This window comes from Nicotiana sylvestris, chromosome 6, assembly GCF_000393655.2.
Source record: "Nicotiana sylvestris chromosome 6, ASM39365v2, whole genome shotgun sequence".
Lineage (NCBI taxonomy): Eukaryota > Viridiplantae > Streptophyta > Magnoliopsida > Solanales > Solanaceae > Nicotiana > Nicotiana sylvestris.
The window spans coordinates 87,750,889-87,822,977 of NC_091062.1; the positions used below are offsets into that span (position 1 = coordinate 87,750,889).

Here is a 72,089-nt window from a genome sequence, read left to right on the forward strand (position 1 = left end):
TTCAATTGATAATATAGCCAGCTCATTTAATCTTTCTTGAGATATTGTAGATATTAGATAATATTTTATAGAGCAATAGAAGTATAGAATTATTGGAAGCTTAAAAGTATTGTTGAATAGTGGAGCTAATGATATCTTGTAGAAATAAAGTGAGTAATGAAATATTGGAGAAAGCAAGTGAGTAAGAATATTAAAAAGAAAGAAAGAAAATATATAGAGGTTTCTGAAATATAAAGATATTGGAGAAAACAAAGATTGACTTGGACATATTAAGAAAGGGAGAGTGAATTTTTTTATGCATTACCTAATGAAGGAGTAAAACTGAAACATTGAGAAAACTATTCATCTATCCATTTTGAATATGTCAAATTATTACTTTATTTACATATCTAAAGAGCTCTATTTCCTCTTATATTAAAAACTCTAATTTTGTATTAAAAGTACTAAATATCATTTTTTTAAATACCTATAAGCCTATTCGTTTTAAAAAATGCCCCCCCCCCCCAAATTTGCGGGCCTAAGGCCCATGTCTTACCCCTCATCACGTTAGAGTCGGCGCTGATGGGAGAGCATAAATGCATTTTATTCTGTCGATTATTCAGTCAGGGAACTTCCTAATGTTTTTGTCACTTCTATATTGAGGAATATCAAGACAGTACAAGGTCTTTAATGAATACATATCTTTTACTTGCTATGGTGACAAATTTTTCCCTCTCTAGCTCATACTTTAGTAGTTTAGTTTTTCACTTTCCTTAGAAAATGAATTACTGCAAATGAAAACTTCCTCTAGTAATATGTCTTGCATCATATCATTATTACAGATGTGCACGTTTTTAAGAGTACTGGACATGGTGTAACTTCAAACCCGCTATCAGGTAAGTTGACTCATTTTATTGTAAAAACTAGTTTATGTACGGCTCGCATAAGTTTTTGAGCATATTTTATATATGCCTTCAAATTTGAATAATTCTAGCATACAAAGATCATTAGGCAGGTAATTATTTGTATGCTACTGATGTTTTATTTATTTGGAAAAAAGAAAATGAACTCCAACTTTCTATATAATTATTTGAGATTGAGGGTGAAGAACATGAGCCTTACATCGAAGTATTTCAAGCATAAATATGGTGTACTATGTAGATGATGTTTTCAATTAAGGATGAAGTATTTTTAGTAAACCTAAAGCTAAGAGAGTTGTATGATACAGAAGAAGTTGTGGAAGATGAAGGTTATGAGAATGAGCCATACTAAGAGTTGGGATATAACTAGTTACAGACCATCTAATTGATGATGTAGTCGAGGCAAATACTGCTACTTATTTAGCAACAAATGCATATAAATTCGAATAAATTTTTTATTTAATATGGTGTTTTATCTAAAGGTAACAATATTGCATCTTTAAGTAGTGCTTATTTATTTCGTTTATAGGTATGTTTAGAGATGATATTCATATTTGGTTTAAAGCTATGTTCAGAAATGATATTAACATTTGATTCACCTTATTTTTTATATATTGCATTCGTATGTGTTCCCATAAAAAGATCTCTTACTGTGGAGTAATTCTAGAGACAAAAACTTTGATGAAGCCAACTTGATTGAATGCTAATCTATGCATATTTTGGTTTAACAGATTGATATGTTGTTATGATGGCATTGAGTGGTAAGTTATGCTTGTTAACTCATCTCCTAAATCTTTTCACATCTTTTCCTCAGGTTACATTAAGTAACTAAAAGTAATTTGTTATATATTCTCTTGTAGTTTTTACTGATAATACAGATACTAGTGGAATTCATGCCTTAGAAAAAGTTTTGCGCCTTTTAATTTGTTGCTTCTTTTGTTTGAAGTTGGATCCAACAGATTTTAACATGCTTGGTTTGTTTAACTAACTACTCCTATCAGACCACTCCTATTTTATTCAGTTCATTTCTTCTGCTTCAATTTCTTAGTGTTATTAGCCTTCAGTTTTGATGCAAGTTTGTTAATCATTAGGATAGATTACAGCTTATAATTTATTTGTTTGATTCTAAATGTTAGAAAGCTTATAGTGGTTAACTTATGATTTATTAGTTATATTATAATTTTCGTGAATATATGGCAAGAATTTATGCTATCAAGTAAATAGTTTGTGGATGTAAGTGTTGTGATGATATCCAAGGAAATAACTTTGTACTTTAGCTCTTATTCATGCGAGTATCTAACAACTTCAGTTCAATGCTATTGTTGGATCAAGTAACAGATTTATTTGTAAGAAGAATCAGACCTTTTGTTTATTTATATACCCAGATCTTCCTTTTAGCTTGTTGGCAAAATTTTATTCCTTTATAAGTTTTTGATCAAAATTCTTTGTTTCAGCATGCGATGTGTAGAGTGAGCCTGCTTTATTCGGTGGATGTGAGAATATGATCAGGTGACAGCAATACAAATCGCCAAGCAAATACTTAGCACATCTGCATATTTACTTATTATGGGCAACTGTAGAATGTATAATATTTAAATTATCAAATATGTGTTTTTATAACTTTAGTGTGATATGAATTTGAATGTGTTGATGTTTGTTACTATAGATATTCTTAATGGAATTGGATTTATGATGTATGAGTTATTGAGTTTATTTTTTGAATACTTGAATTAAAATTTTCCACTATTGTGGCAGTTATAAGCTGCCAATGATTATTTTTTTAAAAGATTGAGAACAAATTGTGGGGGTTTATAACCCTCTTACATTATTTTTTTTAAAAACACAGAGATCATATTTTGGGTGTTACAAACCGCCGTCAATTGCCTTTAAAAACCGCCACAAATGAAAAATTTATATTGTGGCGGTTGTCGTGGAGGTTTTACAAAATTGTCACAGAAATGCTCGTGGCGAAGGTAACTGTGGCGTTTTTTGAAACCGCCACAATTCATTTTGTAGGGGTCAAAAACCGCCACAAAACTTAAAAATACCCCCCCACAAAATGAGCCTTTTCTTGTAGTGGGATTATGAAACTTTCTCCCCGAAATATGGAATTAATAAGTATTAAAAAGTAGAATTGATAATTTTACATGAATTTTCAAGTGGATGAAATGTATAGGCCAAAATATGTCTTAACATAATTTAGCATAAAGTGGTATTAAGGAAAAAGATGCGGCCGAGGTCGAAGAGGAAATATTGGGATTCGTGACCGGGCAATCAACAATGATCGAGGTCAAGCATCAAGGACAGAATACTAACGGCTAGCTTTTGTAATAAGATATTAAAGAGAATATTCCATTGTTATTAGGGTTGATTAGAGATATGTCTCGTATAAATAGAAAAAGAGATAAGAGGATAGGACATGTAATATTCATTTGATAAGAACACTTTTTGAGAAAAAGATTCTCTCTCTAGCAAAAATACAAACTTTACCTTTTTACTAAGATTTCATCATCTATTATTTCATACTTTTCCGTCAGATCGAGAATAGTTCCAACATTCTAGGATTTGTCTGTCATTCATCACTGTCAGAAAGAAGAATCATCCACTCATTCAATATTGGGTGAATCATTCTCCTTATTTACATAAATGACATTTATTGCTATTTATTGCTTGATGTTCCTCTATTATTGCTCAAATCCTTTGGAATATTAAATGCGCACTGTTTTCAGTTCCCCTCCAGCATTATCTCATGTTATTTATGCTAACTAGTTTTAAATCTAAATATATTATTATTAACTAGGTTTAACCCTTTATTACATAAGATTTAATAGTTTAACCGGAAGTATATTTTTTTTTGGTCAGACATGAAATCGTTCCAATAGTCACCTTTGTTTCCCATCTTCATCGATGGTCACCCTTATTTTTTATCGACATATCAATAAATGAAAGGAAGAAGAAATAGAAATGAAAGATTACATGTGAAACTACAAAGATAAATGCCTCCAACACTTGAGGCAAGTGAATGAGAGTTGTTTGACAATTAGGGTACTCATGGGACCAAAGTGCATAGCCAGTTCACAACTCCATTTTGGAGGAGTCAACCTCAATGTTCTTTTCTAGTCTTTCAAATCTCCAGCATTTGCCATCATTTTTCAAAGTGAAAGATGAAATTCAGCAAAACTATTAGTATACATAAATGGGGCCTCTTAAAGACAAAAGTTATATGTGAATGGAACGGTTGCACGCTTTGCACTTTTGTCTCAAAAGTTAAAAAAAAAAAAAAAAAAAAAAAAATCCATGTTTTTCTCTTCTATTATTTCTCATCATGAGAATTGTGCTTTACTTACCTCTCGACATAAATTATATATGTAGTTATTCTTCATCATATTTCTTGGTTCATTCGGGCAACCAATTATCGTTATTTAGTTTATCTATATGTCCACGTGTGAGTGTTATATATAGTAAATGTACTTGATATCAAATCCCATGTCTCTGCGTTGTTCATGAGATTTTTCTTATTTGAGTACATTCATGGGGTAACATCTATATTTCACTTGAATTATAGGATGTTTAAATAGAAGGTAACTAGGAAACTATTCGATCATGTGCTGCTATTCTTTTCACATGTTGCGTTAAGTAACAAAAAAAAAATGGATTGTATATGTACACAAACAAAGAGTAGAGCATTCAAGCACAAGTCACCGTCAGATTTCCATGCAACCTCAAATGTTTTTGCCATGTGATTTATTCGGGTCAAATTATTAAAATCTTAGCATCATATTTACTTCAATCTTAATACGGCAAAGGGCTAAATATACTCTTCCACTTTCAAATATTATTTACATATACCCTTCGTTATACTATTGGGCTATCCATATTCTTACCGTCATACTTTGGAACAAAAATACCCCTATTATCATACTTTGAAACAAAAATACCCCTATTTTGGATGGAGTACCATGTGGCAACACCAGATTAAAACGACTCATTTCTTTTTTTTTATCCGATCCGTTTTTAAAAATACCCACAACCCGATCCCTATTTTTATTTTTTTCTATTTTTTTTTTAAAATTTCAGTTTTTAAAAAACGAAAATATTTTGTTAAAAAAATAAAAATAAAATCTGTTTTTACAAATATGAAAAAGCAAAGAACCATACCATAATTCGTTGGACTGATGAAAAATATCTCAGACACGCACTAATTATAATATGCCTCGTTAATTGGACTAATCAATTTCTAGTAGATATCAAGTTGACATAGACATGTCAAAATTGTGCTACACATTGTTGAAGTTTGTTTCCATAAAAAGATGTGCATTTTTTTCCATGCTGTGACCAAAGAAGGTTAGACAAAAGAAGTAACAACAAAATAAGAGTGGATCTTTTTTTCTTCCTTGATATTTTATACTTCAATACCACACAAGTGGAAGGGTGATTTGTGTAGTGTTCAATTTTCGTGTGCATTAGATTATAAAAGAACCTGGTTCTTCTATGTGTTCCTTAAACTATAGTTGCGGAATAAGTAATGCAAAAAATAAAGAACACAAGTATTTTTACGTGGAAAAACACCCGGCTCGAAGGTAATCACGACCTACTTTCCAGTAGGATTTTCTCCAACACTTCACTATAACTCTGAGCCAAACAACAATATTTACAAACCTCTTGCAAACCTAAGAATTAAAAACTTTAACCCATGTAGCAACACGCCACAGGCTATTGCGACTGCTTCAAGTTAACTCTAACTCAAACAATACAACTTAATCACCTAGTACAAATGCTTCTAAGAAAAGCTGAAAGGTATAATTTAAAAGCTCCTACTACAATTGAACTAGAATAAAAAACCAACAAATGGAACTGGTTTTTCAATCTGGTTCATGTAGCTTTAGGTTCGCACTTTTGAAACTCGTAGGAATTGCTTACAAAATGCCTTGCTTTTTTGCTCTCAATTATTTCTTTACTTCAGAGTGTGTGGGTCACCTGTAAAAGTGAATAAAACTAGTATTTATAGAGTTAGGTGAATAAGGATTAACTAGAGGTCTAATGATTTACCCTTCCTTAGTAGAAGAGCTCTAGATAACTTCAACTTCTAACTCTTTCCTTATCTAGAATAGAATTCTCTTCTAGTAAGGAGTCATGTTCCTTATCAAATATGCAATATTTTCGTTCAGAGATTATCAAAAATAATCACTTATCCCTTGCACGTACATGCCTTTTGCTTGAATCTGACCATGACTTGTGTACATTGTCCATGGAACTGGTTCATGTATGTGTTCCTTTGTCAATAATCAAAACCAAAACGCTCAGGTCAATAAATTTCTCCTTTTTAATGATGACAAACTTTGTGCTTTTCATAAGTATGGAACCTGTTTCAACTCAGCTCAACGTCAAACTCAATGTCAGAAAACTTATCATTTAAAGTCATAAATCATCAAGGACCAGGTTCATTAGGTTATAAGCATCACAGTCCAATCTTCCCCCTTTTGGCGTCATTGAAAGTTGCATAATTAAGTCAAGTAACCAGATTTTAACAAATATTACTCATGGCCACTGAGGCTACTTCAAATGCAATGATGGATTTAATTTTCTCTTTTTCAATCTAAGGATATTAACCATCTAAGAAATATCAACAGACAATTAGAGAAATCCTACTTGGGTCATTGGTTACAATTGGGCAAAGAAGGGTTTAGGACTAGGAAGGACCATGTTCTTGGTTTGGCATGAAGCGGTTTCAGCATATCTTGAAGAATACCCTCATTCTTCTTTTTCTCCTTTGCAAGCTCAAACTTGAGAGAGTCTCTCTCAGCTTCTACTTCAGCTAACATTTTCCTCAGCCTTTCAATCTCAGCATCCTTAGCTGCACTCTCTTTCTCCAATGCTCTAACTTTGTTGTTCTTAGGTACCCTCTTGGACAAACCAGGTTCTTTGGGCACAATATGGACTTGGTAGTCACGATCAATCAAAGTTCCGACCCCAAAATAGTCTTTACTAGTACAAATATCTCATTTCTTGAGGGGCACCTTGAAGTATTCAAGCACAGTAGTTAAGATAAAGCCATTGGGAATGGCATGAGTTTTGGTGCCACAAACAACCTTATGAAGGAGTTGGATTATGAACCCTGGCTAATTGATGTGCTTCCCACTATCCAAGCACTCTATAAGGACCAGGTCCATGAAGGTAACAATATGCCTTCTTTCTTGCCTAGGCAGAACCACTTTGTTTACAAATTCAAAAAGCACTTTGTTAGCATCCTTCATTTCACTCTTATATACAGCCCTGGGTTCTTGCTCCAAGTCCCTATCAGTAGACTTTCGGTGATGGTTAGTGAAGTAGAAAATTTTCTAGACTAGGCCATTTCAACTTGATGTAGTCATTATATCCCTCAGCAGGTATTACCCAGAATCTCTCCTAGCTCTTTATTGTCAAAGCTTATCTTCACTCATTTCATTTCACTATTGACCATGACATTTCCAATCTCACAATTGGCAAAGAATTCCACCATTTCAGCCATGGAAAACATTCCTTCCAACTGAAAGACCATGTTCTTCTAACCTTGTAACTTCAATTTTTCCAACATCAGTACCATTCTTTCTTCCTCTAAATCACTGAGGAGCATCCCCTTCAAAATGGTTCTTTTCTGGAACTTTGCCACTTTATCTTTTTCCTCATCAGTCTCTTCTTCTTCACTTTTTTCCTCCACTACTTGAACTTTCTTTGATTTCCTAGAAGACCTATTTCTCTTGGACAAAATAGAGTTTTCTACCTCAACAAACTTTTCTAGAGACTTCTTCTATGAAATCATTCTTTTCTTAGCACTAGGAGTCACAACCTCCATTTCATTTGACTCATCCTCATCATGAAGGACCAGGTCCATCTCCTCTATCTGTATTGCCTCACTTGTTTCTCCAACTTTATTCTTCCCCTTGGCAGCAGTTTTTTTTGGCACTCTTAGCTAAGACCTTTTTCAAGTTGGCCTCACTCTTATTCTTCTGGCTCCTTGTAGTTCTTTCCTCTTGTGGGAGGAGTTTCTATAGGGATAGAAGAGGTAGTCTTTCTCTTCTTTCCAACCATTTCCTTTCCAGGTATTTTTGCTCCTGCACTATTCTTCTTCCTTGGATTGTAACTGTCAGAAACTTTCTGCAGCAGGTCATGGAGGGTTCTTTTCTAGAAGGAACAGGTTCTTGGAACCTTTTCCTCAACCTAATCAACCATTCTGCTGCAGTAGTGTCCCCAGAACCACTACCTCCTTCTCTTCCAACAATCTCTTCCTCGTCAATACTCTCCTCACTCCATAACACCATTACCCATGTTTCTTCATTCAAATCTACAAAAGTAGGTGAAGAAGATCCAACCACTCTTTCTTCTCCCTTTTCGCTCATATATACGTCAACACCCTCACTCTCTTTTTCTTTTCCTTTTTAATTTTTACCCCCAATATTTCTAGACTCAGCAGCTTCTACACCAGCAATAGAACCAACCAATACAAACCTATTTTCAAGATTCTCAGCAATTTTAGAAGAAACATCAGAAGTTTTTAACCTAGAAAGTTATTGTTCAATTTCATATGAAACTGGTTCTTCTCCCTCAGTCGCAGACCAGAAGGACTCATAAGATTTTTTGGGTTCTTCTACTTGACTGGCTTGTAGCATCTTATTCGATTTCTTAGCATGTTTTTTACCAGCCATTGTTTTGCGTGTAAGCATCTTAATATGCTTTTTATTAGTAGTTTAGGTGGTTGAAGGTATGGGTGAGGGTTCTTTGGATGGTGAAGAATGATTCTCAAAATTTTGGAGTTTTCAGATGTGTTTGCCATTTGATCAGTGTAGAAAGATGAGAGAATTCTAGAGAGGTTTTGGGGTTCTTGAAGCTTTGATCGTTAGAAAATGTGAGATGGAAAAAAATGTAAGGTCAGATCAATTTAAAAGGGAAATCTTGAGTGTCTAACGATAGCTTTTTAGAGTCAAGAAGTCTTTTCGAATTGGGCGTTTCAGTTTGAAAAGATGTTGAACTCTTTCCCAAAGATTTTGGCAATTATGGCGCGTGGGTCTCTTAGTGAAACTAGTTCATTTATATCAGATTGGTTTAAAAAGATTTTGGGATAAAGTGGGACTCTTTTCAAATCATGATTCATATGCAATTATTTTAAATTATGAGAAATATAGAATGCATACCTTATAAGTTCGAGGAACCAAGTTCTTCACTGAAAGTTCTCTTGTGTAAGATCTATTTTTCCAAGAAAATAAGAATAATATCATTAGACATCAGTGAGCAATTTTAGCACACGACACTGGAGTATACTAATAAAAGTATGAGACTGAAAAATGCTTAATCTAATTATTTACAAAATTCATAAATTATCTAACCAATCATTGAGTTAGAACCGGTTTTTTTAGGTGATCTTAATCATCCCTAATTCTAATATGTTCTTTTCAAAGTAATCTCTACTCAAAATATTTTTGAAGATGTCAGCTATTTGCTTATCTGTAACATAAAATTCCACAATGATCAAACCTTTCTCAAAATTATCCCTTAGAAAATGATGCCTATGTGCTTAGATTTTTTTGTGATGGGCCGGGTTCTTGGTCATACTGATTGCACTAGTATTGTTACAAAAGAGAGGAATACATCCTACATCAATTCCAAAGTCCATTAATTTTTGTTTAATCTACAACAATTGAGCACAACATGAGGTAGTTGTCACATACTCGGGTTCAGTAGTAGATAAAGCCATAGAATTTTTCTTTTTGGTGGACCAAAATGCAATACATGAGCCAAGAAAATGTGACATACCTGAAGTACTCTTTCTATCCACAAGAAAACTTGCATAATCAGCATCAACATATCCCACTAAATCAAAGTTACTACCTTTTGGATACCATGGGCAAAGATCAGTTGTGTCTTTTAAGTATCTCAAGATCCTCTTAACTGCCTTCAAGATTTGCCTGAAATCTAGCACAAGTCCTATACTGAAAACAATGTCAGGTCTACTAGTAGTGAGATATAACAAGAAGACAATCATTCCTCTATACTTCTTCTGATCAATGGATGAATCAGGTTCATCCAAATCTAATTTCGTGGTTGTTGCTATAGGAGTGTCAATTTCTTTGAAATCTTTTATTTTAAACCTTTTGAGCAACTCTTTCATATACTTTTGATGATGGATCATAGTTCCATTTAAATTTTATTTAATTTGTAAGATTTAAAGAAATTAAGGGCACCTATCATACTCATTTCAAATTCGCTCACCATTAGCTTAGCAAACTCTTTACTTAACCTATCAGTTGTTGCTCCAAAGATTATATCATCAACATATATCTGGACAACCAAGAGATCTTTCCCTTTTTCTTTCAAGAATAAAGTATTATCAATTTTACCTCTCTTATAGACATGCTCAAGCAAGAATTGAACAATCTTTCATAACATGCTCTTGGAGGCCGATTGAGCCCATAAAGTGCTTTGTCAAACTTGTACACATGCTCATGACATTCCTTCCTTTCAAAGCCAGGAGGTTGCTTGACAGACACTTCTTCTTTTAGATAGCCATTAAGGAAGGCACTCTTAACATCTATTTGATGGAGAGTGAATTCCATGTAACCAGCAAAGGATATAAGGAGTCTAATTGCTTTCAATCTTGCAACTAGAGCAAAAGTCTCATCATAGTCTGTGCCCTCCTCTTGACTATATTCTTGAATCATCAATCTTGCCTTGTTCATTTTAACTACTGCTTCTTTATCAAGTTTTTTTCTTGAAGACCTATTTAGTGCATTTCACTATTCTGTCCTTGGGTTTTGGTACTAGATGTCAAACATAACTTCTCTCAAACTGGTTGAGTTCATCTTACATTGAATTTATCCAATCTGCCTCCTGCAAAGCCTTAGAGACATTGTTAGGTTTAACAAGAGATAAGAAAGCATCAAAACCACAAAGATTCTTTAAAGAAGACCTGGTTTTGATTCGAGAGGTTTGGTCAGTGATATGTTCCCAATGGGATGAGAACTTTGATACTTGTAAGGTTTCACAAGAACTATTATTCTTTAGATGTTCCTTCATTGTTTCATTGCTGAGGAACATGCTCATAGACATGTTCCTTCGAGGTTTGAGGGTCAGTTCCTGTCTGGTCAATTCCCCATGTCAGGTTACCCTAGGGGGAAGGACTTGTTCCTTCCTGTGGTGCAGTTTCATCTCGACTGTGGTTTTATCATTTGAATTTCTTATCGGTCCAATCTCTGCATTATCTTATTCTTACCTCTCAGAAAGAATGTTAGTTTTATTAAAAATAATATATACACTTTCTTCTACACATATAGTTCTTTTGTTGTATATCTTATATGCTTTACTATGTGAAGAATATACCAAGAATACTCCCATATCACTTTTGGAATCAAACTTTCGTAGGGAGTCTTTTCCATTATTGTGCACAAAGAACTTGCATCCAAATGCCCTAAGATGGGATATATTTGGCTTTTTCCCTTTAAGTAACTCATGAGGAGTTCTCTCAACAATAGGTCCAGTCATGCACCTATTTATGATGTAGCATGCAATGTTCACAGCTTATGCCTAGAAGTTATGAGGCAATTTACTAGCAAGTAATATAGTCCTAGCCATTTTTCCCAAAGTCCTATTCTTTCTTTCAATTACTTCATTTTGTTGTGGAGTTCTAGGAGCAGAAAAATTATGATCTATGTTATGCTCATCACAAAATTCAAATTTTTTAGCATTTTCAAACTCAGTACCATGATCAGGAATAATTGATGTAAGTTGATTACCTAGTCGTTTATGAGTTTTTGTAACAAATTAAGTGAACATGTCAAATGTTTCATCTATAGATGTTAAAAATAGTGTCTCATTAAACCTAGAGTAATCATCAACAAGTATCATAATATATCTCTTACCACATCTACTTATTCTCCTTATTGGTCTACACAGATCTATATGGACTAGTTCCATCAATCTGGTAGTACTTACTATTTTCTTACTTTTGAAAGAGGATCTTACTTGTTTCCCCCTTGCACAAGCCTCACAAACTTTATCTACCTTGAACTTAATATTAGGCAGCCCTATCACCAAGTCTTGGAGACTAGTTTGTTGAGTTGACTCAGACTTGCATGTCCAAGTCTCTAATGCCAAAGGAGGGGATCACTATCCAACACACTCAAGCAAGTAAGTTCATTATCTGAGAGTGCGGACAGATCAACCACATATATGTTATTCACTCTTTTTTCCTACAAAAAAAGTGGTAAGATTTATCACAAAGCTTTTGTAGAGGTGAAAACTACCATGTTTCCCCTATCACACAGTTGTGATACACTTATCATGTTGTATTTCAGTCCATCTATCAGGTATACATTCTCAATAGAGTGAAAGTCAGATTTACCTACCTTTCCAACTCCAATGATCTCACCTTTCTTTTCATTTTCAAAGGAGACATTACCTCCTTTAAGGGCTGCAAGTGAAAGAAACTGGTTCTTGCTTCCTGTCATGTAATCAACTACTATCCATGTACCATATTTGACCGCTCTCCTGCACTTGGACCTGCAAAAGGAAATTAGGGGTTAGTACTAGGAATCCAAACTAGTTTGGGTCCTTTTCTATAGGCAAAAGGATAAGTCAGATTCTTCTTGCCCGACTTGGCAGCTTAGTTTTCCCTAGAACAAATTTTTGATCCTTAGACTTACTTTTCTTTTGTAGCACATTCACTCTTATAGTATCCAGTATTACCATAGTGAGTGCAAATATTATTCTCAGAGAGTATAAGGTACTTACTTTTGGGATCCTATTTAGGTGCAGTATTCCTAAAGTCAAGTCCCCTTATCTTATTACTATGGTGTTCTTGTAGCCATAAAAGTGCATCTGTCACGACCCCAACCCTGGTCATGATGGCGCCCAACACAGTGCTAGGCAGCCCGACCATTCAACAACATTAACCCAAATTCTTATTCAGATTATAGATAAATATCACAGAGAATTTACTAAGTCATTACATTCAAGTGTATAATTAATAATAAAATCTGTGGAAGTTCAATTAAAATACCACACCATAGCCCAATAAAATCAGGTGTCACGAATATGAGCCTCTAATACAAAATATCCACCTATTACAAGTCTGTCTAGGAAAAATGCGGAATAAAAGATAGAGATAGAGGGGAGAGATCAAGGCTGCGAATGCCATGCAGCTACCTCAATACTCCCGGATACTGCTGTTCAGCTAAACAAATCCTCACTCAGCCTGTGGTGTACCTGGATCTGCATGCAAGGTGCAGGGAGTAATGTGAGTACTCCGACTCAGTGAGTAATAAACATAAATAAAGGCTGAGAATAAGAAATCATGGAAAAATACAAAGTAAACTATAACTGGCAGTTTAGAACAACAAATAGTGAAGCAACAAGTCAATTAAGTCAGAGTACCAAATACTGAGACAGGTATAACAGAAAAAAATAAATGCATGAGTGCAATGCAATGCATATGATGGTACACTCTAGTACCCAATACGGCTTGCAGCCCGAGCCATCCATTTATTTATCATCGACGGCGCTCACTGGGGGTGTGTACAGACTCCGGATGGGCTCCTACAGCCCAAGCGCAATATCAAGCCATCTTGTGGCATCAAATCTAGGCCCTCGGCCTCATATCAATCTCAGTATAATCAATCAGGCTCTCGGCCTCAATATCAATGTACTCAACCAGGCTCTCGGCCTCAATATCAATGTAATACTACTGCGGCGCGCAGCCCGATCCATGCTCAGTTCAGAAACCATCATAAGCCCCTTGGGCATTTGTAAAACAGTGGTTCTCAGCCCGAAATATCATTTAGAAATATCATTTAATTTTTTAAATCTTAGAAAGATGGCTGAGTTTGCAAAACAGTATTTAAAACCTTGGACTGAGGTCAAATGATATGCAAAATATGCGAAAGCAGTGATATCAATCCCTGAAGGATTCAAATAATTGGCAAGAAGCCCAAATGTAACAATTAAATCTAAGTAAGGATGATTCTCAATTTAGTTCAAGTAGAAAACACGGTACAAACATCTCTCGGGACGGACCAAGTCATAATCCCCAATGGAGCTCTACCCCATGCCCATTATCCGGCATGCAAGTCACCTCAATATAGCGTTACGATGTAAAATTCCGGGGTTTCAAACCCTCAGGATATCATTTACATCAATTACTCACCTCAAGACGGTCAAAGTCTAGCTCGCTATGCCCTTACCTCTCAAATTACCCTCCTCGTGCGACGAATCTGCCCAAAATCACAACGAATATGTCGCATTATGCTAAAGAGACAATACCCAATCGAAAGCAATCGAAAAATATCAAAATTCACGAATTTGACAAAACCCGAGCCCCGGGTCCATGTCTCGAAAAATCAGAATATTAACATGACCGGATTCCTTGTCTCGCCACGAGTCTATACATACCAAGAACTCCCAAATCCGAGTTCAAATGACTCATCAAATCCTAATTGTTTGGTTTCAAAATTCAAGCCCTAGTTCTTGATTTGTAGGCTTATATTTCATGAATCTCTCTAGGTGGAATTCACAATAAAAATGAGTTCTAAGTCCAAGAAACTTACCTCAAGTCGTTCCCTCTTGAATCCCTCTTTAATCTCCACCAAGAAGCTCTCAAAATGATCAACCATGGAGGAAAAATGACCCAAAATCGCGGATGAAGTGTTTTATAAACTCACAGCCCAGAATTTTTCGGAAGTACTGTTCATGCGTGTGTTTACTGTTCACGCGCATGATTACTGTTCACCCGCACGGTTACTGTTCACATGCGTGGTTACTGTTCACCCGCGCGGTTACTGTTCACGCGCGGTTACTGTTCACGCAGCTAAAAAAAATACAGCAGCAGCCAAAGAAATTGCAGCACTTTTCTTTTTACTAAAATGGATCTAACTCCATCATACGAACTCGGAATTCGATGATTCTTGTTCCTATGAGTTAAAAATAATAATACGAACATAGTCCTTCAATCGAAACACAATTCGGAGCTCGTTTGCTCAGTGCGATATCCATTTCGCTCGTTAAACAATTAACTCATGTTTCGTATCAAAAACACAATCGCGACTCGATGTAATTAGACCAAACTTTCCAGATCACTCCTATAATTCATTATTTAAATTCTGGAAATCTCGAAATAAAATTTCGATCTCTAGAACTAAAAATGAACCTTTGGATCATTACATGCTTATGCTCAAACGGCAAAAATCTTCCAAAAACTCTTCCAAAACTTATCTGATCCTCATGGAACCCCGACCAAACATGCCAACATCATTCATAACATTATTCAAACATCTTCCAATCATCAAAACACCTCAAACAACATTAAATTACCCAAAACTCATCGAATTCAAGCCTAATTTTCTAAAAACTTCTGAAATACACTTTCGATCAAAAACCCGACCAGACCACGTTCGAATGACCTGAAATTTTGCACACATAACCCAAATCACCTAACGAAGCTACAGCAACTCTCGGAATTCCATTCCGACTCTCGGATCAAAATCTCACCTATCAACCAGAATTTGCCAAAATACTAACTTCGCCAATTCAAGCCTAATTCTACACCGGACCTCCAAAATTACTTCCGATCACACTCCTAAGTCACAAATCATCCCCCGAAGCTAACCGAATCATCGGGATTCAAATCCGAGCCCTCTAACACATAAGTCAACGTTCGGTTGACATTTTCAAAACAAACCTTCCTTAAAGAGACTAAGTGTCTCATTTCCTACTAAAACCATTCCAAATCAACTCGTTCACACCCAACACTGATAATGAAGCATAAAGAAATAGGAAATGGGGAAAACGGGGCGGTAACTCACGAGACGACGGGTCGGGTCGTCGCATCTTCCCCAACTTTAACAAACGCCCGTCCTCGAGCGTACCCAGAGTTGTCCTAGAAGCCAACCAATAGCTGAACGACTTTACCAAGAATATACCCGTGGGTGATCCCACACTACCCTATCTCGCATAGGTCCGATAACACAACATAGCTGAAATTTCACAATCCATCTAGTCCATAAACCATAGAACCACACTGCACCTTCCGAAATCATACACAAGATTAGAACTTCACATCCATACTCAGAATAAGCCCGAACCAGCTGTAATAACCCATACCTGCAACATCAGGTGCAATTATCTGATATACCACATAACTCAAACACTCGGAACGATAATTTTTATTCACAGTAGCTGCACATAATAATCGAATATCGATAGGAAACCTCTTAACAACTAAAGCCTCATTCCAACACTTTCACATACTGCCAATGATAAAGGAAACACGCAATAAATCATAACCATTTCCTATGTCAACCATTCATGAAGTCATTTCTCTCCTGGTAATTACCATAGCAAATTTTGAACCGAACCTCAATATTTACCCATCACACATACTGAAATCGAATCTGTTCGCATTCATTAATGATTTCAACGATCTCTTCTAACCAAACACACTACTCAGGTGACATGACACATCAATACATGCCTAAGCCACAACTTGCATAATACGTGCACCAATAAGAAACGGTCCGAACATACTCAATTCATGAAAATGACTCAACTGAGAGAGCTGTACCTAAACCTCACCAGTACTGCCACAACACAAGGCTGAGACCCTGTCTCACATCATAGAAACAGGACACACAAATTTGACCCACAATGTCATGTTTCCACACAGCTTTGCTGCAACGCGCGTTCCTATCCAAATACTACTCCACAGGAAATACCTCAAGTCACTATACTTGAAATCGACAATCATTCTCAATTGATGTCTGGAGCCAAAGCAAATCATTACAACCATGGTGAAACAAATAACACACACCACGCAAACCTGATAGAACATAACAAGTACGTTATTCACCGAGCAACACCCAATTACTCATCCCGCTCGACTTCCACTACTACAACTCCTATCGGAGCCAGACGATCCGGTGCCCGCCACCAAATTAATACCGAAATCAACAACCTCGCCCGGCGACATGCCTAGCCATATGAAACTCATCTGAAAAGTCCCCCAACACCGAAACTGAATTAATGATAGCAACCTTTGCACTGACATCCATCACGAATGCCCAATTAAGAAATCAATCCTTCCCAACCGTCCGCTGGTCCTTTGAAATATAAACCACTCTGCTAGAACATAATCCAATGCACTTCATCACTCAACCCATGGCATTTTCGGTATTGCCCGTAGCGCAATAATTCAGAATCACTCAACACTAAGACAACTAGTCTGAATTCTGACATCACATCCAAAATCTAACATACCAGCAAACAAAGATCCACTCGAGCCTCCAAATCCCGATTGCCGCTAAACGGTGCCGAATACACGCGATCCACCACCACAACCTAGCCTGTATATGAGAACTCCCAGTCTCCAACTCCATATGGCACACAAATCATCATACCTGATTCCAGTTTCCACCGTGCGAATACATGCACACCTTTGATACCCAATCATTCCACGACAGATACTCAAAATTTCCCTGTGCTACCAAGCAAACCCGAATACCACCAGTGGACCCACCAAGAACAAGCTGCAATACTACTGAAATATTATCAGTTTAATCACATTACCTTTTTCTGAGACATATACTCTCATCAAATCACTTTCAATTAGCAATACTATTTCCTTAATCATCTGAAAATCATTCACCCTAATCATCTGAAGCTCATTTCTCTAATCACCTAAAGTTGCCCGTACCGACTAAGAATGTTATGAATTTCCATTCAGAACTGAACTGTAACCTTACACACGCAAATCTCAACCCTTCACAACATATCGCATATACCATACCATCCTAAGGTAACATGAGGACTTCACATCCTTTCCGAACCATGAACGTTTACGTACTCAACTAGTCAAGAACTTCCATTGATCCCATCTAGAAGAAAAATCATTACACATCCCATGCTCTGCATGACATACATAGGTCTTGTTCAAATTCTTACAATACCTATACGACGGATGAGATTTGTATAAATTCATAACACCGCCGAATCAATAATTCATTGGGTCTATACTTCTGGCAAGAACTATCACCTCATTCTGAACCAAACAATGGTCTTAACCCCTTAATTTACTTCATATACTTAGATTGCACTGATCTCGAATTCAATGATCTCGTCTCACCCATTACGAACTGCTCAGGCAATAAGCTACCCCAGACATAATCAAAAGCCGCATATGATGCCCCAATATGCCAACAGGCTACCAATTCGAACCAAAAAAGAAAACGAACTCTGGAAGGAATTATCAATCCCACGCACTAATACGGACTTTCCTAAGAAAATAGGAAGCATGGCATACAAAATAGCATATAGAAAACTATACTCAACATCACACTGTTGCAAACTTCATACTTGGTTTACATCTTTAATCAATCAAGTGATCACATGCCACACTTATATAATCTTCCCATGGGACACACTCCCACAACTTACCACAACAATATCTGGAGCGTACATCCAAACCACCGGTCGCACTAACGCTAAAGAGCGATCAAGAATTATTAACCAGGATGCAAAACCCTTTTTACAAAACACCGATCTTATGTGACGCTGAAGACAATACCAACTTACCGTAAATATCGAAACTTATCTCCTACTCATCCGAGCTCATGACATCTTGTCAAAAATTTCCTTCACTCGTGCCATTCTCGGCCCAATTTCCACAACCAGAACTGATTCACCAGTATGCATCAAATCGGAACAAACATAGTACATAACCGCACAATCCGCTAACTAATAGCAAGCTCCCCAACTTGGCTCGAATACATAGATCACAACATACTATACTCATAACGCATATACTTCATTGTTGCCTCAATACCATAGTGAGATTAAACTCGATCCTTCATAAGATTGTGGAAACACAAATCATTTAGAATTTTTAACTCTACTGCAAATCTCGCATTCACTCACACAACAGTTAAGCCCACTCTCTAGGCGATCCAATTTAGATTTCAACACATTTTATTCACTTGCAATTGAGGTCTTCTAATAGATAACATAAGGATAACACAACTTTAGAACACCCCGCAGGAGATGACCCACCTGTTTTGCCCCCAACTAACATTTCTGCATACCTTCCACCGCCATAAGCATTACGTAGTCACTTGATCTTCTTGAGTCTGTACTCATACCGCAACATGAAATTTACTTCACTCCCAACTAGGAGACATGAAAAGATTCTTCACACGCCCATAACTCGGGCTATAACTTGAATCACGATGGACTTCAAGCATCTATTAGTTCTTCCATCATTTAGCAGACCCTTCTCGTCGCTTCCAAATCATATAGATACGCCTCGCAGTACTAACATACTCATCACATAGCCACAACCATCATTTCCACTAACAGGGCCACTACCGAACATATAAGTTCAAAAACACTTTTTCACACAATCAACACCTCGGCGCTCCCGCCATAGGCAAAGATCCAACCTCAAGTCCTCCATACTGGCCCACCATAAACTCATAGAGATAACACCTCGCCCCTCGATCGGGGAATCACAAGCCATCGAGGCACATCTGATACTGAGCGCCCATGCGCGCATACGAACGTGTGGAAGGAATTTCAAAAGTTTCTTTTCAAGATGAATCAAGGACGCACGATAAGAATTCAAGAATATGAAGTTTCCCTAAAGGTTTTGCAGCCTCTTGAGGATAAATACAGACGTCTTCATACCGATCCGCGAGACTCTACTAAACCGGCTCATGACTTGCGAGACCAATTAACCTAGGCTCTGATACCAACTTGTCACGACCCCAGCCCTGGTCATGATGGCGCCCAACACAGTGCTAGGCAGCCCGACCATTCAACAACATTAACCCAAATTCTTATTCAGATTATAGATAAATATCACAGAGAATTTACTAAGTCATTACATTCAAGTGTATAATTAATAATAAAATCTGTGGAAGTTCAATTAAAATACCACACCATAGCCCAATAAAATCAGGTGTCACGAATATGAGCCTCTAATACAAAATATCCACCTATTACAAGTCTGTCTAGGAAAAATGCGGAATAAAAGATAGAGATAGAGGGGAGAGATCAAGGCTGCGAATGCCATGCAGCTACCTCAATACTCCCGGATACTGCTGTTCAGCTAAACAAATCCTCACTCAGCCTGTGGTGTACCTGGATCTGCATGCAAGGTGCAGGGAGTAATGTGAGTACTCCGACTCAGTGAGTAATAAACATAAATAAAGGCTGAGAATAAGAAATCATGGAAAAATACAAAGTAAACTATAACTGGCAGTTTAGAACAACAAATAGTGAAGCAACAAGTCAATTAAGTCAGAGTACCAAATACTGAGACAGGTATAACAGAAAAAAATAAATGCATGAGTGCAATGCAATGCATATGATGGTACACTCTAGTACCCACTACGGCTTGCAGCCCGAGCCATCCATTTATTTATCATCGACGGCGCTCACTGGGGGTGTGTACAGACTCCGGATGGGCTCCTACAGCCCAAGCGCAATATCAAGCCATCTTGTGGCATCAAATCTAGGCCCTCGGCCTCATATCAATCTCAGTATAATCAACCAGGCTCTCGGCCTCAATATCAATGTACTCAACCAGGCTCTCGGCCTCAATATCAATGTAATACTACTGCGGCGCGCAGCCCGATCCATGCTCAGTTCAGAAACCATCATAAGCCCCTTGGGCATTTGTAAAACAGTGGTTCTCAGCCCGAAATATCATTTAGAAATATCATTTAATTTTTTAAATCTTAGAAAGATGGCTGAGTTTGCAAAACAGTATTTAAAACCTTGGACTGAGGTCAAATGATATGCAAAATATGCGAAAGCAGTGATATCAATCCCTGAAGGATTCAAATAATTGGCAAGAAGCCCAAATGTAACAATTAAATCTAAGTAAGGATGATTCTCAATTTAGTTCAAGTAGAAAACACGGTACAAACATCTCTCGGGACGGACCAAGTCACAATCCCCAATGGTGCTCTACCTCACGCCCGTTATCCGGTGTGCAAGTCACCTCAATGTAGCGTTACGATGTGAAATTCCGGGGTTTCAAACCCTCAGGACATCATTTACATCAATTACTCACCTCAAGACGGTCAAAGTCTAGCTCGCTATGCCCTTGCCTCTCAAATTACCCTCCTCGTGCAACGAATCTTCCCAAAATTACAAAGAATATGTCGCATTATGCTAAAGAGACAATACCCAATCGAAAGCAATCGAAAAATATCAAAATTCACGAATTTGACAAAACCCGAGCCCCGGGCCCACGTCTCAAAAAATCAGAAAATTAACATCACCAGATTCCTTGTCTCGCCACGAGTCTATACATACAAAGAACTCCCAAATCCGAGTTCAAATGACCCATCAAATCCTAATTGTTTGGTTTCAAAATTCAAGCCCTAGTTCTTGATTTGTAGGCTTATATTTCATGAATCTCTAGGTGGAATTCACAATAAAAACGAGTTCTAAGTCCAAGAAACTTACCTCAAGTCGTTCCCCCTTGAATCCCTCTTTAATCTCCACCAAGAAGCTCTCAAAATGATCAACCATGGAGGAAAAATGACCCAAAATCGCGGATGAAGTGTTTTATAAACTTACTGCCCAGAATTTTTTCGGAAGTACTGTTCACGCGTGCGGTTACTGTTCATGCGCGTGGTCACTGTTCACCCGCGCGGTTACTGTTCACGCAGCTAAAAAAAATACAGCAGCAGTCAAAGAAATTGCAACACTTTTCTTTTTACTAAAATGACTCTAACTCCATCATACGAACTCGGAATTTGATGATTCTTGTTCCTATGAGTCACAAATAATGATACGAACATAGTCCTTCAATCGAAACTCAATTCGGAGCTCGTTTGCTCAGTGCGATATCCATTTCGCTCGTTAAACAATTAACTCATGTTTCGTGTCAAAAACCCAATCGCGACTTGATGAAATTAGACCAAACTTTCCAAATCACTCCTATAATTCATTATTTAAATTCTGGAAATCTCGAAATAAAATTTTGATCTCTAGAACTAAAAATGGACCTTTGGATCATTACATGCTTGTGCTCAAACGACAAAAATCTTCCAAAAACTCTTCCAAAACTTATCCGAGCCTCATGGGACCCCGACCAAACATGCCAACATAATTTATAACATTATTCAAACATCTTCTAATCATCAAAACACCTCAAACAACATCAAATTACCCAAAACTCATTGAATTCAAGCCTAATTTTCTAAAAACTTCCGAAATACACTTTCGATCAAAAACCCGACCAAACCACGTCCGAATGATCTGAAATTTTGGACACATATCCCAAATCATCTAACAAAGCTACAGCAACTCTCGGAATTCCATTCCGACTCTCGGATCAAAATCTCACCTATCAACCGGAATTCGCCAAAATACTAACTTCGCCAATTCAAGCCTAATTCTACACCGGACCTCCAAAATTACTTCCGATCACACTCCTAAGTTACAAATCATCCCTCGAAGCTAACCGAATCATCAAGATTCAAATCCGATCCCTCTAACATATAAGTCAATGTCCGGTTGACTTTTCCAAAACAAACCTTCCTTAAAGAGACTAAGTGTCTCATTTCCTACTAAAACCAATCCAAATCAACTCGTTCACACCCAACACTGATAATGAAGCATAAAGAAATAGAAAATGGAAAAAATGGGGCGGTAACTCATGAGACGACGGGTCGGGTCGTCACAGCATCAGAGGACATGTTCCATTTACATGTTCTATCTAGCTTATGTTTAACCTTAGTCAAGTCCTCCTTTAAAGTTCTTACATGTTCATCCCTTTTATATAACTCATTTTTCACCTTTCTTAAATCTTCTTCTAGTGTGAGTTGTATGTCACTAGCTATTTCTTTACTTGTTCCTAACTTCAATTTCAAATCTAAGTTCTAAAATAGTTGTGTCAAGTGCGTGAACCTATTTATTTAAAATAGTATTTTCATTTTCAGTTTTATAAGCCCTAAGTTTCATGTTTTTGCACTTTGCTTTCAAAATAACACTCTAGCCTAGCTTCTTGTTTTTTTAAGCACGGTGTAACAAGGAGATCGGTAAGCAATAATAATAGCATGCAACAACAGTAACATTGCAGTCCAACGGTAGTCCCAGCTACCAAAATTTCTCGAACTACATTGACCTGATTCCTGTTTAGCCCAGGATATGTAGGAAACCTTTGAAGCAAAGGTTCGGTCAAATCTTTTTCAAAAAATGCTTCAACGGAGTACTCGGATGGGCAAAAATCGCTCGCTTTATCTTTGCACGAAAACCCTTCGTGTCTCCGGGCAAAGAGGGGCAGCTGTAAGCACGTGATTTTTGCCCTATATGAGAATTACTCCCAAAAAATTCAAAAATAAAATGATTTTTCTTTGGTGTACAATTTTGTGATATTTTGAAGAATTATTTGTATTTGTCTGTGCGTGTTTATTCGCTAAATTAATAAAAAATACAAAAATATGTCGCATTTTGCATGTAGGATTTAATTCTACAATTGTTAGTAATTAAAATTGTTTTACAAAAATTAAAAATTACAAAAATAGGCATCGTTTGCATTTTTAGCATTTAATGTCCAAATATACAATTTTATGCTTAATTAATACTTAATTGTGCGTTAATTGTTATTGGGAGTTAATTTGCGCCTTTATAACTTAATTTAGTTCTTAATAATAGTTTAAGTATTTTTATAATTTAGTTTTAGAAAAATAAAAGAAGAAAAGAGAGCGAAAATATAAAGAAAGTCGGAATTGGGCCTCTTCTTCAATTTCAAGCTATAGGCCCAAAAAATGGCCCAATCTTCCCTACGACCCAGTCCATTTCGAACTGGGTCGACCCAGTCCATTAACCCAACACCCCTTCTTCATTTTTGTCCAACACAAAACAAAACCAAAAAAAAAAACAAAAAAAAAGTGAATTATCACTATTAATAGTTTTATTTTTTGTTTTTTTATATATATAAAAAAATCCGAAAATATTTTATTTTATTTATTATTTTTATTTTAAAAAAAAATATATATATATATATATATATATATATATATAGTAATTTCGGAAATGATTTTAAAAAAATAAAAAATAAAAAAATAAAAAAATGTAAAAGAATGTAGAAAATTTAAAAAAAAAAGTAAAAAGTTTTAAAAAATTTAAAAGTAAAAGAAGGTTGGAATTAAAAAATAAATATAAAGATATCTGAAAATTTAAAAAATTTAAAGTAATTGAAAGTAGCATTTTTAAAAGAAAAAGAAAAGATAGTGGTTTATTTTTTAAAGAAAAGTTAAATAAAGTGAGATTCTCTTTTAAAAAAATAAAAAGTGGGATTTTAAATAAGATAAAGTAATTAAAGTTGGAATTTTAAAAATAAAAGTAAATAAAGGTGGGATTTCTTTTTCTAAAAAAATAAAAGCAATTTGTAAGTGGGATTTCTTTTAATTAAAAAAATAATAAAATAATAAAAAACAAATCTGAAAATTTCGAAAATTTTGCTATAAATAGAAGAGAAAATTTAGGAAGAAGGAGGTGTGACAGCTCTGGCGACTCTGCTGGGGACGAAACCCAGAACCACTGGTTCAGGGTTCAAGAATTCGAGCTTAAAATAATTGTTATAGTTGGCTTTATTTATTATCTGATTTTTTTTACATGATATATGCCCAATGTGCTAAATGACACTTTTACCGCTTTAATATTATTTGAATTATGAATATATACAACTGCTACGAAACCCCCTTCTTTCTGAGTCTTCTAAATTTATGGTGCACACGTGCGCGTGGCCCACCTTTCTGTTAAAGTCATACCAAATAAGACGAAGTTGGGACAAGTAACTAGGCCGGGTAGACTTTCGTGCTCCCGGTACGTTGCCCCCGCTTCGGCTCAAACTGTCCGTTTGGGTAAGCCAGGGCTAGATCAATATGCCTCAGGTTTTTTTCACTTAGAATAACTCAGCTTCATGCCGGATCCCTAGTAGGAGCGATTGTTTGCATCACGTGCATTTGACTTTGGAGACTCAACACAGGGGTTGGGTCTGTCTAGGACAGGTGTACCAAAAAAATGACCATCCTGATGCATCTTACTTGCTGCTACTTGCGCATTTATTTGATCCGGATTTGTGTGTTGACTGACTTTTGAATATCATGAATAATATTTTAAAATTGAAAAAAAGAAAATAGCGGTTAGGGAATTGACTGTTTATTTTTGGAAAAAAAAAACCAATGCCCAAATAACTGTCAAAACTCTGCCGAAATTTTGAGAAAATGAAAAAAAAATGTTTTATTAGTTTGTTTTATTAAAAGCAAAAGAAAAATAGAAAATGAAAAAAAAAGAGTCTTATTTTTAAAAATGGTTTTTTTTATTTTATTTGCTTATGAAAATGCAAAAAAAAAAAAAAAAAAAAAGGTCTTTCATTATTTATCGCAAATATATATATATATATATATATATATATATATATATATATAAATCCGAAAAGTTTTTTTTATTTCCAAAAGATATATATATCTTTATTTGTTGCAAAGAGTATTTGTCTTGCCAAGAAAATTCAAAATAAAATTCCAAAAAAATATGTCTTGCAAAAAATAATATAAATATCTTTATTTTCCATTGTTGATAAAACAAAAATAATAAAAATGTTTTCTTTTAGGAAAAAAAAAATCCGAAAATATTTTGATTCCTCTTTCAAAATTGAAAAGAAAATTCAAAATTCAAAAATATTTTTTAGAAGCATTTCTTTTATCAAAAGTAAAATTCCAAAAATATTTTTTTTCTTTAGAATAAAAAAAAGACAAATGGAATTCGAAAAAAAAACTTCCTTTTACTTTTGAAATTTTCAAAGTTCAAATCAAAAGAAAAGGAATTTTTACGAGTTTTTCTTTCAAAAAGAAATCAATCAAAAAAAAATATTTATACTTCCTTTGAGCAGTTCTTTCACAGTTCCAATAAAAAAAAAATATTAGTTCTTTACTTATTCACGAGGCCCGAACTACGCGGGTTTGATTCTCACTGGATGTGAGATACGTAGGCAACCCTCATCGGGTCCAACCCCCTTTTTTGCTAAAATAGCCAAAAACCAATAAATAAATAAAAAACGTGTCAAAATTTTAATTTTGTCATAAATAAGTCGGGCAGTGTCCAGCCTCCCATTTGCTAAAAAAAAATAGCCAAAAAAAATATGTCTAATTTTAATTTTGTCATAAAGAAATCGGGTGACGCTGTTTTATCAAGACATAGCCGAATGTTCCCGAAAAGGACGCCGGAAGGCTGACTTTGCATAAACAGCCACTTTTTGGGTCATGTGTAGGATTTTGGTTCAGTTGACCCACACGGCCTTAAAAAAAAAATCTTCGTCCCCGAGGCGCTGAAGGGCCGTGTTTGCAACACCCGGTTTTTATTGTAATTTGAAAAAAAAACAACTAGTCAACGGTCAGGGGAATACTGTTCAAATTTTGTCATAATAAGCCGAGCCAGCTTCGACCGCGTCTTAAACCGTTCTTGCCGAAATAGCCTTAGAGTATCTTTCAGTTGTCGAAAGGTTATTTTCGTAAAAGAATGGACAAATTTGTAAAGTGTCATAAAATAATCCTCCCCGGCCTCAAAATTTATACAAAATTTGGAAGGGGCCACGTTTGCAAAAATAACCGTTCGGTTGCATCTGTCAAACGGAGAAAGGAAGCTGGCCGTTTGTTTTGAATTTTGTAAATCTTTTAATTAAAATACGTGGGATGTTTGATTTTCGAGTTTGTAGGTCATCTTCAAACCTTTGAAACCCAGTTTATTTTAATATGAAAATCAAAAAAATGATTAGTATTGTTTATCTTTTATTGGTCCGAACTACGCAAGGTCTGATTCATGCGGGGTCATGATACGTAGGCAATCTCTATAAGATTCGACCATCACTGAAAAAGAAAAAAAAGGAAGAAAGAAAAATAAAAGAAAGCGCAAGTGCATCGCATTTTTGATAGAACAGTTTAACTGCTTAGGTGCATTGCATCTCTAATATATGATTATCTGTCAAATGCCCTGACACTAACATCATGGCTTCCCTTTGCTGTGTTCATATATAGAAAAGTGGTTGGTTGTGGTAACTCCTCCCTGCAAAGCAAATGACACAGAACCTCAGAACAGGATGGGTCGGTACTGATGACCGACAACAATTGGTCGAACAGAACAACGGGTTGGTAGAAGAAGTGAAAATGCTGAGACAACATATGGCAGACATGTATCAAGCATGGATAACTGGGAAAGCACCACCCCCACCACCGCCAAGCTTTTCAAACTCTGGCATTACCCATCCCCATACTCTCCATCCCAACCCACTTATGACAGCTTTCCTAGCTACCCGAGTAGCTCCATCACTCGTCCACGCTACTCCCCTTCCCAATGCTACTTCTCTCCACGAGGTTCCCAAAGATGGGCTTCATTTTCCAAATACCCAGCTCCACAGAAGGCCTATCCACCCTCACAAGCCTACCGGAAGCCCCCTGGATCAGGTTTCCGGCCCAATCAAGCATTTAGGAACGAAAGGTTGCTCAAACGAGGAAAGGCTCTCACCCCTATCGGAGTATCTTATGCAAGTCTGTTTGAAAGGCTAAAGCATGCTGGCTTGATTGAGCCGCTCCCCGCATATACTCCAGATCCACATGCAAGAAACTTTGATCCGGCAGCGCAATGCGCGTACCACTCCAATGTCATAGGGCACAACATTGAGAGTTGTCGTAATTTGAAAAGGGAAGTAGAGAAAATGATCCAAGAAGGGCGGATTGTGATCGATGACAGTAACATGGAGCACTCAAACCCTATCGAGAACTTGTTGACGGAGGTTGATGATATGGAAGCTGATAATGGTCTTGACAATACTAATGCAAAGCTTAGTGGCTAAGATGCCAATTTTGATAAAATGGGAGGACGCTCCGTTCCTTGGTTAGCAAGAGAGAAGCTGTTGGTGGTTTATTTTGTTGTCATTTCTGTTATCCGGATTATTCTTAGGGTTGTAATCCGAATATTGTCTTGTGTCAAACCTTCTTATCTTTCCATTTTTTGTCGTATCAGTTTGTTTAAGTCTCGTTGATGTTGTGTTAAGATTTTATTCTGGTTGTTTTGTTTGTTTTTCTAACCATTTCGCCGGAAGTTTAATACAAAAGCCGGTCTTTTATTATTTCCAGTCATCTTTTTATTTAGTCCTTTTGTCATTTTCGTTCAATGCCGATTCTAGGGACATGACATGCGCACACAGTTTGGGCCTAGTCTATAAAGTTAATCATAAAACCCTGGGAAGGTGATCAAAGCATTTAAAGGAAATAAGAACGGTTTGAGATTATTTGAATCCCGAGTCATGTGAAACCGGGGCAAGTAAAACATAAAGAAACCGTTAAATGCAAGATTCGCCAAATTGGCATGAGGGTCGTGCATGAGAGTGAGAGTGTCGCCCAGCAGTGCTTTAGAAATGACAAATGAAAAAGCAAGTGTTTAACATAATTGTCAAGTCCAGCACCATCGGAAGAGGCTATAAATCTATGTTCAATTGTGTTGTTTGCACTTGGCATGTTTTAAAGACTGGAATGACGAAGGCATTTTATTCTGCTACCTAAACACTTTATCCTTCGTTACCCCTTTTGAGCCTTATTTTATTTTCTTTCATACCCCTCGTTCGGAATCAATAGCAACGACTAGGAAATACGAAAAAAAAAAAGAAAAAAAAAAAAATCAAAAAAAAAATCAAAAAAAAAAAAGAAAGTCAAATGAAATGAAAGGAATTGGGAACTACGTTTGACCTGATTCCTCAAAGACGATACGTAGGCGCCTCACGGCTCGGTCATAGGGAGCACAGTGTGCATAGTGTGCATGGTGTGCATGGTGTAATAAAAAGAGAAAAAAATAATTAATTATAAATAAATAATCCCCAAGCAAGAAACTGGGGCAAGAGTTATGCTCGTTGTAAGCAAAATTGGTTCCGAAGGTTGTAATTTTGAACCCCAAATTGATTTGTTTTTGAGCCTTTAATACCCTTTCTTTCTAAGCCTATCCAAAAAACCCACATTACGGTCCAAAGAAAGACCTTCTGATCAGTCTGCAAAAGATGCCAAGTCAGACAAATGAGAATCTTACCAGCGAACATAACATTCTGTTCCACAGCAGAAAGGACTTCTAATCTCCAGCAGAGAGAGTCATACCGGCAACACTCCAAATCCCCAGCTAGAAAGTGATATAAATGAGAGAGTCTTATCGGTGAAAATCTTCACGGACACCATAAGGCGATGAAAGCTGAGAGAAAAACCCAAAATGAGAGAGGCTTGATAGTGAAAACCCTTCGGGCACTACAAGTCGAATAAGATTGGGAATCAGATGGGGAATAGTCAAGGGAAGACCTTGAAAGACGATTGATGACGAAGGATAGGCCACATATGCATGTCATGACCATTAGAGTCAGTGTTTTCATTTGATAGGTTTTTATTTATAGTTTCTTTTGTTAAAGAGTCATTTTTTCCTTTGTCTTTTATTCTGTTCCCTTTTATCTTTTCCTTTCATAGCAATTTCCCCAGTAGAGTCTGTTTGGTCAAGACCAGTGGGAAATGACTTCAAAGTAGACCATCAGCTTTCCAAGATAAGATCTGACTAGTACATCCAAGTGATATAGTCAGGAAGGAACAAGCGCGAGGCCAGTGTCAAGAAAGATATCCCCAGCAAAAGGATTGACGAGTGTCAAGAGGGATATCCTTGCCGAAATCAAAGGTTATTAAACCTCAAGACCAGAGCCCGTGGACAAAACAAGAAAAACAATAAGCATGATTTGGGAAATTCATGCGAGACTAAAAGGTCGGGAAAATGCAAGTTTCCGAGCCATGCCACGAAAGAAGAGGGATATCCCCAGCAGAAAATGATTATCCCCAGCAAATAATATCATCCCCAACAAGTTGTGGAACGCAGAGCAAGGAAGAGAAAAGGGAAAACCATCCCAGTGGGAGTATCACAACCAACCACCGCGTTTTAAACTAACAAATTTTGTTTAAATTGAAACAGGTAAAGGAAGTGGCATTGATGACAGAAATGCAGGCCATAAGGGAGACTGTCAAACTGGGGCAGAAAATTTTCCTTTCATTTGGAAAATTTTCTGGAAGTCAGATAACCATTCAGGGTAAAATGAATATAGCACCAGTCTCAAGAGAAGTGGTCTTTGAACCAGTTTTATCCCCAGCATAACAAGTTTTAATAAAAGAAGTTGTTCCCCAGCAGACAGAACAAAGGGATGACATTTGTGCTCATAAGAGCAAAAACCATTATCATCCCCAGCAGCTTCCAGAAGAATGATGCATCAATTTGAAGGGATAAAATTCCCCAGCAGCATTATCCTCAACAACGTTATCCCAAGAAGATAACACTTTTATCCCCAGCAGTGTTGAGAGAAAATAAATTCTGAAAAACAAAAATTGAATTTGAAGGAGGGGAAGAAAGGAGACTCCCACAGTGGTATTATCCCCAGCAAGCAAGAACAAAGCAGAGCGGAGGATAAAAAATTGAAGAAGAAGTCAGGCGTCCACCTGGAGAATGAGGATGAAAAATTGAAGAAGAAATCAGGCGTCCACCTGGAGAACAAGGAAGAGAAATGGAAGTATTAGCAGTCAGGCGTCCACCTGGAGAACAAGGAAGAACAGTTGAAGTATCAGCAATCAGGCATCCACCTAGAGAACAAGGAAGAACAGTTGAAATATCAGAAGTCAGGCGTCCACCTGGAGAACAAGGAAAAGCACCAAAACTGGGGCAGAAGATTTTCTGCCATTGTCGAAAAATTTCTCGGAAGAACGAGGAAATCAATTCAAGTTTTAAGAGATAGCAAGACAACACGATTCGAAGAAAAACAGTCGGAGGTAAGACAATTCCAAGATTTTGAAAATGGGATCATCCGCCCTCGAATAGGATATTTTGGGTTCATCCGCCCTCGAATAGGATATTTTGGGTTCATCCGCCCTCGAATAGGATATTTTGGGTTCATCCGCCCTCGAATAGGATATTTTGGGTTCATCCGCCCTCGAATAGGATATTTTGGGTTCATCCGCCCTCGAATAGGATATTTTGGGTTCATCCGCCCTCGAATAGGATATTTGGGTTCATCCGCCCTCGAATAGGATATTTTGGGTTCATCCGCCCTCGAATAGGATATTTTGGGTTCATCCGCCCTCGAATAGGATATTTGGGTTCATCCGCCCTCGAATAGGATATTTGGGTTCATCCGCCCTCGAACAGGATATTTTGGGTTCATCCGCCCTCGAACAGGATATTTTGGGTTCATCCGCCCTCGAATAGGATATTTTGGGTTCATCCGCCCTCGAATAGGATATTTTGGGTTCATCCGCCCTCGAATAGGATATTTTGGGTTCATCCGCCCTCGAATAAGATATTTTGGGTTCATCCGCCCTCGAATAGGATATTTTGGGTTCATCCGCCCTCGAATAGGATATTTTGGGTTCATCCGCCCTCGAATAGGATATTTTGGGTTCATCCGCCCTCGAATAAGATATTTTGGGTTCATCCGCCCTCGAATAGGATATTTGGGTTCATCCGCCCTCGAATAGGATATTTTGGGTTCATCCGCCCTCGAATAGGATATTTTGGGTTCATCCGCCCTCGAATAGGATTTTTGGGTTCATCCGCCCTCGAATAGGATATTTGGGTTCATCCGCCCTCGAATAGGATATTTTGGGTTCATCCGCCCTCGAATAGGATATATGGGTTCATCCACCCTCGAATAGGATATTTTGGGTTCATCCACCCTCGAATAGGATATTTTGGGTTCATCCGCCCTCAAATAGGATATTTTGGGTTCATCCGCCCTCGAATAGGATATTTTGGGTTCATCCGCCCTCGAATAGGATATTTGGGTTCATCCGCCCTCGAATAGGATATTTCGGGTTCATCCGCCCTCGAATAGGATTTTATTTTTTAAAGTTGTTGAAATCAGGAGCCCCCTCTGAAGAACAGAATGGCGATGTATTGGTTGAAGAGAGGAATGACATTCATTTTTAAAGTTGTTGTTGAAGTTGGGAGCCCGCCCATAGAACAGAGGCATACATTTCAGTCTTTAATTTTCAAGCATTGAACTTGGGAGCCCGCCCAGATAACAGAGGCATACATTTCAAGTCTTTAATTTTCAAGTATTAAAATTGGGAGCCCGCCCAGATAACAGAGGCATACATTTCAAAATCAAGTCAGAGGACAATAAAACAGAGGGTTACAATAGGAATCCCCAGCAGGAAACAATAAAATTCCCCGGCACCGGGAAACAGAAGGTTGCAACAAGAGGTCACAGTACAAACTCAAGTACATGTGTCAAAAGAAGTAAAGCACCGAAAGAAATGCAAGCAGACAAGGAAGCAAGGCAACAAAAACAAATTGTACTCTAGCCTAGCTTCTTGTTTTTTTTAAGCACGGTGTAACAAGGAGATCGGTAAGCAGTAGTAATAACATGCAACAACAGTAACATTGCAGTCCAACGGTAGTCCCAGCTACCAAAATTTCTCGAACTACATTGACCTGATTCCTGTTTAGCCCAGGATATGTAGGAAACCTTTGAAGCAAAGGTTCGGTCAAATCTTTTTCAAAAAATGCTTCAACGGAGTACTCGGATGGGCAAAAATCGCTCGCTTTATCTTTGCACGAAAACCCTTCGTGTCTCCGGGCAAAGAGGGGCAGCTGTAAGCACGTGATTTTTGCCCTATATGAGAATTACTCCCAAAAAATTCAAAAATAAAATGATTTTTCTTTGGTGTACAATTTTGTGATATTTTGAAGAATTATTTGTATTTGTCTGTGCGTGTTTATTCGCTAAATTAATAAAAAATACAAAAATATGTCGCATTTTGCATGTAGGATTTAATTCTACAATTGTTAGTAATTAAAATTGTTTTACAAAAATTAAAAATTACAAAAATAGGCATCGTTTGCATTTTTAGCATTTAATGTCCAAATATACAATTTTATGCTTAATTAATACTTAATTGTGCGTTAATTGTTATTGGGAGTTAATTTGCGCCTTTATAACTTAATTTAGTTCTTAATAATAGTTTAAGTATTTTTATAATTTAGTTTTAGAAAAATAAAAGAAGAAAAGAGAGCGAAAATATAAAGAAAGTCGGAATTGGGCCTCTTCTTCAATTTCAAGCTATAGGCCCAAAAAATGGCCCAATCTTCCCTACGACCCAGTCCATTTCGAACTGGGTCGACCCAGTCCATTAACCCAACACCCCTTCTTCATTTTTGTCCAACACAAAACAAAACCAAAAAAAAAATAAAAAATAAAAAGTGAATTATCACTATTAATAGTTTTATTTTTTGTTTTTTTATATATATAAAAAAAATCCGAAAATATTTTATTTTATTTATTATTTTTATTTTAAATATATATATATATATATATATATATATATATATATAGTAATTTCGGAAATGATTTTAAAAAAATAAAAAATAAAAAAATAAAAAAATGTAAAAGAATGTAGAAAATTTAAAAAAAAAAGTAAAAAGTTTTAAAAAATTTAAAAGTAAAAGAAGGTTGGAATTAAAAAATAAATATAAAGATATCTGAAAATTTAAAAAATTTAAAGTAATTGAAAGTAGCATTTTTAAAAGAAAAAGAAAAGATAGTGGTTTATTTTTTAAAGAAAAGTTAAATAAAGTGAGATTCTCTTTTAAAAAAATAAAAAGTGGGATTTTAAATAAGATAAAGTAATTAAAGTTGGAATTTTAAAAATAAAAGTAAATAAAGGTGGGATTTCTTTTTCTAAAAAAATAAAAGCAATTTGTAAGTGGGATTTCTTTTAATTAAAAAAATAATAAAATAATAAAAAAACAAATCTGAAAATTTCGAAAATTTTGCTATAAATAGAAGAGAAAATTTAGGAAAAAGGAGGTGTGACAGCATCCACCACTTGCCTGCTTCTCTGGAGCTTTGGCCTTACTGTAGCTTCCACTTCTTGAAGAACTTTTTCTCTCCTTAGGTATTTCTTGACATCTTGACATCTAGGTACATCCATCTTCATGGTTAGCCTCCTAAGTTTATAATCTTTGAGATTTCCAATCAACTCATCCAAAGGAAGTGTAGCAATATTTTTTGATTCATGATTCGCAGTGATCTTGTTTTTCCATGTGACTGGTAAAACCCTAGTTAGGATCTTCTCAATCCTTTCTTCTTCAGATATATTCCTTCCAAGAGACTTTAATTTATCTGCCAAGGTAGTGAACCTTGTGTACATCTCTTAAATGGTTTCTCCATCCCTCATGACAAAGTTTTCATATTGGGAAAACAACAAGACTCCTCTTGATTTTTTCACCTGAGTTGTTCATTCATGGGCTACTTGCAGTGTGTCCCATATTTGCTTGGCAGTGGAGCATCCTTGGATTTTGCTATATTTATCAGGACCAAGTCCAAGTCATTTCTTGGCTTTAGCATTTTTCTCCTACTTCTTCAAGTTTTCGGCATTGCAGTCAACTCTTGTCTTCGAAACATCCTCACCTTCAGTATTTTTCTTCAGAGTTGGCAGTGGACCATTAGTAATTATATCCCATAGCTCGTAATCTTCTGCCTGCATGTGGTCTCTCATCCTTGTATTCCACCATAAGTAGTTTTGGCCATTGAAGAGTGGTGGCCTACCAGTGGATTGCCCTTCCCAATTTCTAGGTGGTACACACATCTTGATCTTTTCCTAAGGTGTTAGCCTCTTCAATGATAACCTGCTCTGATACCAATTGATATTTTATACTTCAATACCACTCAAAAGGGGGAGGGGGTGATTTGTGTAGTGTCCAATTTTTGCGTGCACTGAATTATAGAAGAACCTGGCTCTTTTATGCGTTCCATAAACTACAATTGCGAAATAAGTAATGCAGAAAGTAAATAACATAAGTATTTTTACGTGAAAAATTGTCCGGCTCGAAATGTGAAAAAAATACGACTTACTTCCCAGTAGGACTTTCCGCAGCATTTTACTACAGCTCTGAGTCAAACACTAATGTTTACAAACCTCTTGCAAACCTAAGGATTAAACTCTAACCCTTGTAGTAATACGCCACAGGCTGTCGCGACTGCTTCAAGTTAACTCTAACTTGAACAGTACAACTCAAGTACTTAATACAAATACTTCTAAGAAAAGCTGAAAGGTACAACTAAAAAGTTCCTACTAAAATTGAACTAGAATAAAAGACAGACATATCAAATTGGTTATTCAATCTGGTTCATATAGCTTCAAGTTCGTACTTTTAATTGCTCAAAAACTACCTTGCTGTTTTACTCTCATTTGTTGCTTAACTTCAAAGTATGTGTGTCACCTGTAAAAGAGAACAAAAATAATATTTATAGAGTTAGTAGAATAAGGATTAATTAGAGGTTTAATATTTTACTCTTCCTTGGTGGAAGAGTACTAGTTAACTTCAACTTCTAACTCTTTTGTTATCTAGGATAGAACTCTCTTCAAGTAAGGAGTCCCACTCCTTATCAAATATGCAATCTTTTCGTTCAGGGATTATCAGAAATAACCATTTGTATTTATTCCTTGCACGTATATGCCTTTTGCTTGAATTTGATCGGGACTTGTGTACACTGTCCATGAACCTGATTGATGTATGTGTCCATTTGTCAATCATTAAAACCAAAACCACTCAGGTTAACATTCCATAATCTTTTTTTTTTTTCCCGGAGTTCAAAGAAGAAAAAGACAGACATAGTTGGAAACAGCAGCTAAAGTATGTGCCCTGAAACAACAAAAATTTTTAACCTTTCCCCAAAGCAGAACAAGCATTACGGTAGAAAAAAAAAGTAAGGCAAAACAAATAAGGGCAGACAGCAATTATTCGAAGCAAGAAAGAAAACTTGCCCATAATTACGTGCGTGTGCTATGCATAAAAGCTCAAAAAGACAAATCAGAAGCTTATGGTCAATTAAAATATGCCACAACCTTATAATCTGCAATATAAGCTACAAATATTATGCCACAACCACAAGTTCCTAAAGTCTTCTTCTTTTTTCTTAAACTTCGTGCCGAGTCAAACTACCTCATTTAATATGAAACGGAAGGAGTAATATTTTCTTGCATATATAGGTGCATGGATATCCATAAGGTTTACAAGGCATTTATATATACGTGGTTGTCAAGCATAGCTGCAATTTTGCAATTTAAAATTCCAAGCTGTGCTCTGATGAAGGTTACTTTTAAATATTTAGTAGGTATTGATGGGCCAAGTGGTTATGGCTCTAAAACCACTGCAGAGCAAGTTACTCAAAATTGCTCCTTTTCCCTTTCTTCTCAGCTCACTGCAATTATCACTGGTTAGTCTTCATAACCCCTATTATCACTGGTCATACATTCTTTTATCTTCATTTTCATAAATTACAATTTTAATGACCCTGTATTAGTTATTTAGTGTTCTCTCCATGGACTCATTTTGTCATGTAAAGCTTAGACAGAGTTTTAGGCTTTCAGTGAATTTTAACCTTGTGACAACGGCTTAGTTATCAATTTTAATTAATTACCTTATAAGTGACATAATTGTGTAAATATATTTTGCGCCAACAGTGCACAGGACTTAAAATGTTAGTATTAATTTCTTTTTGGATTTTGATGAATGAAAAATTACAGGTGCAACATTTGGGATAGGAGCAGAAACAGCAAGAGTGCTGGCAAAAAGGGGTGTAAGAATAGTTATTCCTGCAAGGGACTTGAAGAAGGCAGCCATGGTAAAAGAAGCCATACAAAAAGAGAGTCCTCGGGCTCACATAATTTTATTGGAGATAGACTTATGTTCATTTTCTTCCATTCAAAGATTTTGGGCACACTTCTTGTCTTTAGGACTACCTCTTCACATTCTCATGTATGTCAATTTCTATTTTAACTTTGTGTATTGGGAAAAATTGAGTTTACATGTTAAAGTAAAATAAAAATGACGTGTCAAGACACGTAAACTAGTCAAAGAGTTACAGCTGGCAAAGAGACACGAGTTGCAACAGATACGAGCAAAGGCAAAGGAAGAGGCACGGGCAGATATTCAAAGGACTCGGCGCCCGTACCTATTTAAATCATTTAGGTCCAGGAATCAAGGGGAATGAATCTGACAATATATGAGAGTACAAATATAGTATTTAATGAGCATTAAATACTGAATATGTTATAGAATCTGTATTAAATACAATGATTGTGTAACGTAGCATTCAATGTCTTTAATTACTCATAATAGCTTTATTATGACAAAGACAAAACGCATATCTCCCAAATAGCTATAAAAGGGATATAACTGATCAATTGTAGGGACACGAAATACTATCTGAATATATTGATTTACTTGTTTTTCTTCTGATTATATTATTGCTAGCCAAAGTACTTTCTTTCATATATTCTTTTGATTATGAGTAACCCGAGTTCTTCTAAATTAAAGCTTTGACCGGAATCCCATTTTTTGGTTAAACAACTTGTACTACTTTTTCCTTTTGTATTTTCTTCTGTGTGACTGATTCTTTTAGCTGTCTCTCTGATGGTTGGTCTGAAATTTTATCATGCAGAAATAATGCAGGCAAATTTTCACAGAAAATGGAGTTTTCTGAAGACAAATTTGAGCTCACTTTTGCCACAAATTACTTAGGTAATTCCTGTTCTACAGTCCACTTTTAGCAATAACAACACTAATATCAATGTACTTTGACTAGTTGTAGCTAGCAAGTTATTTACTACTCCAATATACTGCGACTTACTAAGCAGTTACCGGGTCGAATTTACCTGATAGAGTAAAAAACTATGCACTGTGAGTGCATCGAAGTTAATCTCAATGAGGATCGAACTTAAAAAGGATATGGTGTTGGACAGGTCATTTTCTGTTGACAGAGATGCTACTAAATAAGATGGTAGAGACAGCAGATCAAACAGGCATTGAAGGAAGGATTGTAAATGTTACTTCTGTAGTTCATAACTGGGTGAAAAGAGATCATTTCAACTTCTGTCAAATGCTCAAACCTAACATTTTACATGCCAAGGAATTGTCAAGACAGCTAAAGGTGAATATGTACCTATGTATTTCTTCATACACTATAGCTCGTTTGGCACTATCCTCAACCATATTCAGATCGCCACGAATGTTTTTTTTTTTTTTGGTGACTTTAGTCGCCACAAAAAGTCTCGTTTCTTGTATCAGAAAAATAGTCGTCTGTACACAAACGTATTGGCAAATTATAGCGCTAGTTATCTAGTCATTTTGCCTGTCCAAATATAAAAAGGGGGTTTTGCACCAAGGTGTTTTCATTACCACTCATTCCATTCTGTGAATCTTTGGGGTTAAGAGAAATGGAATGATTTAGTAAGAACTGCAATTTTTCACCTTTGAATTTCTAGAAAAAAATATTAGTAACTCTATCATTCAAATATTTTAGAGTGCTTTCGGCTTTGTATTTTGGGCTTGATATTGAAAGTGAATTTTGTAATCTGGACAGGCAAGAAATGCAAATGTAGCTATGAATGCTGTCCATCCAAGTATTGTGAAAACTGGAATAACAAGGGATCACAAGGGCTTTATCACAGGCATGCATTTCCCTTTTTTGTCGTTTTGAGCTTTTTTTTTTTTTTCTTTTTCATGTTTCCTTTTGCTTTTCTCTAAAATTTTGCGACAGAAACAAACAGAGACAACTAAATGTACCGATGACTTTCTTCATCAAATTTAAACAGATTCTCTCTATTTTATGGCAGCAAAGCTTCTAAAGTCAACATCACAGGTTCTGCTCGTCTTTGTCGAATATCCTTTCAAATCTCATACAATTCTTCTTTGTGGATACTTTTACCTTATTTTTTTCTAAAAATGAACGGGAAAATAACTTTTGTATCAAACATTTCAGGAAGATATAATAATCAAGAGTAAATGTAGCTTTTGGTACTGGATAAGTGCATTCATTATCACCAAAAAATAGAAATATTAGGTGTGATGGTACTCCCACCCACTAATTGTTCATTAAATTGGCTTATATGACGAATTAGTATTAGTAGTTCCGTTGGTTGATTACCTGAATTTATTAACGAGGGTTCAGTTTTCCATTGGAATGGCAGGGTTCAGCAAGTACATGCTATGTAGCAATGAACCCACAAACAAGGGGAGTAAGTGGAAAATACTTTGCAGACTGCGACGAATGTCACTGCTCAGCTTTAGCAAATGACTAAATTGAAGCTCATAAACTTTGGAAGCACACTCGTGCACTAATTCAACGAAGATTGCTTCCACATTTGGAATGACAATCCTTTTTTCTTAAATTTTTGGGAGAGGGAGAGACCTGTAAATAAACAGATATACACTTGTATATCCATCAGGGCCAAAAATAAAAAGGTAATCAGACTATAAAACGATACGAGTAAAAATTACATTGGAATTATGAAGACTTCTCTTTTCATCGTTTTTGGTGGTCCCTGACAATTATGGACCATGGCATGCTTCACCTTTTCTCTTTGCACTTTGAACATTCAATCTACCATTTTGCTACATTCAAAAACACCATTAATACCCCTTTACCACCTATGCTTTCACATACTAATAACTTTCAGATTGTACAATACTACCTCTAAAATGGACGCACATCAAATTCATCAACTTTTTCAGGCATTACAAAAACTATTGATTTTGTTTACGTTCTTTTGAGATTGCCTTCAAATCAGCAATGCAAATAACCTTAATCCCAAAATACTAAATATTAATGTAATAGATTTTATCATTAAATGAAATGCATATTACAGAAAGAAATGTTTGGTTGCATTCCTACTACCAACTGTTGCATTGTTAGCAATCAATCAACTAAGCCTCAATCCCAAACTAGTTGGGGGAGTGTTCAATCTGTGATGCTCGTCTCTCTTGCTATTCAACTTTCCATCAATAGGATACAGATCAATTACTCATACCCAAAATAGAAATGAGATAAAGAGTAGACGGACCAGATAAAAAACAACTGCAACACTCAGCAGTCTCTGTTCTACAATAGATACAAGATTAAAACATATGGGAGTACACTATAAGGCCTTGCAGAAACAACCAACAGAAAGGCCAAAAATAAATAAAAGGATAATCGGATGGATAACTTGAAAGCTGTGATAATATACTTCAGCAAAATCAATGAAGTCTTTTAGACCTAGGAAACAAAGTCAGCTAATTCAAACCCTAGGAAGGCTGTGAGGCTCCAGCATCCCCTTCATTATTGTTGGCTCGTTAATTTCCACTCTTTAGGTACTTAAAATCCCATTTCATTTTATGTATCTTAGTTCAACTAGGTACAAAGTTTAAGAATGTAATGAAGAGTGAAGACTTCTAAATCTTAAGGTGTTAAACTAAAGGTGTATATAACTTACTAAATATACTATTACAATGTTGTGGTCTTAAACATGCCATGTCAATCCTATAAGGAGTGACATTAAGGGTTAGATGAGAACGTTGGAGTTAAAAACCAACTAAATAATTTTTTTTTGACGGTGGTTTCTGGGTCAGCTTGTACGCACCTCGATTATTCCACCAGGTAGCTACTACCTCCCATCAACATAGCTACCGGGTAATTCTGCAAACAAGACTTGGGCAAATGAGGAGAAAGCACCTAGTATTTTTTGCCTCCGCTGTGATTTGAACCTGAGACTTCGTATTTAAAAAATAAACTTACAAAATATAAAAAGGTAGCATCCTTTTTTAAAAAGACCAAAAAGGAAAAGTAAGACACTTAAAGTGAAAAGGGAGTATTTGCTGGTAAGACACTTAAAGTGAAAAGGGAGTATTTGCTGGTCAGTGCTGGCCAATTAAGGCTTATGATGGCTGATCAACTTCAAGAAGGTGCTTCAACAAACTTAGATGAAACAAAAGGCTAATTGTTATCATTTCTTGACCTCCAAATAGGAAAATTTTGCTCGTTAGGTACTCATTCTGTATGAAGTGCTTTTTCAAATTCAATCTAATTGAATTTGTTGATGTTATGAGATGATTATTTAAGCAATGATGTTACATAATAGATATTTCGGTCAAAAACCATTCACGAGAAGGCATAATGAATAAAATTGTTTCGAATTAATTCACTTCTCTGTGATTATTCATCTAATGGTGTAAATTAGTGAAAATGTTTGTAAATTGTTTCCTGTAAAACTTTATTTAGCGTGCAAGGGAGGGACTAAATGTGTTTAGCTCAGAAATGGACATATGAATTCTGTGTGATTGAAGTATTGAACCTACAGATTAAAGATAATCATATTCCTCATATGCTCCAAGTTGACGAACCATTAATATTATACAGTGTTAAAATGAAAAAGCCTAAATGACACTGATAATAAATGATGTTTCTAATGCAGATTCCACTTCTTAACTCTAAATTTCTTATTTCATGTTTTTCTGCGACAACAGTATCCCACACTTCAAAATCATGTTGCTGCACTAGCTTCATTCAAGCACATGCATATCTTTATTCTTTTTCCCTGATGTTCTGTAATATAAAATTTTCATATAAGAAATTGATAAATTGCTAAACTGGACTGATCCTTGTTATATAACAACAGTGGGCAAGATGACCATTTGCAAGTTTACCTGACTTTTCTCATGCATGTGTGTGTTAAGTCCCAATCCAATTTGAGGTCTAAATAACCATTTCCAGCCATAGGTGGTCTCTTTTTTCACATCAGTTTGCCACAGGTGGTTTCACATCACAGCATTTATGAACAGAATAGTACAATCAAGAAAACAGACTTATTTGGTATCGATTCAACATTACCCAAGGGAAAAAGAGTCACAGGATAAACAAACACTGGAATTAATTTGAGTGAATTGTCAAAATATGTTCAAAGTTAACAGATAGATACCTTAAAACGAGGGGACCGGTGATTAGATGATGCAGATACAGGAGAGAGGACGGATGACCTATCCCGTTTACCGCGGGCAAGCTTCATGGAGTTTCTCTTATATTCATCAGGTTGAGGCTCCTCTTTCTGGGGTGAAGTTTCATCACTAATATCAGTTGAAATGAATGAAATCGGGGCAGGCATAGGGATTGTAGTAGCATCCTGATCTTGAGATGTTAATCCTGGAAGGAACAGAATAAAAACATTCCCCCCAGAGTAGCTTAGCGAATATATCCAAATTCTGAAACAATAACAGCATTTGCATGAAAACACTCCTATCATACTTGTGATTCTGCAGGCTGTAACGAACATGCCATTTTTATGGGGCTTACAGGTACCACTTAGGCTTTAATGACGTACAGGCATGATTTATTTTTTTTTAAAAAGTTTGCAATCAGGAGAAGAATTAAGAAACAGGCAAGACACAGGGCATACCATGTGCTTCAGCTTCTAGAAATTTCAGTCTCATCGTCCGGACGAACTTGAATAGTCCATCACTTTTATTTAACTCAATCAACAGCTCTTTTGCGTCATGCAGTTGTGGATCGCAATCAATCACTAAACCAAGCAAAGGAAAGAGTTATAATTCAGAGCTACCTTCAATTAATTAAAGTTGATTAAAAATCCAGACTTACAAGTATATACATCATCCTCATGACGGACAGTAAAGGAGTACTCCTTATCTGGATTGTTGGCATCTACATTAGTAAAGATGAATTTTACTCCTGCAGAAAATGTAGGACATAAATGTCTAAAGAAAATTGTATCTAGATGTAGGCCATCAATGTTCGAATAAGGATAATTGTATCTATATTAGAGTTCAGAATCTGAATAGAGAGCTGTTCCTTTTCTAACATGTTCAGCAAGAAAAAGATTTAATCTTCTAGTATGCTAAAAAGCGCCTAGCATTAGATTCTGCGTACCTTGGCCACATTCTATACGTAAATCAAGCACCTTATTGTACCACAGAGTAGCCTCCTCTATTGCCTCTATATGTTCAGTATTCTGGTTAAGCTTTTCTTGAAATGCTTCCAGAGCTTTTCCCCCAACAGAAAAGAAATGCACAGCTCAATTACCAAACAAGGATATCAAGCACTTAATGGAAACAGCACAAATAGATAAGAAATTATGCACATAAAAGCAGCACCAACATGATCAACACAGAAATAACTGCAATAAATAAAAGGAGCATTGTGGAAGGACAATATGAAAAGAACTAAATTGAACATTTTCATGACTGACATATTTTAGAGCTTGAGATATCACAAAGGAACAAGAGAGAACTATCATTATTTCTTCATACTCCTTTCCACCAAAACATATACCTTTTCTTCAGGCCAAATCATATACCTTTATTTGACTAGGCACAAAAGCACTCAGAGAGAAGATCAGGCTCCGTTACACTTAACTAGAACTTGATTCAGAAGCAACGATAAACTCAGCCATTTGACGAATATATAAAAAAGAGTCTGTTTTAACTTTTGTTGGTATAACATTTCAAATACTTTAGAATGCTCTTATTAGGAGAGATGGCATGATTTTGTGATAGCCACCATTAGCTTGTCACAAAGAGCATGTGATATTATGCAAATAAAGTTGGAGGAGCACCAACCTGCACAACAAATATACTAGAAAACTAGATCTTTCTTTACTTAAAGTACTACTTAAAAGTAATACAGCACATTCTGAAAGTATCTAGGACTTAAGTCAACTTAATTGAACTAGTTAGACCTAACAGAACAAATTAAGAAAGACCTGTAAAATAATGAATGGGTTGGTGAAGAGAACACGAGTTAACTTACAAGGACAACTATTAAAATTTCCTCAATGTGAGGTAAACAGACCAAGATAGGCTACCTTCAGTAAAAGGAAAAAAGAGAGGCACTAAACCTATATGTTAATCAAGTGTGCAACAATGATGTGTGAAGTACTAATGTTTCAGGTATTTTCTTTTTGTATAACAATGGTGTCCGAGCCAATCTGTGTGCACTACCAGGTAACTCTGTCCATCAAATCTGAAACAGATAGGAAGAAGTCCCCTAGTATTTCTTTAACCTCTGCTGGGATTTGAATCCTAGTCGCCCATGGTCATTTCCAGCTTCATAGGTCGCTAGACTGCCCCGGGTGCTGTTTCAGGTAATTTAACTGGCAAATAAGTTACTTTCTCAAGTAGATTCCCTCTTCTAGAATTTAATGCTAAGCTAGAATGAAGGTGAGGGAAAAGAAAAGGGCAGCACGCCTAGGAATGATTTTCTACTGCTCCCACAAACTATTCTTTTAAATTAAGTGTTTCATCACAAGTGTGCAACACAGAAGTTCTGTATGATTCATTTCTCTGGTTAAAGGAAAATAACAAGTGATTTTGGCCAAAGTTCTTGCGAGGGAAACTTTTTTCGAGAAAGGGAATTCAGAATGATTTGAAAAGAAGACTGCACTATTATTAGTCAGATAGTGATGTAAAGTATAAATGGCAGGTTTGGTATCCCATACATAAAAGAATTTGGCGACTATGGTCATACTAGGCAGAGATATGATAGATTATCAGTGGTGACTATTGTCAGCAAAATAGACAATTATACACAAATCTATGCCAAGAATTATTGGGTAAACAAGAGCAAATTTCTTTTTCTCTAACCTCCCCAAGATCTGGCCAACGATTTAACCTCCGTGCAACAAAAAAAATTTCAAGAAATGAGAATGAAACATCCTTGAAGTAGGTATTGATATGCAAAGAAAATACTCACATTGTCACCTTGTCCTAATATTATTAGTACCAGAAAAGAAAAGTTGAGTAAGGATACTTCTCGAAACATTTCCATGTCCTATTTGTGTAAATTACAAAACTCAAAAAACAACAACTCCCGTTTCTTAATGAATGAGTGAAGAATAACTCTTACAAGGATAAACTTTACCATCAGAATGTTGAGATATTAGGGCGGCATATTCAAGTTTCCTGGCCTTTTTATCTTCCAAAGCCCCTCTAAGTTTTTCCATTCTAGCTGTTGTAGCAGATATTGAGTCTGCTATTGCTATTCTCATTGCCTCTTTTCGGGTTTTTACTGAAAATGAGATAACTTGATAAACTTATTAACAAAAAAGGAATGAAAAGAAGACAGCATGAGCATACAAAATTTTAATAAACTAAGAAGATGAATAATGAGTAACCGATTTTCCTGCTAAAGATACATATAAGTGTTTTCTTTTTATAAGGTATGCATTATATGTGTGCCTTAATTCATTCACCTCTTAAATTATTCACCATGAAGAGTTAATCAACTTGAGAGCAAGAACTGGAGCATTTGGTAACATCATGAATGAGTAATAATAGACAAAAGAAAAGAATCCCAAGCATTTGCCCTGTCACAGGTACTTTCCATGTGAATCTTCATACATTCTTCTTGTTTACCATCAAATACAAACAGAAGTCGGTAAAACTCTTAAAAGTTAAAATCCTTCCCTCTTATACGCTCTAAGTCTTGAAGGTGTCGTTACTTTGAGCTTTCAACTTTCAACATTTAATGCTTCTCACCCTTACTACAATCAGAGTGTTAAAGGTACAATGTATTAGCACGTTTGTCATACTTAAGTCATTTGCAATTGCTGGTTCACTAACCTAATTAGAAGTGCTAATGAGAAGTCCACAATCAACATCCACAAGCTTAAAATGATCTAAATTCAAATTGTATACAGTTCATCTAACCTAAAAATTTGGAATGTGGAGTAAGTTGCATTGCTACGTAGAAGAGAATGATATCATTCAGAACTATCAGCTTCTTGTAGATAAGTTTTCCTCTCTTAATCTAAATGATCCATTAGATCTTGTTCTTTCCTACAAATATCCTGAAATTTCCTTCTCGTGTCTTCAAAATACTAGTTTCTTTTAATCATAAAAAGTAATTCTTTAGAACTTCCAAAGAACTATGCCTAAACGCAAAACTCCATAAGCACTCTCAAGCAATGTTGCTAAGCCTCACATGAGGCGCACTTTATTCTTGAAGTCGGGAGTAGGAGTAATGCAAGTTGAGCGTTTTGTCTCACTTAGGCAGCATTTTAATGAGTATATTAAGGCACTTAGGTGTGCACGTTATTGCCCACACAAGTTTGGTCTTGTAAAGGGCGATACAAAATAATTAATATAACCCGCAAAGTGACACATCAATTGTTAAGAAGACATTATGAATGAGTATGTTATTATCTAAGAATATGAACTATAAATTTAGTATATAAGATGATTACAATCATTATTCTGATAATTTACTTCAAAGTATTGCCTAATGTAGGCTTTTTCAGATTCCGTTATCTTATAAACTTTTATGTTTATATTTTTTTATTTTTTTTTTCTTTATTTGTGTCTTTCCTCCGCTAAAGCGTGCACCTGTTGCACTTTGCAGTTAAAGCATAGTCAGTTATTCAATGCTTTTCACCTCTGTCAACACTACTCTTAAAATCTATGATCACCCTTTTTCCATTGCGATGACTATTATGAAGAGGCGACAACAAAAGATTAACTCCAGTGATTTTCCATCCTCGGATGTGTTAAGCATTTGGATATATAAACGAAATTTGGACAAGTAACTAGGACAGCAATGTCAACAGGGTGAGTAATATGAAACACAAAACCCTCCTCAACCTAGACACGCCCATTTTGTTCATAAATTGTTCGACAGATCACAGAAAAATAGCAATGCAAATAAAGATTAAACACTACTGTACTTTATGAAAAGAAAAGATTAAGCACTAGTACTACTCCATCCGACCCAATTTATGTGGTGGGGTTTGATTCGGCGTAGAGTTCAAGAAAAAAAGTAAACTTTTGAAACTTGTGGTGCAAAATAAGTCATAGACATTTGTGTGGCTATAAATCATGTTACTAAGACTATAAATCATCTGATTAAGGGTAAAATAAAAAATTTTAAATTAAATTATTTTTAGATAAGTAAGTATGACATTCTTTTTGGAACAGACTAAGAGCCTGTTTGGCCAAGCTTCTCGGGGGCCAAAAGTACTTTTTTCCCCCAAAACAGTACTTTTTAAAAAATTTAAGTTGATTGGCCAAGACAGAGAAGTACTTTTAGCCAGCAGCAGAAGCAGTTTTTCTGCTTTTGGGAAGAAGCAGAAAATTAATTTATTCAAGACAAAACCGTCCTCACCTCAAAATTTATATTTTTCAAATTATCCCTTACTAATTTGAGTTTTTTTTTTCATATTTATTAAGTACTAGTTTTTACCATTCTTTTAAAATTAAAGATATCATATACATGAATCATATTGCAACTTTCCAAATTTTTATTGACTTTTCTTGTTTTTGATTTTTTCTTTGTGTAATGTCTTGTAACTTTTCAAATTATCATCTTCTTTTTTCACACTAAAGCAAATTATCTACATTCTTCTTTGGATTATCAATTCTCTTCCTACAAATAATCATTTATAATTTCTTCTATTATAGGATATTAGTTCCCGAATCTTTAAAACTATTATCAAATCTAACTTGTAAAAATTACCTACAAATAGGTAATAAATCTACAATTGCATCGCATAATCTATCTATATATTATTAAAAGAAAAAAAAAGGCATCCACATTGAACCAAGTGGGAGCCTCACAATAGGCCGCTTGGAAATTTAGGACAAAATTAGTTAGTTAGGTAAGAATTAGTTTCATTTTTAATTTAAATTTAAAAAAAATATACGTTATGTGTTGTTAATAATTAGCTACTTTTTTTGAATTTGAATTTAAACATACCTAACTATTATTTTTATGAAAATAATTTTTTTTTATATATTTAAAATTATTTCTACTTTACGCTCAATGCCATCTTTCAAGTTTAACACTCAGAATCATCTAGTTACAACTACCGTGGCTATACATAATTTCATCCGGCGACGCTCTTCTACCGATAAGGAATTCAACCATTATGTTAATGAAGACATTACGACAGAGATTGAAGAAGGAGATGGACCTTATGATATTCCTTTCGAAATACAAAGCAAGTCTTCAACTAATATGGAAGAGTTGATTGATAGAAGTAGAGATGAAATTGTTGAAAAATATTATCATGTATGAGTGATTTTACTTATTATTTCATAGTGAATTATCAGTATATAGTAAATTGTGGAATAGAATTCTAATTCATACTGAATGATGTATTTTGATTATTCAAATCATCGTGCAACAATAAGTTATTATACTAGATAATATTATATGTTTTGGTATAACTATATATGTAAAATTGATTTAAATCTTTAATATGTTTGTTTACTTTAAGTTTTGTATTTTAATTAAATAAAATACAAAATAATAAAAGTCTATTACGGTAAATATTTAAGTTCATTTTTCTCTTTAAAATAATCATAAGACCTTGGTACTATTCTTTTTGGTAATTTGGCACTCAAAAGCACTTTTTAGAAAGATTGGTCAAACACAATTTGTTTACAAAATGTTGCAAAAAGTACTTCTTAAATGAATTGGCCAAACACAAATTGTTTTGTTGCAAAAGTACTTTCGGAAAAAATACTTCTCAAAAAAAGTACTTTTTAAAAGGCAGAATAGCCTCTTAGATACTTGTACTTGTTTCAGTTAGTCATCCCAATCCTCGTAATCTACAAAGTTTCATCCAGACACTTAAACTTGATCAAAACCTATATTTTAAACTCTTCTGACCGTTGACCAAGCACGTATGGCAACAAAATGGTTGAGCCGGACAATACGAGTGTAGTTCAAGTGGACAACGAGCATGAATATGACATTTTGAATAAGAAATAATTAAAATAAGAATGAAAAATAAAATAAAATATGTAAAAAAGCAAAAAACAAAATTCCCCGCACCCCACCCCATTTTTCTTTTTCCTGTTAGCTTCTTTCCCCCACCCCTCCCCTTTTTGTTTTCTTATACGCTTCTTCTTCTTCCCCGAACAAAAAACAAAAAGATTCTTGTTTTTCTTGATTTAAATACCGCCTGCAAATGCAAATGCAAATCATTGTTTGCACCAGGTAAGAACAATTCCTAATTCTTCTAAAAGCGTCCACAGTAATTTCCCCATCCCTATTCCCATCAACTTTCCTCTTTATAATCCCAAAAGAGGGTCAAATCATTCAAGCCCAATTTCTTCATAATTACCCGATTACCTTATAGGAGCAAAGGCAGAAGGAGGATAGGGTGAAGGAAAGTATGGGAATATTTGACTTAGAGAAGCAGTTTGCATTTTATGGCGCATATCATAGCAACCCAGTGAATATCTTGATTCACATGGTGTTTGAATGGCCAATCTTTTTCACCGGTCTTATTCTTTTCGATTTTACGCCCCCACTTTTCAATTTACCTCCGATTAAGCTCTGTGAACACAGTTCCTTGGTCCTTAACTCCACTTATCCACTAACGCCGCCGTAATCTATGTCATCAATGGCGGACAAGAAGAACGCCGGCGAGCAGCTCACGACTCCGACTCTGATTCCAACGCCCTCCCTTTCAAATCCAAGCTAAAACCCGATTCCGTCATCCTCCAAATCCTAAAAAACCTCAAGGCCTCGTCCGCCGCCTCCAGTTCCAAAACCTTAACTCTCACCGATATGTTGGCCTTTCCACCACCTGTCGTGAAGTGACAACCTCCCAATCGACGAGGTACAATACAATATAAGAGTCACTGTGGGCGAAAATTCCGGCCAAAGTTCCGGATCTAAAACCCATATGACAGTAGAAACATAAAATAAGAAGACAATGGGGTAAGTATAAGAGGAAACGAAAAAGCATCTGAATAGTTGATTAATTATTTTTAATTTACCACGTGACATGGCATCTAGGCATTGTAATTTTTTGACGTGGCAGCCCGTTATAAGTATTTATTATACACGGTTTAAAAGAGTGGAAGTGTTCAATCGATATATTGTTAAGTTTGGGGACTGGCATGACAAAATGGCACAAATATAAATGTTATTTAAGCTATTCTGCCTTTTTAAAATAAGCAAATTTTGGCATTTTGGCCAAACGGGCTCTAATAATGGAAGTATGACACATAAAGTGTGAGAGATTGATATACCTGCAAGTGCTTTTACTAAATTATCCTCCGCCTCTCTAAGATCAGTTTCAATTTCTCAACTTTTGCTGCCGGGACAAAAGTATCAAAGCAAAAATATACCAATTAGCAATCCAACAGAGAGAAAGTTCAAAGCTGTAGATATTTTAATTTAACTGAAAATGCGCGCCCGAAAAATTGAACTTTTTAAAAATGGACTCGCTAGAAATCGAAATTTAACATTTCGAAAAGTTAACCTTGTAATTGAAGGTTTTGTTGAGTTTGGGTGTTGATTGAATGCAGGGATTCCTCAAAGGAGGTGGCGCCTGCATTTATACGCTGCTGTTGAATGGGGAAATCCCTCTCACATGTTAATCTAAGTTCCTCCATCTTTGATCCTATACTTTGCCTTACTCCTTTCTCCATCTCTTCTCAAACCCTTTTTTGTGTCCCTCCACTTTGTGATGTCTGACAGGGAAATTTGTGTGTGCGTGAGATTTTTGAATACTGGGAGATGTTTCCCCCAGCCCGCGATTTTCCTTTCTTATAATGTAAAAAGCAGTAATATTTTATAAATAGCTTAAAGGAAAAATATTGATATACGATAACTATTTATTTTCATTTTTATCTTTTTATCTGAATATGTGACTACTTATTTATAAAATTTCAACGCCTAGTGCATTTCGGCACAACTACTAATTCGATCATGTTTATTTTTCCATTCAAATTTTTGCGACACTAAACTTGAAAATTTTCTAAAAGCTGAGCCTTCTTTGCTGATATTTAATTTGGTGACATTTGATGAGTTCCTATAGTAAAAAAATTTAAGAGCTCTATTTTGGTTTTAGGCTTTTTGGCTATTGCTATCCTTATCCACTTTCGTGCTTTCTTTAATTGCTATAACTATATAATAAGGTGTTATGTCGAAACTCAGCTGAAATGGGAAACCACATTGCTAAATTGAGAATTTAAAGTGTATTAGTAAAGAGATGGCGTTGCAGCAGGAGATGGAATTACTCATATTAGTTTAGACGGTTCAGATTAAAAGTATTGTTATCAAATAAAAGGCCCAGATGAGTTGGGTAGTTTGGGCCGTTACAGTGGGTTGTTAATCATAGCTGGGCCGTTAAATAGACAACTGAAGGAGAGCACTGGCAGTTATGAAATATGGTATTTCTCATCTCCTTCCCTTCGATTCTTCTTCGTTCCCTTTCTCTTTCTGATCCTCTTCTCATTTCACTTTCTCTTCTTCTTATAGGATTCCACCATTGATAATCAGCTCAAGCTCTATTACTAATCATTGTAATCCTTGTAGTAATTGAGTGAGAGTAGATTGTAATAGCACAAATCAATAAAACTACTGAGATTTAGCCTTAATTCTCTTCTTTCAATTCTAGTTCATTACATTTTGTATCAGAGCTCATTCCTGGCCCAACAATTATGACAGTTACAGAAACTAGATCCAAAACTATGGAGGAAAACATAAAGAAATTGGAGACCCAATTGTAAGCACGTGATTTTTGCCCTATATGAGAATTACTCCCAAAAAATCCAAAAATAAAATGATTTTTCTTTGGTGTGCAATTTTGTGATATTTTGTGATATTTTGAATAATTATTTGTATTTGTTTGTGCGTGTTTATTTGATAAATTAATAAAAAATACAAAAATATGTCGCATTTTGCATGTAGGATTTAATTCTATAGTTGTTAGTAATTAAATTTGTTTTACAAAAATTAAAAATTACAAAAATAGGCATCGTTTGCATTTTTAGCATTTAATGTCCAAATATACAATTTTATGCTTAATTAATACTTAATTGTGCGTTAATTATTATTGGGAGTTAATTTGCACTTTTATAACTTAATTTAGTTCTTAATAATAGTTTAAGTATTTTTATAATTTAGTTTTAGAAAAATAAAAGAAGAAAAGAGAGCGAAAATATAAAGAAAGTCGGAATTGGGCCTCTTCTTCAACTTCAAGCCACAGGCCCAAAAAATGGCCCAATCTTCCCTACGACCCAGTCCAATTCGAACTGGGTCGACCCAGTCCATAACCCAAAAGACCCAAACCCCTTTGTCTTACCTTTTACAACACAAAACAAAAGAAAAAAAAAAACCCTAAAAAATAAGAAAAAGACCCGCCCCCCTATCTTCCTTCTTCTTCTATTCTTCATCTTCCCAAAGGCTCCAAACTCCATCAATGGCTGCCCTCAACCAACTACTTTCGCTTTCTTCTTCCTCGACCAAACGACACAAGTCCCTCGATCTCCAACGACCCACCATAACACCGTCGCTACCATAGCTTCATCTCTTTTGTCAAGCTCAAAGCTTGATCGACCATGGCTTCCCTTGCATCGTCTTCTTCAACCACCCAGCTGCGTTGGTGATCCAAACAAAAGCTAACGAACAGCTCGTCACCACTGTTGCTCCTTCTGCCTCACCATCCATCGCGACTTTATCTTCGTCGTTCGACGTCAAGCTCGAGTTTGAGCTCGACGTCCATGGCAGCCCTCAACCGCACGTCCAAAAGACCAGTTGTTCAAGCTTTTCCTTCTCCGACCATGGATGACCCTAGCTGCCTCGTCTGCTGCTGCCCGCGCCAGCTTCTTGACGTAACCAAACACGTCGCCGCTACTTCTCCTCCTTCCTCCGAGCTGCTGTCGCGGTGCTGCTTCCCGTTCCACCTTCTTCTTCACTTCCGGCTGCTGCTACTTCTGTGTCAACCTCGCCGTCCAGCTGCTGCCTCATCGAACAACCATGGCCAGTCTCCATCGTTGCTTCTTCTGCATTCAGTTTTCTCGCAAACAAATTAACTGCTTCCGTTCATCACTTCTGCCTTCGTTTGGTCGAGTTCTAGTTGAGGTCGTCGAGCGTAGTTTTGAGTTCGTCAAGTTTACAAGGAAGGTGAGTTCGTCGTTGAGTCCGAACAGACTTATGCCCATTCGAGGTTTGTCGAAATAGTCCAATTCGTCGTTGTTCATTTCCGGTTAGTAGTTTTTGCGTTTTATTTTGTTCGTATTTGGTTTTTATATTTTCGAATCTAAAATCGGCAAATGTTTGTTTTGTTTATCGTTTGAATTAATTTTTAGTTCATGTTCATGTGTTGTTTGTTAAATTAATTTTTCAGATTCCAATTGAAAGATTAATTAATTGTTTTTCATGTTTATTTCGTGTTCGTATTGTTGTTTAAGTGAATATTTGTTAGTTTAATATTTGTTAGATTCAAATTGAAATTTAATTAATTGTTTCTTCAATTTGTTTCATGTATTTGATGTATTTTCCGGAAATTGTTAATATTGTTAAGTTCAAGTTTAAATTCATAATTGTTTCTTCTTAGTTTTTGTTTTGTCATTTGCCTAAAAAAATATAGTTGTAATAAGGGAAGTATGTTGGTTTTAGTCATTTGGATCCGTCGTTTTTATTTTTAGATTTAATTCATGTTCATATTATGTTTGTTTGATTTTTGAATCCGAAATGTTTATAGTTTGATTTCTTGTTTACCATTTATGATTATTTCTTGAATTGTTCTCATAATCTTGTTTAAAGTTTAATATAAGAATTGTTTGTTGTAATGTTGTTAGAGTTGATTTTAAGTTCAATATGATTGAATTTAGAAATCTTCATACTTTGTTTGTTGTTGGTGTTGAATCCGAAAATAGGATTGTTTGTTGCTAAAATATTGTTCAATCAAATTTTAGTTGTTCTTGGTTGTTCAATTTGTGTTCATGTGATTTGTTGTTGAAATGTTGTTAAAATCATGTTCATGTGATATTGTTGTTATGATGTTCATCCATGTTCATATTGTTGTTTGAACATTGTTAGAAATTGATCATATTGTCTATATTTTGGTTAAGTTTGATTAATTGATGTGTTATAGCTGATGGGTAGTTTGGTAAATTTGTAATACGTTCAGGGGTAGTTTGGTAATTTCAGTAAGGTCGGAAGGGGTAGTTTAGGAATTGTACATTTTGTAATTGTTTATTTGAAGCATGGGGGACAAAATGAAATGGGGTGGTTTGTGATATTATTATTTAATATAAAGGGGGGACAAGATTTAATTTAAAGGGGAATCTTGCATTATTTTAAAAGAAGCATGGGGGACAAAATGAAATGGGGTGGTGTGATATGTTTTTTTAATATAATGGGGATGAGTGGGAAGATAATGGGTTTGGTAGAGAAAGGGATTGATTTTAATTGATTTATGGGATGGGATATATATATGTGAAGTCTTGAACACAAAAAAGGGGAGAAGAAATACAGACAGAAAAAAAGAGATTGAAAAAAAAGCTGAACATTTATTCCGAAAAAAAAAAACATTGAAACTCTCAAGAAAAGAAAAAAACATACAAAGAAAAAAAAATTTGAAAATTAGAAGAGAAAGTAGTACACACCTGAGAAATATTCTGGTATACAGGTGTAGAAATTAAGGGTTGAAGATTAACTAGCCTTTCAAAAATCTGAAAATTTCCTTTGGTTTCTGTCCATTATTTTCGGCATTCCTGGATTTTATTTTGAATTTTTCAAAGCTGTCACTGGGATTTTCGTTGACTGGTTATTGCTGGTTATTGTTGCTGTTGCTGTGTTACGTATTACGTTGCTGACTTTCTTCTTCTTATATTGACAATATCAGGTACACAACTGTAATTTTGGCATTTTGTAAGCTGAAATGAAGAATGGAGTGTTAAATTTTTAATTTAGTTTAATTTAATTTTTGTATTGTATTTAGGTTATTCATGTATTATTATTCTGTAAATCACTGTCATCGGCATAACTAGGCATATTATAGCGACATATTAAATAACGCCTTTACCAGATTATTAGGAAATATATTTAAGCCTGATTATTAATTAAAACTGTTTAATAAAAAAAAATAGAAGAAATAACGTAAAAATGGCGTTATTGAATCAGTTTGGCAAAAATTAACTAAGTTCCTTATTCAGAAGGTTTTTCGTCAACGATAAGTTAATCCGAATCATGTAGTCAATTTCAGTTATAACATGAATTAATTTGCAAACAAGTATTAGGACATGATGAATTAAAACAAAGTTAGTTAATGTTAAATTGTTTAAATTTTTAGAAATATGATTTAGTACTCAAGTTTTTGTTTTTATTTCTTTCAATTTTCAGTATTTGTAAATAATTAGTTTCAATAAGCTTAAGTCTTACTAATAATTTGAATTTTAATCCAACTATGGGATAATTAGTTTTTTTTATTTTTATTTTTTACTTTTCGATAATTCCATGTTGTATCTATGATTATAATTTTATTACTTTCTGCTAATATTTGTTTTTCTCTTCTATTTAATATGTCATTTTCAAGAATGTAGATATTGATTTTATATTTATAAAAAACTTAGTAATAATAAAAAGGTAGTCATTAAAGGATATTATTAAAGGATTTCGCTAAAAATAAATAGATGTAAATAATACGAATGTATAGGATTCTCCAATCTCATTTATTTATTTAATTATTAAAAAAAATTACTTAGAATTTGGGATGGATTGTTTAGTGAATTTCACTTCCTTCCCCAAAGATAATGACGCGTTAGACTCTTTAGGCGCGATTTAATTAATTTTACCTTCTTAAACTCGGATGCGCATTTCATGCGACCCAAATCTAAATCCTAAAACATCAAATAAAATATGTTTCGTATTGTGGGTGCATTTCATGTGACACAATCCAAAGATATGTTTTAAGCGATGTTCACATTCCTAAAAAATAATAATTATAATAATAAAGCGGTAAAAGATAAAATTTGCACATGGTTCATAATTGTATTAAAAATCAGATAAATAAGCCGAATATAACAGTTGAGCGACCGTGCTAGAACCACGGAACTCGGGAATGCCTAACACCTTCTCCCGGGTTAACAGAATTCCTTATCCAGATTTCTGGTACGCAGACTGTAATATAGAGTCATTCTTTTCCTCGATTCGGGATTAAAATTGGTGACTTGGGACACCCTAAATCTCCCAAGTGGCGACTCTGAAATAATTAAACCAATCCCGTTTCGACTGTCCTTTAATTGGAAAAACTCCCTACGCACCTCGCGGTGCCGGAAAAAGGAGGTGTGACACCAATTGCAGAACCACATAGCAGAAGCATGGAAGAATGCAGAGTCCATGGATGCTAAGATGGATGGGTTGGCGCAACAGATGGGGTTAGTGATGGAGAAGTTGCTTCCAAATCAAGCAGGCCTATTGGGTAGTGTCCCAACAGATGTTCAACCTCTTGATGGACAAGGAAACAGAACTCGAATGGACCAGTATACCCATTCCATGACAATGGAGAGACCTTATCACAACCATCATTCCAACTCCAGTTCTAGAGTGGAGTTTCCTTATTTTGATGGAGCAGCAGGATTGGATCCTTGTTCTTGGTTGAGGAGGTGTGAGAGATATTTCCACTTCAATCACATCATAGTTGCAGAGCAGAAGTTGGAGGAGGTTGTTCTTCATCTCAATGGGAGAGCTGAATCCTGGTATTTTTCCTATCAATTAAGCAAAGGAAATATTACTTGGCAAGAATTCTGTGAAGAACTTTGTAAAAGATTTCAAGATGCAGATAATAGTAAATTTAATCTCATTGGAGAATTCAAAAATATTGAACAAAAAGGGTCAGTCAATGACTACTTGGAGAGGTTTGAGGATTTGAAAGCTTGGGTTCTCATTAGGAACCCCAACATTCCTGAAGGGTTCTTCCTAGAATTCTTTGTGGAAGGACTGAAAGAGGACATCAGACATACAGTCAAGATGTTGAATCCATACACACTCAGTCAAGCTGTTGAAAAGGCTAGACACCAGGAGAAGGTAATTGACTCTTAGAATAGAAAAGGGAAGACCACTTGGGGAAAAGGGACCACTACCACAACCTCTAATCAATTCAGCGCACAGAATCTAGGAATGGTTAACAGGGGAGCAGGTACACAGAATTGCAACACTAACAGAGGAATGGAGTATAGAAAAAACAATGGATTGTGTTACAAATGTGGAGACAAGTACTTCCCAGGCCATCAATGCAAACATAAGCAGATTAATGCAATGACTGCTTCTGAAGAACAAGAGGTGATGGTCCAGCAAAAAGAACATGTAGGAAAGGAAGCTATGGTAGAGATGATCCCAGAGGAAGAAATACTGGATGAGGCATTCAGTTTAAATGCCTTATCAGGAACTCAGGTATCAAACACTATTAAGCTAAGGGGAGAATCCAAGAAGAATCAAATGACCGTCCTCTTGTATTCTTGAAGCACTCATAGTTTCTTAGACTTAGAAACTGCTAAAAAGATGGGGTGTGTGATCAATGAGGCTGCTCCTATAAGAGTGACAGTAGCTAATGGTAATCACCTAATGAGCCTACACATCTGCCACAGGTTCAAATGGAGGATTCAAGGGGTAGAGTTTGAAGACTCAGTTAGACTTATCAGGCTAGGGGGAAATGACATGATACTTGGGGGTGATTGGATGAAGACTCATAATCATGTGTTACTAGACTTCATTGCATACAAAGTACATGTGACTCACAAGGGGAAGAGAGTGGAATTGAAAGGCATATACAGTCAAGGAGAGTTACAAGGAATGTCAAGCAAAGGAGTCAAACAATATATGAAGAAAGGACAAGCAATTTGGGCTCACCTTTTTACTGTAACAGCTGCAGAGATGAAGAGTGGAGAGGAGGTGCCTGCAGACATTGATAAGTTGTTGATGCAATTTCCAGATGTGTTTGTTGAGCCCACAACTCTTCCTCCTCAAAGGAACCATGACCATTACATTCCCCTGAAGGCAGAAGCAAGTCCAGTGAGTATAAGACCTTACATGTATAGCTTTTTTCAGAAAAATGAGATTGAAAAACAAGTAATTGACATGCTCAATAATGGAATTATACAACCTAGTCAGTCCCCATTTTCTTCTCTTGTACTATTGGTTAAAAAGAAGGATGACAGTTGGAGGTTTTGTATTGATTATAGAGCCCTAAACAATATGACCATTAAAGATAAATTCCATATACCTGTCACACCTCCTTTTTCGCCCGCGCCGCCACAAAGGGGCGCCGAAGAGAGTTTATTCCAATTAAAGGACAATCGAAACGGGATTTATTTCTTTATTTCAGAGTCGCCACTTGGGAGATTTATGGTGTCCCAAGTCACCGGTTGAATCCCGAATCGAGGAAAAGAATGACTCTGTTTAACAGTCTGCACACCAGAAATCCGGATAAGGAATTTTGTTAACCCGGGAGAAGGTGTTAGGCATTCCCGAGTTCCGTAGTTCTAGCACGGTCGCTCAACTGTCATATTCGGCTTGATTATCTGATATAATTCATGTTGAACATATATGCGAATTTTAACTTTTAACCGCTTTTATCATTATTATTATTATTATTATTATTATTATTATTATTATTATTATTATTATTATTATTATTATTATTATTATTATTATTATTATTATTATTATTATTATTATTATTATTAGAATTGCAACCTCGCAAAAATATATCACGAACCACGTCACAGTCAATGTACCCGTGGTCGTCGACACACTTCGACTCCGTTGAGATTTGGATTTGGGTCACATAAATGTACACCTGAGTATAAGAAAATAACATTATTAAATACGCGCCTAAAGACTAACGCGTTGTTATTATTTTTTGTAGGGCCGTGAAATTTGCTAAACGGCCCGTCCCGAAATCTAAGTATTTTAAAACAAATAATTATTGAGTGCCCCGCAATTTTGTATTTATTTTTGGCGAAGCACGCCTCCTTTATTTTATGGATATCTTAAAATGACTACATTTCTATTAAATTCGTCTCTAAAATAAAAGAGAAAAAATCCTAATTAATTACATGCTTAAAAAAACGTAACATATTAAATGCTAAGTTAAGACAAATGTTCACGGAAAGGAATATTACTAAAAATTGAAATTATAAATACAATAAGGAATCGTCAAATAATATAATCAAAAGAAACTAATTATCCCATAACCAGATTAAATTCGCATTGTTAGATGACTTGAACCGTTGAAATTAATTATTTACAACTATTGGAAATTAGAATCAATCTTAATTACTAATGCGTATTTCGAAAATTTATTAAATTTAACATTAACTTGTCTTGTTTGAACTCAAATCATGCCATAATGCCTAATTCGCGAAATTAATTTAAATTAATGCTTTAACTAAATTTAGCTACATGTTTACGATTAACTTAATGTTGACAATATTAAAACCTTCATAGCTAGTGAACTTAATCAGTTTTGCCAAGCCGATTCAATAAAGACCAACTTATGTTATTTTCCTCTTATTCCAATTATTAAACAGTTTGACAGTAATGAGCATGCTTAAATATATACTACCTAATAATCAAGTTAAAGCAAAGTATTATCTAATACATCACTACAAGATGCCTAGTTATGCAAAGCGACAGAAATTTACAGAATAATAATACATGAAATAGCCTAAATACAATTAGTAAAAGAAACAAAGAAAAAGCTAAATTAGAACTTCAAAGTTCCATTCTTCATATGTATTCATGCTTTCACATTTCAGCTTACAATATGTCAAAGTTACAGTTGCGTACCTGGTATTGCCAATACAAGAAGAAGAAGGTCAGCAAAGTAGTATGTAACACAGCAACAACAACAATAACCAGCAATAACCAACAAACGGAACACCCAGTGACAGATTTGAAAACCAAATAAAATCCAGCAATAACCAGTGAAGTAGTAGCAAATAACCAATCAAACTCAAGGAACAAACCACATGAAAATCCAGAAACACCAACAATAATCAACGGGCAAAAACAAAGTGACCTTCTTTTTTAGATTGAAAGACCAGTTAATGTTTAACCCTTAATTCTCTCTTAATGTTCAGAAAATTCTTTCTTTTAAACTCTCTTCAAATTCGAATCCCCAAAAATCTTTTAATATTTTCGAATTTTTTCTCTCTATTTTCAGCTAATTCTCCTCCTCTATTTTCGGAATTGTCCCCTTTTCTTATTTTGTGTCCAGCCTCCTATTTATTTACAAACTTGAAGCATTTAAACTAAAATCCCACTATCTTCTACTCATCCTCCTTTATCTTCCCACTACTTAATGTTTTATCCCCCACTATATTAAACAATGTATTAATTCCCCAACATTATGTTTTATCTCCCACTACGTATTATTTTAGTATTATTTAAATATTATTTAATACTTAGTGGACAGAACACTCAAAATAAATAATTGTTCAGATTTTCAATTCCAAAAATACCCCTCTGAAATTACTGAAATTACCATTTTACCCCTGAAAATACTACAATTTACCATTTTAACCTCGTCAACTATAACCAATTCACCTAATCAATTCTAACCAAAATACAACAGCTATAACCAATTCCTAATCAAATTTTATGAACAAACTTAAACTAAATGATGAACAACAAAGAAACAACTGGAATTATTTTGACTGAATAATATTTTTTAACAACCAACCTACTTTCAGATTCAACAACAATAACAAACAAGTATATTCAAATCATTGAGCTCAAATTCAAATTAAATTTAAACAAAACAAATAAACAGATTCAAATCACTAAACTCAATAATCAATTGAACCTCCAACTAAATCTAACAATATTACAACCAAGATGAAGGATTCAAGTTATTAAACTAACATACTTCTATATTAAAACTAAATTCTTTTAAATGAATAAAAACAAATTGAAGAAATAATCAAGAAATGATAAACAACGAACAAGAAAAGAATCAAACATATACTGATTTTAAATCCGAGAATACCAAACAAAGTACGGATAGAAATGAAACTTAAACCAACTAACCGGAAATGAACAACGACGAACTCGAATGGAAACGGAAAACTCGAACCAAAACTGCCAACAACCTAACGGATCTCGACTTCAACGACAACCTACCTTCTCTTTTAACCTTGACGAACTCAGACTGGACCTCGACGAGGCAGTCATGGTGAAGAAAAAGAAGACGAAGAAAAAGCAACAACAACAGCAACATCCATGTTGCTCGTTAATGGCGGACGGGGGAGGGGGGGTTGATGGTTTTTCCGGCGACTTGGGGTGAGCTCGACGAAGGCAACAACAATGGTAGCTTGGGTGGTGTTCATGTATGAGCTGGGACGAAGAAGAAGGAGCAGCAACGCAACAACCATGCTGCTCGTTAATGGCGGATGGGGGAGGGCAACAACAATGGTGGTTTGGACGTGACGGCGATGGTGGTTTTAGGGTCGTCGAGCAGCAGCAGCGTTTGGTGACTGCAGTTTGCTGGACGAAGATGATGAAGACGATGGAGCTGACGAAGAAGAAGAAGAAGAAGCAGCGAGGGCAGCGATGGGATGAGGGTTTGGAAGGAGAAGAAGAAGAAGAAGAGGGGGGCGGGTAGTTTAGGGTTTTTTAGGTTTAGGTTTTCCAAAAAATGAAAAATGAAAAATGGAAGAAGTGGGGTTGGGATTTGTTTGGGTTATGGGGCGGACCGGGTCGACCCGACCCGGTGGGGTTTTATTTGGTTTGGGCCATTATTGATTTAAATTAGAAGGTGACCCAATCCGATTTTTCTTATATTTTTGCTCTCTTTTCTTTTACTTTTTAATTAATAAAACTAAAATTATAAATTAAGTTATAAACTAAATTAACTTATTAAAAATACTAATTAATTCCTAGCAACAATTATCATATAAAATGAAATGACAATTTAAAATACAATCACGCAATTTGGACATTAAAGGCTAAAAATGCAAAAGATGCCTATTTTTGTAATTTTCATTCTTGTAAAACAAACTTAGTTACTCATAATTGTAAACTTAAATCCTAAACGCAAATGCGACGTATTTTTGTATTTTTTATTAATTTAGCAAATAAACATGCACAGACAAATGCAAACAATACAAGAAAAATAGCACAAAACTCACAACAATTGCAAACAAACAAAAAATTGTTTTATTTTTGGAATTTTTGGGAGTAATTCTCATATAGGGCAAAAATCACGTGCTTACAGCTGCCCCTCTTTGTCCGAAAATACGAAGAGTTTTCGTGCAATGATAAAGTGAGCGATTTTTGCCCATCCGAGTACTCCGTGTGAAGCATTTTTTTTGAAAAAGATTTAACCGAACCTTTGCTTCAAAGGTTTCCTACATATCCCTGGCTAGAAGGGAATCAGGTTAATGTAGTTCGGGAAGTTTTGGTAGCTGGGACTACCATGGGACTGCAATGTTACTGTTGTTGCATGCTGTTATTACTGCTTGCTGACCTCCTTATTACACCATGCTGAAAGAAAACAAGAATCTAGACTAGACCATAGTCTATGAATTACAAAATCTTATCTAGATCATGCTCTTGTGTCTCTTGTTGCTTTGATGTCTCGGTGACTCCTCTGGTATTTCTTTACTTCCGATTTGTCTTGTATTCTCCTTTGACTGCCGATCTTGAACTGCTTATGTCCTTCTCGGGAGCTTCGCATTATTTTCCATCGAGTCTTGGACTTCCTTCCTCTGCTGGGGATTCTTGTTGTTTCCTGTTAGGGATTTCGGCTGTATTCCTCTGCTTTACTGACTTGAAATGTATTCCTCTGTTATATGGGCGGGCTCCCAACTTCTTCAACTTATATGTAAAGACTGAAATGTATTCCTCTGTTATATGGGCGGGCTCCTAACTTCAAAACTTGAAATTTAAATCGCCATTCTGTTCTTCAGGGGGGGGTCCTGACCTCAACAACAACTTCGAAAATAAATTGTCATTCTGTTCTTCAGGGGGGCTCCTGACCTCAACAACAACTTTGAAAAATAAATCGCCATTCTGTTCTTTAGGGGGGCTCCTGACCTCGACAACAACTTTAAAAATAAATCGCCATTCCTTTCTTCAGGCGGGCGAGATTTCAACAACTTCGAAAAATAAATCGCCATTCTGTTCTTCAGGGGGGCTCCTGACCTCGGCAACAACTTTAAAAATAAATCGTCATTCTATTCTTCAGGGAGGCTCCTGACCTCAACAACAACTTTGAAAAATAAATCGCCATTCTTTTCTTCAGGCGGGCGAGATTTCAACAACTTCGAAAAATAAATCGTCATTCTATTCTTCAGGGGGGCTCCTAACCTCAACAACTTTGAAAATAAATCACCATTCTATTCCTCAGGGGGGCTCCTGACCTCAACAACAACTTTGAAAAATAAATCGCCATTCCTTTCTTCAGGCGGGTGAGATTTCAACAACTTCGAAAAATAAATCGCCATTCTGTTCTTCAGGGGGGCTCCTGACCTCGACAACAACTTTAAAAATAAATCGCCATTCTGTTCTTCAGGGGGGCTCCTAACCTCAACAACTTTGAAAATAAATCGCCATTCTGTTCTTCAGGGGGGCTCCTGACCTCAACAACAATTTTGAAATCTAAATCGTCATTCCTTTCTTCAGGCGGAAGAGACTTCAACAACTTCGAAAAATAAATCGTCATTTTGTTCTTCAGGGGGGCTCCTGACCTCGACAACAACTTTAAAAATAAATCGCCATTCTGTTCTTCAGAGGGGCTCCTGACCTCGGTAACAACTTTAAAAATAAATCGCCATTATGTTCTTCAAGGGGCCTCCTGACCTCAACAACAACTTTGAAAAATAAATCGTCATTCCTTTCTTCAGGCGGGCGAGATTTCAACAACTTCGAAAAATAAATCGCCATTCTGTTCTTCAGGGGGGCTCCTGACCTCAACAACTTTGAAAATAAATCGCCATTCATTTCTTCAAGCGGGCAAGATTTCAACAACTTCGAAAAATAAATCGTCATTCTGTTCTTCAGGGGGGCTCCTGACCTCGACAGCAACTTTAAAATAAATCGTCATTCTGTTCTTCAGGGGGGCTCCTGACCTCAACAACATTTTCCTTCTAACTTGAATTATCTTTCTTCAAAACTACTTACCTTAAAACTTGTACTGTCTTCTCTGTGGACTGCTAGGGATAACACTGCAAACCGCTGAGTAACACTGCCGGGGATAACACTGTTGAGGATAACTCTGCTGAGTAAAATATGTTATCTTACTCCTTCCAAGACTACTTCCTTTAAGTAGGATGTTTCATTCCTCTGCAAACTGTTTCCTTTTGCAAAACTGGTCCTTTTTTTTAGTTTTTTATTATTATTATTTTTTTCTTATTTTTCTTTTCTTTGTTTTGTTATTTTCTTCCTTCGAAGACTACCTCCCTTAAAACTTGTTTTGTCTTCTCCCGAAAACTGCTAGGGATACCGCTTTTCACCAAACTTGTGTTATACTTCCCAAAAATTTTCTGCCCCAGTTTGACAATCTTTCTTGTGGCGCATCTTTCCATCATCGGTAGCATTCCCTGTCCCTGCTTCAAATCAAAGAAAATTTGGTCAGTTTAGAACGTGGTGGTTGGTTGTGATACTCCTGCTGGGGATGCCATCAACCATTCTCCATCTATGCGTTGTCTGTCCATCTTGAAGCTTGGGTTGATACCTTCTGACCTTCTTGACGATTCCTTATTCCCAAACCTCTTGACCATTTTCTCAGTCTCCTTATCTGACCTCATGTATTTTCATGACAACTGATTTCACTTGCAGATCTTGCATGTTCATTGATTAACCACTTTCTTTGTTTATTCGAGTCACTGAAAACAACCTTTTCTGTTGGGGATATCCCTCTTCTTTTGTGGCATAGTTCGGAAACTGGCATTTCCCCGACCTTTTGGTCTCATATGAATTTCCCAAATCATGCCCATTGTTCTCCGCATTGTTCTTTCTTGATTTGTCCACGGGCTTTGGCCTTGAGGTCTATAACCTTTGATTTCGGCGAGGATATCCCTCTTGATACTCGTCCATCCTTTTGTCAATTCCCTCTTGCTGGGGATATCTTTCTTGACACTGGCCTTGCGCTTGTTCCTTGCTGACTATACCACTTGGATATACTAGTCAGATCTCGTCTTGCACAATTGGAAAGCTGATGGCAGACTTTGAAGTCATTTCTCACTTGTTCTGATCAAACAGACTCTACTGGGGAATTTTTCTATGAAAGGAGAAAGATAAAAAGGAACGGAATAAAAGACAAAGGAAAGAGATGACTCTCTAATGAGGAAACTGTAAAATAAAAACCTATCAAATGCGGATACCAACTCTAATGGTCATGACATGCACATATGGCCTATCCTCTGTCGTTAATCGCCTTTCACAACTTTCGTCTGGTGATTTCCATCTGATTCTCAATCTTTATTCGGTTTGTAGTGCCCGAAGAGTTTTCACTATCAAGCCTCTCTCATTTTGGTTTTTCTCTCAACTTTCATCGCCTTATGGTGCCCGTGAAGATTTTCACCGATAAGACTCTCTCATTTGTATCACTTTCCAGCTGAGGATTTGGAGTGTTGCCGATATGACTCTCTCTGCTGGGGATTTTTTTCGGCTATCAATTCATTTCCAGTCCATGATCCTTTTCTCTATTGGGAATCGGGGTGTTGTCCCCGACTTCCGTTTGTATGACTTGGCATCTTTCGAAGACTGGTCAAATGGTCTTTCTTTGGACCGTAACGTGGGGTTTTGGATAGGTCTAGAAAGAAAGGGTATTAGCGGCTCAAAACGAATCAATTCGGGTTCAAAATTTACAACCTTCGGAACCGGCTTTCTCTACATCAAGCACAACTTCTGCCCCAGTTTCTTGCTTGGGGATTTTTATTTTTTACACTATGTTACACTATGCACACTATGACCGAGCCGTGAAGTGCCTACGTATCCTCTTTGAGGAATCAGGTCAAACGTAGTTCCCAATTCCTCTTTATTTTTTCATTTACCTATTATTTTCTTTTCTTTTCTTTTTCTTTCTCCTTTGTTGTTTTTTTTTGTTGTTTTTGTTGCTTTCTTTTCCCTTTTTTTTTCTTTATTTTCCATGCTTGTGTTTTCTAATTTTTGCTACTGATTCCGAACGAGGGGTATGAAAGAAAATAAATAAGGCTCAAAAGGGGTAACGAAGGATAAAGTGTTTAGGTAGCAGAACAAAATGCCTTCGTCATTCCAATCTTTAAAACATGCCCAGTGCAAACAACACAAAAGATTTGTAGCCTCTTCTAATGGTGCTGAACTTGACAATTATATTCACACATTTGCCTTTTCATTTGTCATCTCTAAAGCTCCGTTGGGCAACACTCTTACTCTCATTATCATGAATGAACCTCATGTCAATTTGGCGAATCTTGCCTTTAACGGTTTTCTTTATGTTTTACTTGCCCCAGTTCCACATGACTCGAGCTCCGAGTAATCTCAAACCGTCCTTATTTCCTTTAAATGTTCTTATCACCTCCCAATGGTTTTATGATTAACTTTTAAGATTAGGCCCAAACCGTGTGCGCATATCATGTCACTAGGATCGGCACTGAACAAAATGATAAAAGAACTAAACAAAAGATGACTGGAAATAATTAAAGACCGGATTTTACATTAGACTAACGGTGAAATGATTTGAATAATAAAACAAACAAAAACAAACCAGAATAAAATCCTGAAACAAACCTGGACAAAACTAAACAAACCGCTATGACAAAAATGGAAAGATAAGAACGTTCGACACAAGACAATATCTGGATTACAACCCTAAGAATAATCCGGACAACAGAAATGACAATAAGATAAGCCACCAAAAGCTTCTTTCTTGCTAACCAAGGAACGGAGCGTCCTCCTACTTATCAAACCTAGCATCTTAGCCACTGAGCTTCGCATCGATATTGCTAAGACTACCATCCGCTTCAACATCTTCAGCTTTAGTCAATATCCCATGCTCCTTATTACTGTTATCGATCGTAATCACTCCTTTGTGAATCATTCTTTCTATTTCCTTTTTCAACGAATGACAACTCTCAATGCTATGCCCTGGGACATTGGAGTGGTATGCGCATCGTGCAGTAGGATCAAAGCTTCTTGCACGTGGATCTGGAGTATATCTGGGGAGCGGCTCAATCAGGTCAACATGCTTTAGCTTTTCAACCAAACTTGCATAAGATTCTCCAATCGGGGTGAGAGCCTTTTCTCGTTTCAGCAACCTCTCGTTCCTAAATGCTTGATTGGGCCGGAAACCTGATCCAGAGGGCTTTCGGTAGGCTTGTGAGGGTGGATAGGCATTTTGTGGAGCTGGGTATTTGGAAAGCGAAGCATGTCTTTGGGAGTTTCGTGGAAAGAAGTAGCGTTGGGGAGTAGCGTTTACGAGTGATGGAGCTACTCAGGTGGCTGGGAAAGCTATCATAAGTGGGTTGATATGGAGAGTATGGGGGATCATCCGCTATGGTGTTGGGTGCTTGGGTAAGGACAGAGTTCAAGAAGCTAGGCGGTGGCGGGGGTGGTGCTTTCCCAGTCATCCATGCCTGATACATGTCTGCCACATGTTGTCTCAACATTTTTACCTCTTTTACCAACCCATAGTCATGTTCAACCAACCGCTTTCGGGCATCGGTACCAACCCACTTAGCTCTGTTGTTCTCTGCCATTGCCTTTTGCCTTTGTGTTGCAGGGAAGCGTTGCTTTCAGAACCACAACCAACTACCTTTCTAAAGATTGAAAAGGGAACAAAAATGAGAGCAACCGGTTAGCGTTAGGGTTTTTCATAGATAGGAAAAACACACATTGAGGATGCAATGCAACTAGGCCGTTAACCCTTTCTATCATGCATTTGCTTCAGTTACGTGCGTCATTCCGGCTTCTTGTAATTGTGTTCTTTTTTTTTTAATAATGGTCGAATCTTATGTTGATTGCCTATGTATCATGTCCCCGCATGAATCAGACCTTGCGTAATTCGGACCAAAAAAATAAACAACAATAAAATATTTTTTTTTGAATTTTCAATTTTCATAATAAAACAAACATGATTACAACGGTTTAAAAACTGACCATACTAACAGATTTTGACGAAAAGACGACCTACAGACTTGAAAATCAAAATATACCACACCCTAATCAAAAGGAACCATGACCATTACATTCCCCTGAAGGCAGAAGCAAGTCCAGTGAGTATAAGACCTTACATGTATAGCTTTTTTCAGAAAAATGAGATTGAAAAACAAGTAATTGACATGCTCAATAATGGAATTATACAACCTAGTCAGTCCCCATTTTCTTCTCTTGTACTATTGGTTAAAAAGAAGGATGACAGTTGGAGGTTTTGTATTGATTATAGAGCCCTAAACAATATGACCATTAAAGATAAATTCCATATACCTGTCACACCTCCTTTTTCGCCCGCGCCGCCACAAAGGGGCGCCGAAGAGAGTTTATTCCAATTAAAGGACAATCGAAACGGGATTTATTTCTTTATTTCAGAGTCGCCACTTGGGAGATTTATGGTGTCCCAAGTCACCGGTTGAATCCCGAATCGAGGAAAAGAATGACTCTGTTTAACAGTCTGCACACCAGAAATCCGGATAAGGAATTTTGTTAACCCGGGAGAAGGTGTTAGGCATTCCCGAGTTCCGTAGTTCTAGCACGGTCGCTCAACTGTCATATTCGGCTTGATTATCTGATATAATTCATGTTGAACATATATGCGAATTTTAACTTTTAACCGCTTTTATCATTATTATTATTATTATTATTATTATTATTATTATTATTATTATTATTATTATTATTATTATTATTATTATTATTATTATTATTATTATTATTATTATTTTATCGAGAATTGCAACCTCGCAAAAATATATCACGAACCACGTCACAGTCAATGTACCCGTGGTCGTCGACACACTTCGACTCCGTTGAGATTTGGATTTGGGTCACATAAATGTACACCTGAGTATAGGAAAATAACATTATTAAATACGCGCCTAAAGACTAACGCGTTGTTATTATTTTTTGTAGGGCCGTGAAATTTGCTAAACGGCCCGTCCCGAAATCTAAGTATTTTAAAACAAATAATTATTGAGTGCCCCGCAATTTTGTATTTATTTTTGGCGAAGCACGCCTCCTTTATTTTATGGATATCTTAAAATGACTACATTTCTATTAAATTCGTCTCTAAAATAAAAGAGAAAAATCCTAATTAATTACATGCTTAAAAAAACGTAACATATTAAATGCTAAGTTAAGACAAATGTTCACGGAAAGGAATATTACTAAAAATTGAAATTATAAATACAATAAGGAATCGTCAAATAATATAATCAAAAGAAACTAATTATCCCATAACCAGATTAAATTCGCATTGTTAGATGACTTGAACCGTTGAAATTAATTATTTACAACTATTGGAAATTAGAATCAATCTTAATTACTAATGCGTATTTCGAAAATTTATTAAATTTAACATTAACTTGTCTTGTTTGAACTCAAATCATGCCATAATGCCTAATTCGCGAAATTAATTTAAATTAATGCTTTAACTAAATTTAGCTACATGTTTACGATTAACTTAATGTTGACAATATTAAAACCTTCATAGCTAGTGAACTTAATCAGTTTTGCCAAGCCGATTCAATAAAGACCAACTTATGTTATTTTCCTCTTATTCCAATTATTAAACAGTTTGACAGTAATGAGCATGCTTAAATATATACTACCTAATAATCAAGTTAAAGCAAAGTATTATCTAATACATCACTACAAGATGCCTAGTTATGCAAAGCGACAGAAATTTACAGAATAATAATACATGAAATAGCCTAAATACAATTAGTAAAAGAAACAAAGAAAAAGCTAAATTAGAACTTCAAAGTTCCATTCTTCATATGTATTCATGCTTTCACATTTCAGCTTACAATATGTCAAAGTTACAGTTGCGTACCTGGTATTGCCAATACAAGAAGAAGAAGGTTAGCAAAGTAGTATGTAACACAGCAACAACAACAATAACCAGCAATAACCAACAAACGGAACACCCAGTGACAGATTTGAAAACCAAATAAAATCCAGCAATAACCAGTGAAGTAGTAGCAAATAACCAATCAAACTCAAGGAACAAACCACATGAAAATCCAGAAACACCAACAATAATCAACGGGCAAAAACAAAGTGACCTTCTTTTTTAGATTGAAAGACCAGTTAATGTTTAACCCTTAATTCTCTCTTAATGTTCAGAAAATTCTTTCTTTTAAACTCTCTTCAAATTCGAATCCCCAAAAATCTTTTAATATTTTCGAATTTTTTCTCTCTATTTTCAGCTAATTCTCCTCCTCTATTTTCGGAATTGTCCCCTTTTCTTATTTTGTGTCCAGCCTCCTATTTATTTACAAACTTGAAGCATTTAAACTAAAATCCCACTATCTTCTACTCATCCTCCTTTATCTTCCCACTACTTAATGTTTTATCCCCCACTATATTAAACAATGTATTAATTCCCCACCATTATGTTTTATCTCCCACTACGTATTATTTTAGTATTATTTAAATATTATTTAATACTTAGTGGACAGAACACTCAAAATAAATAATTGTTCAGATTTTCAATTCCAAAAATACCCCTCTGAAATTACTGAAATTACCATTTTACCCCTGAAAATACTACAATTTACCATTTTAACCTCGTCAACTATAACCAATTCACCTAATCAATTCTAACCAAAATACAACAGCTATAACCAATTCCTAATCAAATTTTATGAACAAACTTAAACTAAATGATGAACAACAAAGAAACAACTGGAATTATTTTGACTGAATAATATTTTTTAACAACCAACCTACTTTCAGATTCAACAACAATAACAAACAAGTATATTCAAATCATTGAGCTCAAATTCAAATTAAATTTAAACAAAACAAATAAACAGATTCAAATCACTAAACTCAATAATCAATTGAACCTCCAACTAAATCTAACAATATTACAACCAAGATGAAGGATTCAAGTTATTAAACTAACATACTTCTATATTAAAACTAAATTCTTTTAAATGAATAAAAACAAATTGAAGAAATAATCAAGAAATGATAAACAACGAACAAGAAAAGAATCAAACATATACTGATTTTAAATCCGAGAATACCAAACAAAGTACGGATAGAAATGAAACTTAAACCAACTAACCGGAAATGAACAACGACGAACTCGAATGGAAACGGAAAACTCGAACCAAAACTGCCAACAACCTAACGGATCTCGACTTCAACGACAACCTACCTTCTCTTTTAACCTTGACGAACTCAGACTGGACCTCGACGAGGCAGTCATGGTGAAGAAAAAGAAGACGAAGAAAAAGCAACAACAACAGCAACATCCATGTTGCTCGTTAATGGCGGACGGGGGAGGGGGGGTTGATGGTTTTTCCGGCGACTTGGGGTGAGCTCGACGAAGGCAACAACAATGGTAGCTTGGGTGGTGTTCATGTATGAGCTGGGACGAAGAAGAAGGAGCAGCAACGCAACAACCATGCTGCTCGTTAATGGCGGATGGGGGAGGGCAACAACAATGGTGGTTTGGACGTGACGGCGATGGTGGTTTTAGGGTCGTCGAGCAGCAGCAGCGTTTGGTGACTGCAGTTTGCTGGACGAAGATGATGAAGACGATGGAGCTGACGAAGAAGAAGAAGAAGAAGCAGCGAGGGCAGCGATGGGATGAGGGTTTGGAAGGAGAAGAAGAAGAAGAAGAGGGGGGCGGGTAGTTTAGGGTTTTTTAGGTTTAGGTTTTCCAAAAAATGAAAAATGAAAAATGGAAGAAGTGGGGTTGGGATTTGTTTGGGTTATGGGGCGGACCGGGTCGACCCGACCCGGTGGGGTTTTATTTGGTTTGGGCCATTATTGATTTAAATTAGAAGGTGACCCAATCCGATTTTTCTTATATTTTTGCTCTCTTTTCTTTTACTTTTTAATTAATAAAACTAAAATTATAAATTAAGTTATAAACTAAATTAACTTATTAAAAATACTAATTAATTCCTAGCAACAATTATCATATAAAATGAAATGACAATTTAAAATACAATCACGCAATTTGGACATTAAAGGCTAAAAATGCAAAAGATGCCTATTTTTGTAATTTTTATTCTTGTAAAACAAACTTAGTTACTCATAATTGTAAACTTAAATCCTAAACGCAAATGCGACGTATTTTTGTATTTTTTATTAATTTAGCAAATAAACATGCACAGACAAATGCAAACAATACAAGAAAAATAACACAAAACTCACAACAATTGCAAACAAACAAAAAATTGTTTTATTTTTGGAATTTTTGGGAGTAATTCTCATATAGGGCAAAAATCACGTGCTTACAGCTAGCACGTGCCAGAAGCATCTAGTGTTCCTTATGTAATGAACTAGAATTGAAAGAAGAGAATTAAGGCTAAATTTCAGTAGTTTTATTGATTTGTGCTATTACAATCTACTCTCACTCAATTACT

General features: G+C 35.8%; 2 protein-coding genes across 12 annotated transcripts; one reads left to right on the top strand and one right to left on the bottom strand.

The window, feature by feature from the left end:
• Positions 1 to 35,031: 35,031 nt before the first annotated feature.
• Positions 35,032 to 50,331, bottom strand: LOC104234086 (kinetochore protein SPC25 homolog). 10 transcript variants are annotated; one of them, XM_009787582.2, is made up of 9 exons: positions 50,036 to 50,331; positions 49,803 to 49,867; positions 44,668 to 44,829; positions 42,694 to 42,807; positions 42,406 to 42,495; positions 42,206 to 42,328; positions 41,732 to 41,952; positions 41,460 to 41,539; positions 41,148 to 41,358 (listed from the first exon to the last, which is right to left on the bottom strand). In XM_009787582.2, the coding sequence occupies exons 3-9, from the start codon at positions 44,807 to 44,809 to the stop codon at positions 41,316 to 41,318; spliced, it is 813 nt and encodes a 270-aa protein (XP_009785884.1). In that variant the 5' UTR covers positions 44,810 to 44,829; positions 49,803 to 49,867; positions 50,036 to 50,331; the 3' UTR covers positions 41,148 to 41,315. The 10 variants fall into 10 exon arrangements, 9 of the variants coding, with proteins under 9 accessions (XP_070006435.1, XP_070006433.1, XP_070006430.1 ...); XR_011400643.1 differs by lacking the exons at positions 41,148 to 41,358; positions 41,460 to 41,539; positions 49,803 to 49,867; positions 50,036 to 50,331 and adding exons at positions 38,845 to 39,186; positions 39,276 to 39,389; positions 49,089 to 49,481; XM_070150331.1 differs by lacking the exons at positions 49,803 to 49,867; positions 50,036 to 50,331 and adding an exon at positions 49,089 to 49,481.
• Positions 35,934 to 39,308, top strand: LOC104234085 (short-chain dehydrogenase TIC 32 B, chloroplastic-like). 2 transcript variants are annotated; one of them, XM_070150325.1, is made up of 8 exons: positions 35,934 to 36,210; positions 36,521 to 36,752; positions 37,438 to 37,517; positions 37,739 to 37,926; positions 38,359 to 38,446; positions 38,591 to 38,637; positions 38,758 to 38,838; positions 38,966 to 39,042. In XM_070150325.1, exons 1-7 carry the CDS (start codon positions 35,988 to 35,990, stop codon positions 38,827 to 38,829), a joined length of 930 nt encoding a protein of 309 aa, XP_070006426.1. In that variant the 5' UTR covers positions 35,934 to 35,987; the 3' UTR covers positions 38,830 to 38,838; positions 38,966 to 39,042. The 2 variants fall into 2 exon arrangements, with proteins under 2 accessions (XP_070006426.1, XP_070006425.1); XM_070150324.1 differs by lacking the exon at positions 38,758 to 38,838 and having other exon boundaries at positions 35,936 to 36,210; positions 38,966 to 39,308.
• Positions 50,332 to 72,089: the final 21,758 nt, after the last annotated feature.

Bases quoted from the DNA above. Each gene is read 5' to 3' on its own strand.
- LOC104234085 (XM_070150324.1), top strand. From the start codon at position 35,988: ATGGATATCCATAAGGTTTACAAGGCATTTATATATACGTGGTTGTCA. The intron at 36,211-36,520 runs GTTAGTCTTCAT...GAAAAATTACAG, and splicing joins GCTCACTGCAATTATCACTG to GTGCAACATTTGGGATAGGA. The intron at 36,753-37,437 runs GTATGTCAATTT...TTTATCATGCAG, and splicing joins CTACCTCTTCACATTCTCAT to AAATAATGCAGGCAAATTTT.
- LOC104234086 (XM_070150326.1), bottom strand. The intron at 42,496-42,693 runs GTACGCAGAATC...CATTTTCTGCAG, and splicing joins ACGTATAGAATGTGGCCAAG to GAGTAAAATTCATCTTTACT. The intron at 42,329-42,405 runs GTAAGTCTGGAT...TGCTTGGTTTAG, and splicing joins TGAGGATGATGTATATACTT to TGATTGATTGCGATCCACAA.